This window comes from Clytia hemisphaerica, unplaced genomic scaffold, assembly GCF_902728285.1.
Source record: "Clytia hemisphaerica strain Z4C2 unplaced genomic scaffold, Clytia hemisphaerica genome assembly, whole genome shotgun sequence".
Classification (NCBI taxonomy): Eukaryota; Metazoa; Cnidaria; class Hydrozoa; order Leptothecata; family Clytiidae; genus Clytia; species Clytia hemisphaerica.
In genome coordinates, this window is record NW_027104234.1 from 457450 (window position 1) to 520207 (window position 62758).

At 35.2% G+C, this 62758-nt stretch overlaps 5 protein-coding genes across 9 annotated transcripts; 4 read left to right on the forward strand and 1 right to left on the reverse strand.

The window, feature by feature from the left end:
- The first annotated feature begins 16311 nt into the window (after positions 1 to 16311).
- LOC136816028 (protein FAM204A-like) lies at positions 16312 to 33399 on the forward strand. Of its 4 annotated transcripts, none has more exons than XM_067072459.1 (6): positions 16312 to 16492; positions 17113 to 17279; positions 30561 to 30678; positions 31401 to 31443; positions 31929 to 32013; positions 32849 to 33399. In XM_067072459.1, exons 1-6 carry the CDS (start codon positions 16414 to 16416, stop codon positions 33086 to 33088), a joined length of 732 nt encoding a protein of 243 aa, XP_066928560.1. In that variant the 5' UTR covers positions 16312 to 16413; the 3' UTR covers positions 33089 to 33399. The 4 variants fall into 4 exon arrangements, with proteins under 4 accessions (XP_066928560.1, XP_066928557.1, XP_066928559.1 ...); XM_067072458.1 differs by lacking the exons at positions 16312 to 16492; positions 17113 to 17279 and adding exons at positions 21126 to 21312; positions 21976 to 22148 and having other exon boundaries at positions 30564 to 30678; XM_067072457.1 differs by lacking the exons at positions 16312 to 16492; positions 17113 to 17279 and adding exons at positions 21132 to 21312; positions 21976 to 22148.
- On the forward strand, positions 25179 to 29056 carry LOC136816027 (uncharacterized). Its single transcript, XM_067072455.1, has 4 exons — positions 25179 to 25440; positions 26319 to 26873; positions 27294 to 27923; positions 28276 to 29056. The coding sequence occupies exons 1-4, from the start codon at positions 25245 to 25247 to the stop codon at positions 28665 to 28667; spliced, it is 1773 nt and encodes a 590-aa protein (XP_066928556.1). The 5' UTR covers positions 25179 to 25244; the 3' UTR covers positions 28668 to 29056.
- Positions 33400 to 33724: 325 nt separating the features above from the next.
- On the forward strand, positions 33725 to 46568 carry LOC136816029 (uncharacterized). 2 transcript variants are annotated; one of them, XR_010847792.1, is made up of 6 exons: positions 33725 to 34021; positions 34573 to 34629; positions 39457 to 39634; positions 40795 to 40922; positions 44948 to 45100; positions 45815 to 46568. XR_010847792.1 is itself a non-coding variant. In XM_067072460.1 (5 exons), exons 1-5 carry the CDS (start codon positions 33866 to 33868, stop codon positions 45041 to 45043), a joined length of 615 nt encoding a protein of 204 aa, XP_066928561.1. In that variant the 5' UTR covers positions 33725 to 33865; the 3' UTR covers positions 45044 to 45232. The 2 variants fall into 2 exon arrangements, 1 of the variants encoding a protein (XP_066928561.1); XM_067072460.1 differs by lacking the exon at positions 45815 to 46568 and having other exon boundaries at positions 44948 to 45232.
- A 2020-nt stretch (positions 46569 to 48588) lies between these two features.
- Positions 48589 to 52233, forward strand: LOC136816030 (uncharacterized). The gene is made up of 5 exons (XM_067072461.1): positions 48589 to 48893; positions 50350 to 50406; positions 50640 to 50799; positions 51165 to 51322; positions 51917 to 52233. Exons 1-5 carry the CDS (start codon positions 48741 to 48743, stop codon positions 52034 to 52036), a joined length of 648 nt encoding a protein of 215 aa, XP_066928562.1. The 5' UTR covers positions 48589 to 48740; the 3' UTR covers positions 52037 to 52233.
- A 4760-nt stretch (positions 52234 to 56993) lies between these two features.
- On the reverse strand, positions 56994 to 60146 carry LOC136816039 (uncharacterized). The gene is made up of 3 exons (XM_067072470.1): positions 60042 to 60146; positions 57397 to 59793; positions 56994 to 57176 (listed from the first exon to the last, which is right to left on the reverse strand). The coding sequence occupies exons 1-3, from the start codon at positions 60144 to 60146 to the stop codon at positions 56994 to 56996; spliced, it is 2685 nt and encodes an 894-aa protein (XP_066928571.1).
- Between the last annotated feature and the right edge of the window lie 2612 nt (positions 60147 to 62758).

Genomic DNA, 62758 nt, shown 5'->3' on the forward strand with positions numbered 1-62758 from the left:
TCTGTAAGTTTTTGTCTGAAAATTTTATTTGTCAGACTTTTCTATTATCAGCCTAGTCTGGCTGGAGTCTGGAGATCCATCATACCTTATTGGAACTAATTTTCGCGGGAACTAATTTTCGCGGTCGAAAAAAAATATCCGGAAAATTGCATTTCGAGGGTTTTAATTTTCGCGGTTTTTTCCATTCTGGAATTTTCGCGGGTTTTAATTTTCGCGGTTTTGCCCTTTTTTGGACAAATTTCTTTCATTTTCCTAGGGATTTTTCAAATTTTTCGATAAAATTGGAAAAATTTGTATTTCGCGGGAATTAATTTTCGCGGTTTTCAGCTCTCAAAATTTTTCGTGGGATCAAATTTTCGCGATTTTGACGAAAAACCGCGAAAAACGCTATAAAAATTAAAACCCGCGAAAATTAGTTCCAATAAGGTACACAGTCGAGGATTATGCCCTAAATAAGAGAATACCCAAGTTAGAGGATTACCTTATTTAGGAGATTTTCAGTCTCTTATTTAAGAGAACGTTACCTAAACTAGGAGAATTCTGCACGTTTCACAAATTTACTTCAGAGCAGACTATTTGCGCAATGTTAAAATAAGATCACGTGAAAGATCACGTTTCCGTGATTCCGATGACCCAAAAACCAAAATAAAATACTTTTTCATTCCTTTTCAAACTTCGAAAAACCATAAATAGCCTCATTTGCACGTGTTGACGTAAATTTTTAATAATGAAGAAACACCCTCGACCTTCAAAACGCGTTTTTTCTCAAACTCCCTTATTTAGGAGAGACAAGAGCGACTCACTTTCTGTTTGACCCGCGTTTTGACCGCGCTTAAACGCGTTTCTTAAATATGGCCCGATCTATATTATTACTTTTCACGAAATTCTCATGATGTAGATCGGCCTTTAGACAGTCAGGCACATCCCGCGATTGCCGTATACCGCAATTGCAGGGTATACTTTTGCGCTTCTCGAAGTATGCTGCAATCGCGCTATAGCATCTAAGATGATATAGCGCAATCGCGGCATACTGAGCGAGCTAATCTCATTTTATATTTCCGTGTGGGTTTTAGTTTAGAGGATCGCTGGAGTAGTCGTTGTTATCTTTTATTACCTACCGAATATAAATGTAAGTTTTTTTTCTGTATATACATTTAATACGATTAATATATATTCGTTAATCTTTTTACTAGTTCGATTCATTTTTTTGTAATAAACCTCCCTCGCATTATGTCGGAAAATTAAATACAGTGTAGAGTCTCAGTAACTCGAACGGCCTAAAGGAAAAGGAAATGTAGTTATAAAGACCAGCATAGTCTAGCGATTTATTCGTGAGACATTCTAGTTCTAGAGGTTCGAGTTATGCAGAATATACTTTACCATCCTTAATACACCCCTGCCCCGGTAGAACTTTTTCCCTCACCGGGGTGGGGGGTCCACCGGGTCTATGATACAGGGGTGTCTTGATAAAACCATTGGTTAATTTCTCATGGAGATAAGAGTTAAGTTAAAGTATTATGAACTTTATTCGTTTCAGGGATTCTGTTGAAGAAGAGAATGAAGCGTCGTCATAACCAACTTGATCCACTCAAACAATTCAGTTCAGGATGTAAGTGTCTCCTACATAATCAGTGGTGCGATGAAAATGAAACAAAACCTCCCTTGAAAATAGACACTCACCGAAAATTGAAAAAGATCATTATTGCTGACTTAAGACTAAAAAATGTGCTACCTGAAAGAGCCAATATTTTATGTCGGGCTTGCTATAACACCTTTTCTTTGAAGCATGGACACAACTATCAGTTGCCAGTTTCTTCTCAAGCAGTTAACGAGACCTCATGCAACAATCAACCAGAAGATCCTCGTGATATCATAAGTGAAAGTCTTCAAGTTATAGTTAACAGCCTCGAAACTCGACCCTTCGCAGAATTGTATAATGGCAAAGAGAATCTTTGGATTAAATTATTTGAGTTATTGGGGTCTTCAATCAGCTTACCAATTTATAACGATGGGAAATCTCTGGAGGCAGTTTACAAGCAACCAGAATTTCTAATTAAACTTGACATTTTAAGCTTTATAAAGAAGCGTAATATGTTACTTGTCAAATTTCTTTGTGGCCTATCACATCGAAAACTTGAATTTGAGTCGAAATCTGTAGTGTATACCTTTGCTTGTACAGTTGAAATGTGCTATCACCTTCGAAACATGAACTTAGTTCTACCTAATTCATTTTTGGCTAATTTAGTACAATCTTGTATATCTGGTTCCAAGTCCGTAAGTGTGGTTAATGGGAAGACCTCACCAGGAGGGGGGTATACTACGTATCGAAATTGGATCCAGCTACAAGGAGAAAAAATGTTAGATTGTATGAAAGGAACATTAGACATTTTTTTTGATAACATCGGCAAATATATTATAAAATCGTATCGAGTTTCATCAGATAGCTCAGCTCGAGCTGACGTAATTACCACAGCGATTCAAATCCTACCAACAAGTGAATATGACATTCAGCAGGATGCATCCTTAAAGCCAACAAGATCTTCTGATCTTAAGTCGCTACATCAAGAAATGGAAGCCGAAATTGAAGAAGGCGTGAAAAACTACCGAGAGTACCGATATCGATTCTTACATGCGTTATTATCTGAATTCATGAATCATATGGTTGAAGACAATTTTTCTGTCGAACAGAAAGTTAAAGACATTAAAAACAGTTCAAGCAAACAATGTTCGAAATGCGAAAAAGTGTATGAAAACGGTTTGAAACGTAAATGTAGTTGTGGAAATCCTCTCATAAAATACTCTCAAGCTACAAAAGAATTTGCTTCTAATAAGCCAAAGTCATTTTATGTTGCAACATCCAACATCAATATTGGTGAGAACCCCTCAGAATGTAGGCCAATTGTTAAAATGTTCGAGTCTGTATTGGTTAACCCAAATAGTTATAAGAATGTAAAGCGAGTTCTGGATGAGATGAAAGTTTTAGCCAAAATCGGGATTGATCGAGATTGGTTTTTCTTGGGTGTGATGGGCCGCCTTACTGTTATTCTGAGCGGTTTTAATCGAAAAAGATCCAGATGAGTACGATTTTATATATATGATTCCAGGACTGGGACATATGCATATGAACCAGATGAAAACAATATTCAAAATTTTAGAACATGTTATGATAGAACCATTAGGAAAAGATGTACTTAATTTTCAAACTAGCAAAGCGTTTAGCTTTTTTATTAATGCAAAAGACACCCACAAGTCTTGGCAGGCTATACAGATACTGCTTCATGGATTTCCGATACCGAAGCCATTTTAGAATTCCGAAATACCGAAGGAATTTTGCCCGATTTCCGAAATACCGAAGAAAAAAGGGTCGATTTCCGCAATATCGAAATACCGTACGCCCCCCTTTCAATACGAAAGTTGTGACTTTTGATAAAGGATATAGTTTTCTAAAAAGGATTCTATTTTTCAAATTTTCAAAAATTGCCTGAAAAACTTAATTATATCAGCCATATTACCGATAAAGACTTTATCCCTGAAGAATTTAGCTAAGAAATTTGAAACTAGCCGACTTAAGGTATGTAATTTGGAGTAAGGATTGAAGCACAAAAGACGAAAAAGTATTAAGAAATAGATATATATTTTCAACTTTCTCTTGTTATTTAACATTAATTCAACAATAAATATATTACACATTATTTCTCCGATGTTTTTTTTGCTGGTTTTTTCGTTGTTGCCGTTTTTTTGCCTGTTGTTTTTTGATTTTCTTTCAAAGGTTTTTGCCTTTTGTTCTTTCCAGTAGGAGCCTTCTTTGAATAGTTTTTAGGTGGCTTTGTTCGATGGATCGGGCAAAACCATTTTACCGACTTCACGTTTTGTACAAATTCCAAACCGATACATTTGGCTTGATTCCAACGGTCACAATTTTTGCCATCTGGATTGACACGTTGGCAGCCTATCCATTTTGAATCGTACGCAATATCCATCGGACTTTTCCATTCCGCACCGCATTCTTGACATACATCTTCGAAGTCACGCTCTCTTTTCTTGCTTGGAGAATATAACTCCAGTACATTCTCTGGAGGCAAAACAACTTGTGGAGGTGGTCTGGCGGTGGTCTTTACTAAGTCCAAGTTTGTCGAAAACTTTCGTACTGTTGAGCCACTCTTGAGGCCATCCTTGTATAAGACAAGGTAAACATCATCTCCAGTACATATCTTCAGTTCCCGCATCTTCTTGATGAAACCGTTGGTGTGGTTACTTCTTGAGCTTGTCCGTTTAGCAGCATTTTCACAAAACTTTAAACCACGTTCTCCGCGAAGCTTGTCTTCAGTCAATAAGTCTCTTGTCTGTTGTTGTTTAGGTGTCAATGTCCTTTTTGTAGCTGTCTTTTTAAGTATCGGTTGGCCGTCAGCGTCGTAAACAAAAACGTTATCCAGTGTCGGAACAGTAAATTCAGGTCTTTTGTCATCGTTCGTCGAGGTATTGTTATTGTTATGGTTAATGTTAATGTTACTGTCAGAGTTCGTCGTCGTAGGGCTAATGTCAGTGTTAATAGTGTGAGTAGTATAAGTCACAGAAGTCTTTGTTGCGATAGAGTCAAGGTTTTGAAGGCTAGTACTGTTAGAACTTACGTCAAGTCTTAGTAAACTGTCATCTTGGAGCGTTGGATATGGTCTCAACAAATCTTTCACTAGGCCTGATAGACTTGGCATTCCATCGACTTCATTCATTGTTCAAACTGTTGCTCGAGTAATTTAATGACGACGAGTGAAGTGGTAAACCATCAGAAGTAGTGCCGACGGGAGGAAATTCACTGCTGCTGTTGATTGATGTATCGATAGTTGGTTGAAAAGGGTCTTCAGAAATGGAATCCATGCTATAAAAAAAATATAGTATTATGTATGTTTGTACTTGTAATGTGCTTCCTTCTTCTAAAGAAAAAAAAGCCATTTCTACTTATACTTACTTACTTACTTACTGCACGGTTTAACGTCCGTTGTTCCCAGCAGCTGGGGTTGGACGCCTTCCTCTCTTGATGGCCGTACGCCATGCAATGCGATCGTTTGTCAGGTCGATGTTGACATTGAGGGACTTCATGTCCGCATTGATATTGTCTGACCATCTCTTTTTTGGTCTGCCAACATAGTCGAATATAAATAGTCGAACGTGCGCAACGCACTGGGCTCAACTTCAGTGGCTTCAAATTATTCATAGGCCCAATTGTAGACCCCCAGATATTCACCCAATGAACAAGTGTGCCAAATTTCAACCAAATCCGACCATTTTGGAGGCCTGTAGGCTGCTCCAAAGCTTTAACCTCGTTTTGCCAAAAAAACTCGTCCCAGGCCCCGAAAAATCAAAATTTTTGAAAAATGCAAAAAGCACCCCCCAAGGAACAAGTGTGCAAAATTTCAGCCAAATCGAACAATTTTTGAAGTCTCCAGGCTGCCCTAAAGTTTTAGCCTCGTTTTGACGAAAAACTTGTCTCCAGGCCCCAAAAATCAAAATAACTTTAAATCACCAAGTTTAGCAAGATATGCTAGAAGCCTTTGTGTAAGTATGCTTGATTTGATTTGATTTTAATGGTACAATATGTAGGATGATGATACACAATATGTTGCAATCGCGTTATATTTCAAAGAAGACATTGCACGGTATATGTTGCAATTGCAGGATATTAACTTGAAAGAATTTTTCGCGATTTTTGTTATCTCTCTAATGTTTGACAGGTAATTACTCGAGATACCATGGATGGATTTTTTTCTACGTGGGCAGTTATCTCCCTAATATATCAATAAGGAAGTTGCGCTTAATTTTAGCTCGCGGTTTTTTGTGAGTTTCCGCGCCCAATACGTAAAATTAATGATGGTTAAATTTTGCAAGCCGTGGGGTTTGTAGCGCAAAAGTATACCCTGCAATTGCGGTATACGGCAATCGCGGGATGCGCCTGACTGTTAGATTGATAGACCCTAACCATCCTAGGTCCACGAAACAAAAGCAGAACTCAACCAAATTTTGCTAGAAGGGAGAAAAAAAAGTACTGAGTCGATCTATGAAGTTCAAAACTTGCGCAAAATGATGAGAAGGCCAAAAATTAGCGAAGAAAGAAAAGTCTCCTAGTTAAGAGAAAGAAATCTCCTATATAAGAGACCTTCTCTTAAATAGAGTATATCTCTTATTTAGGGCATAATCCTCGACTGATACAGTCATATACTCTCTCTATTCAAACTTTTTACACCATATAATAAGAAAATTTCATCAGACAGTTACATCAATATGCCAAAAACATTTTGTTCAACCACCTTCACTTCAAGATAGGTCACCAAAGAATGAACTTCCTTTTATAGGATGAACCATATTCATGTGGCTTTCAGCAGCCTTGCACTCCAAGCCTTGGTTTGGACCATTGAGTTTCAAGCCGAAGGCTAGAGGTCAATCTCTTTGGTAGGATTTGAAGCCAACAAATCCTACCAAAGTTGCGCGGCCTTGAGCGACCCGCCTGGTTTTCACACAAATGACGACAGATTGAAACTAAAATTTACCGCTTAATTTCGAAAAATATATCACTCGAAGACAAAGGAATTGCTAGATTCAATCCGTCATCAAAAATAGGGCGCATATTTTAAGGCTTCAATTTTTCTTGCCTGAGAAAGGTTAGAGATTGACCTCTAGCCCTTCGGGCTTGAAACTCAATGGTTTGGACCCTGCCGACGCACACCGGACTGTCCGGTGTATTTGTCCGGTGGCAAAAAGTATCCTTTCGCTACACCGGACGCAATAAGTCCGGTGTTGCATACAGGGAATTTTGGACGCCGGACATTTATGAGACAAAAAATTAAAAAACACCGACCGCACCGAAATGGTCATGTCCGGTGTTTTGGGCCATTCCAGAAAATTTTTGTTACCCCCCGTCGGACGACGTGCATTTTTTAATTTTCTCTAGCCTCGGAAATAATTTTTCTTTTCCAGTGGTGGTCAGAAATTCCGATAAAAATCCATGTACTTTTGCAAAATGCATCGGAAATTCCACTCTTTTTTGCCTTTTTTAATTCAATTGCCTCGGAAATTCATACATTTTCTTCTCTCGCCTTGGAGAAAAACTTTTGCCCTCGGAAATCCTGTGTGGTTCGCCCCCTCCTGTTACAGACAAATTCTGGAATGGCCATTTGATTGTCCGGTGGGAGAAAATATCCTTCTCCGACACCGGACATCCGACTTCCTTAAGTCCGGTGGTAAAAAAATTTTCATTTTACACCAGATTTTCGCGTGTTCGGTGTTCGTTAAGTCCGGTGCTTCGGCAGGGTCCTGCACTCCATCACAGAGCCTATTTGAGATATTTTACTAACTAGCCCAGAGGAAAATTTTAAACCTTTATCATTTGAATGCATGCCTTTTTAAAATACTCAAATATAAAAAAATTAAAATTTTTTAACTTGATCATTAGCTGGAACCTCAATATTCCAGGATTAGAAAACGCTATACCTGTTATCTTTTTTCTTTAAACAAAGAATCAACAAGCCATCAACATCTGACATCCATAAATTCCACACATTTCCTCAGAAACTTTTAAAATCATCTGCCATTATGACTTTCTTGAAGCTGTTCCGAAATGAACCAATCAGGTTATGTATCGGAATTCCTATGGGAGTTCTTTTCCGAAATATGTAAAATAGCTAAGTCGGCAAAAAAACTTTTTCCGGGGGTTTGAGGAAAAACAGAACTGCTATCATTTGTTTTTTATTTAAAACCAGATATTTAAATTTGGGCTCAAAAATACTTAAACAAATAAGTTAATAATATTCAATACAGTTCAATATACTATTTGTGTCTCTTAGAAAACAAACACTTACAGAACGCCATCGTTTATCATTGAAATACCCCCGTATTTAGACCATTCTATTGTGGGCGCAAAATGGGGCGGAAACTAAGTAGTAGTAGCGTTTTTTCGGAACGCTGAAAAACTCTAATTTCGATCTTCCTTTAAGGTGAAGAGGTTGCGAGATTTGGGTTAGTGAGGCAAAAATTGCTAAAAAGCTGGTAAAATCGTAATCCTCAAAAATCGAAGTTCCAGCCTCATTGATTAGGCGGCAATCAAAAATATGTTCCATTCGGGTCCTAAAACATCTTTAAATTTTGTCGGATTTTTAAGATCTAGTAAATCCCGATGAATCAAGTCGGCAATCAACAAAATCTTATGCCGCCATCTTTAATTTGCCAAACTAAATGTGCGCACATGTGTTAACCTTAAAGTGGCCCTTATTTTCGGCCCCCAGTTATTGGCCCTACCAGTTGCTGCTGAATTTTGACATGAAAATTTCAATAAGGGTACATGAAAAAGCTTGAATGGGACTCAATGTGGGTTAAGTAAACAAAAAATAATGATTCAAAGAAAAAACTCCGTTTGCCCGTGCCCGCCATTATGGGAAAGATCCGTACCTGCAATCGAACAGCGCCCAAAAAAACCCGAACAATTTTACCAACTTTCCGAATCGGGTTTTCCTGTAAATAAACAATCGGTCGGATGACCCGAATGCAACATATTTTTGATTGCCGCCTTAGTCAAAAAAGTCATTAAAATTGCCAGCCGGTGTCAATCGAACAACTTTTAACAAAAATTGCCCAATCCAACGTAATCAACCGCAATTGAATAATTGCGACTCGATTGTCGTACGTAATCGAATCTAAATCGAACGGTAATATTCCTGGGTAATATTCGATTGTGTTAGATTGCATTCGAGTAAAGTTTTAGATTGGTTCGATTAATAGTTGACTATGTCCCATTGGTTCGATTGATTGTCAATTACATTCGATTAATATTCGATTTCGTTCGATTACGATAGATAACGTTTGATTAGTTTGTTTGCAATTAAAGTGTGAGGACCTAGGAATAAAAACACAAAATAGGCAGACTAAGTCGGCGAGATGAGAAGTTTTTGAAAGTGGTCAAAATACACTGATCTAGGTACCAAAGGATATGAGCAACAGAGGAAATTGAATGGAGACATAAGTGTGCAGTAATGGAAACACTATATATTTCGAAACGTAAACAAGAATGCCAAAGATGTATAATAGAACTCATGGCTTCACCCCCCCCTGCTCGCAGGGGGGGGGGGTTAAAAGGTCTCGGGGCAACTGGTACCTACAAATAGTCTTTGGCCAGGGGCCACCTACTGAGCTAGGGGGTACCTAATTTACAAAACCTTGAAACCTCTCGCAAACCTTTTTCCATAAAAAACTTTAGTGATAAACTTTATTTTCTTTTGTTTGCCTTTAAGTAGCTATTTTTTAAACTGTTGTATTTAATTACACTTGACAAAATTGAAAGTTTTTCTAAAAGTATATCTACGATTTCAATTTTTAGCTTTTTTCGATTTTTGAACTTTTAGGAGCCACCTAGAATATTTTTCCAATAGGGGCCACCTAAATCCTAGGGGGCACCTAAATTCTTAGGGGGGACCTAGGACCTGCTTATAATAGTTGGAACTTGGGATGGCATTGGCATGGGGATGCATCAAGATATATAACTGAGAGCCTAACCTGTTTTGATGACAGGTGCCGCCTAGCCCCGTTTTGATGACAGAGGTTGATAGCCCCGTTTTGATGACGGAGGCTAATAAATAAGGAGGTTGCCCTGGCGAACCTTAACACCGTTCATGGTATGCAGAGGGGTTCTAGGTCCCCCCAGAAAATTTAGCCCCCCCCTAAAAATTAGGTACCCCCCTGACATAAAACCTCTCAGCCCCCAGTAGAATATAAATATAACGGGACATATGTTTAAAAACTTTCTTGATATAAAAGTTGGACTAAAACAATGAATCTGTGGATTGAAAGCAGAAAAAGATTACTCCCAATTTTAAACAAAGCCAGCCCCCAGATCTTTCACATGCAGTTGTAGGTCCCTTCAGCAATATAGGTACCCCCTAAAAAATTAAATTTTGCCAGCCCCCAGCCAGAATATGGTAAAAAAAAAATTAGGTCCCCCCTAATCTCTGGGGGGGGGGGGGGGTTCATACCATGACCGTTGGGATTACAGTGTGCTGAACCTAATCCAGATCTAACTGGATCCTTGACCTTAGGGGATGAATCTAAGTAACTGACTACTGACTTGCCAAGGTTACGGAGTAACCCTACACCCCAACGTCACCCAAATCCAAAGTTTTTTTATTTTTTATTTAAAGATGGTCAGGAGGGAATGAAGGGAGTAGAATAAGAAATCAATCTGAGGAAATTATAGACACATAATGACATTAGGTAGGTTACAAATAGTGATGTATAATAGAGGTAAAAGTTTATAATATGAATAAATCACAAATTATCTGGGTCCTAGGTGGGCGAAGCAATATTTACCTTGGCCAAGTTAGAATTAAACTTAGAAATGTCTTTGGTCAGAGATTTGAGATACCTAAGACAGCAATCCCTAGACTGTCTACCCATAATGTGTATCATTGAGTCAGACACACATGCGGAGAGGCAGCGGAGGCTCCACCCATGCAAAAACTTAGGATATTTAAACAGTGTTCAAGGGAAAGGAGCTTGAGCAGGGTATGGATTTTCCTTCAAGATAGAAATTTGCCATCCAGGAATTTCAATATATTATTGTGAAAAGGAATCTCTACGTAGAAATGTGTCTTAGAAATTGTAGTCTGTAAATTTTATAAAAAAGGAGTAGGAAGAGTTATAAACAAAGATAAAAAAAAATTGGAAAATTTGACGGCAATAGATGGAAAGTAATGAGAAAATATTCAAAAAGCATCAGCATTAAGAAAATTAGCTAGGAAACTAAATAAAATCATGTAGAAAATTGAAGAACTAAATTGGAGTTTTAAGAGAGCTTTAAAAGATCTGAATTTTAAAAGCTGTTGATTCGAGATCTGTACAATGTGATTCAAGTCTCTTGCAGAGATGTGACATGAAACAGAAATAAGACATCCTAATTAAGATTTGGGTTGTAGTGAATGTACGCTGCAAACTAAACTTGGATCTGACATCAAATGAAAGACCTGGCTGGTCATTAAAATACATAGTTGAATCAAAACAAAAATGGTAGAGTAGAGCTGCAAGCGGAGCTGCAAGCGGAGCTGCGTAATTGTATTTTAATGACCAGCCAGGTTTTTCTTTTGAGGGCTATGCATGTTAGCCTCCACTGATGCAAGTTACCCAATCTCACGGTATTATACTTCAATATCACACAAACAGAGAGCAGACGCGTCTCCCAGCTATTATATCAGCCAAATTTTATTAGTCGGTCCTAATTTTAGTCACCTCGCCAAAATTTAGTCACTAAGGGCCGACTAATAATTGAGACCAACTAAAAATTTGGGCCATTTCTAAATTTACAAGCAGATGGAAAATAGGAGAAAGCTTAAAATACTGGAAAATAAGGAAAGCTTAATTTATAAATTTTAAATTTGGCCCAAATTTTTAGTTAGCCCAAATTTTAGTTGGCCCAAATTTTTAGTCGGTCCTAATTTTAGTCACCAAGCCAAAATTTACCATCAACTGCTCTAACTTGGAACTATCTGACAAAACATGGGACGGCAATTCGGCCACCATTTTACCAAACCTCCAAAGTCCATGGCTCGAAATAACGATTTCAACTGGGTCGGACAAAATGGGCCATTCCAGAATTTGTCCGTAACAGAGGGGGGGCGGAAAACCATGGTATCAGCCCCCCCAGAAATCTGATGGGCACCTAGGCCAGGTTAGTAGAGGGGGGCTAATGCCTTGCAATTCTTTGGGGTTACCTATTCATTAAGGGTACCTAGCTGTCTTGATGAAATCTAATATTTCAAAATATTTCAAATTATTGAATTTTTTACCCCAGCACCTAGTTTCCCATCCAATTTTTCTTTCGTTTCCCATCACGCCATCTTTTGCTATATTTTTCTAATGTGATTGTTTTGATTTACAGCCGCCATCTTTATAGCATAACAACAAAGCTTATTAGCAGAAGTTCATGTGTGAGCATGATTTTAGGAATGACAAAAGAACAAAATGTGTCAATTCAAAGAAATTATCTGCTGAATAGGGGTACCTAACTCAAAGCAATTTTTCAAGGGGACCTAAATTGCTGGGGGCACCATGCTCAATGGGGGCACCTGAAAAGTGGGCTGAAACCATGAAAACACAGGATTTCAGAGAGCAAAAGTTTTCACCAAAATTCGAAATTTCCAAGGCGAGAGAAGAAAATGTATGAATTTCCAAGGCAATTGAATTAAAAAAGGCAAAAAAGAGTGGAATTTCCGATGCATTTTGCATAAGTACATGGATTTTTATCGGAATCTCTGATCACCACTGGAAAAGAAAAATTATTTCCAAGGCTAGAAAAAATGAAAAAATTCACGCCGTCCGACGGGGATTAACAAAAATTTTCTGGAATGGCCCAATGTCCAACAGGGGTTGTTTTTGGCTTAGAAATGATAAATTTTGGGTCGAACCTGGGGCAAATTGGGTCGGATAATGTCCGATGTACAACCGCTATTTCAAGCCTTGAAGTCATTTAATTTGATTTAATGAACGGCGTATTAAAAAATACATGATTTCTCTTTCCCACCAAGTAGGCTTTTAAAATCGAAATATGAAAAAAATCCATAGTGGAACACACATGAGTGTCTGTGCACTTTAAGAGGAACAAAGAAGTATGGTTGATAAACTTGGTGGAGTTATCAAAACAAATTTTTTGTCAAAGAGATTTAACAGTAAGTGAAAATACAGGCCAGATCAACTAGTCCCATGTTTCAACCAATCGCTCCAAGTTATAGCAGTTGAGGGTAGTCACTTAGGGCCAACTAAGTTTAGGCAGATAAGGTAGTTGACAAAGCAGTTACTGTAAGTTGGTCTTATATTGACATCCCTCGTCTAATTCCGACACCCTTCTTTAGAGAAAGGAATAATATGAAAGCTTGAATCACTGATTGAAAAAGGATTATTCCTCTCTGACCACTAAGCAAAAAAAAAACAGTTTTATAAAAAACTAAAAGTCAGCGCTCCGTGGTTGTGACAGAGTTTACAAAATTGTTAAGATAAAATGACATACTTTTTACCAACTTTTTTCTACGTCATTTTTTTGAAAGCAGACACAATTTCAGACTCAATTTGTAGACTTAAAGTCACTGGAGAATTTTGGAGTAAAGTATCAAGCAATAGACTTCACCTTAAAGAAAACATTGATCAAAAAATCTTATAATTTGATGTAGGATTGCCAAGTTTACAGGCCTTTTTTAGTCCAAATATTTTCTTAAAGCTTCATTGAGCCAATAAGATTTCACCAATGGGTAATTAAGAGCTTAAAAATGCAATATATGAGATTATGAGCATACATACATCGTAACTTTTTTAATCGTAGGGCGAGCTTGGTTACAATAGCATACTTCTCCTGTTTCCTTATGTATAATTTCTTTATGGTATACCTCTGTCCATGATATGATGAACTATTGATAATATCAGAGTGTCTGCCTGTTCATGCACAAAACTTCCAACTTATGTTACAGGAAGTTTTTAAATTCTTAAACCACATTGACCCTAAAATAGGATGGAATGCATTTGAAAAAATTGAAATTATTATTGATCCCAAAAATCCTGACAATAAAACTTGAACTAAGATGTGGTTCAAGAGTTAAACTTCCTTTTCTAAAAACACAGTTTGCCTTAATTCATTTGACTTGGTTCATTTGGTTTGGCTTGGCAGGGCTTGGAACAATTTACCAAAGCAAATAAAATCACTTGAAACACTGTAGTATGAATTTGTTTTAAAAAAACAAATAAATAGTTTTCATGGCTTTGACCAGAATGATATTGTGTATTGAGTTGGTTTTTTATATTATTAAGCATTACTTTCACTTTTTTGGTAGAGAAATGAATTAAGAACATGGCAGAGGAGGAGGAGAAAAGAGAGTCACTGAGCAAATTAATTGAAGGGAAGTCGCCTGATGAAGCTGCTGAGCTTGTACTTTTTTTGGTTGAAAAACATGATTTTCGTGTACTAGACCTTTGCAATGATGAATTACCTGATGCAGCACTCAATGATACATTGTGCCAGCACATAGCTGAGCGGGCGCTTAAAGATGTTGTTGATATGTTAAAAAGTAAACCGATCACTGACAGACATTTATTTTCAGGTGCCCTTTTGGTTGGTATAAAAGATATACGAGTGGTCAAAAAATATCTGTGGAAAGATAAAATGCTTATACAAGCTTTAGTTGAGTTGCTACGTTTCTCAAAGATTGCCACTGATGCCTACTTATTGCTGAGAGATATTGCTGTACACTTGTTACAAACATTACTGTTGGGTGGTCCAAATTCCCTTTTTACTATAATTTATGAATCCGATTTGATCATTTTACTTGCAGAAGTATTGAAATTTAAACTGAAAGTTGTGTCATTTTTCACTTATGAGGAGATTCTTTTAAGCTTGATTATTATCTGCCAGAACCATCAAGGATGTGTGAAGAAATGCCATGAATTAAAGCTGCAAGATGTGCTGTTGGATTTTTCTAAATGGTCTGAACTTGATTCAAATATGAAAGAAAAAGCTGAGGTTGCCAGTAATTGTATCAATCATATGGTTAACCTGGAAGAGTTACCAGACCACAAAAAGCTTTTATTGTCCAAGTTCACTCATCATATGAACACCACAAATAAGACCTGTAAAGTCCTTGAAACTGTTATCTGCTCGAATCCAGTTTGCGGTAAAAGACAACCAGATGACCGAGAGAAAAAGTTTAAGAAGTGTGGCCGCTGTAGAATTAATTTGTATTGTTCCAGGAATTGCCAGGTCACTCACTGGAGAAGTGGACATTCTAAAATATGTTCACCACCAACTGATTGATGTGGTCTGTTTATCAATGGAAAAAATTGGATTCATATTTGAAATTAAAATTTTAATGTATCATAATTCTTTTGTATGAAATTTTAGTTGTTGATATCATACATTATATCTATTTAACTCTTTTTTATGCTTCTTCAATTTTTTAGTAAAGTTACAGTTTTGTCACGAATTTGGATACTTTCTATCATATAATGACAATGTTCTTTTTCTAACAAACTTTCAGTTTGACTAAAACTTTTTTATGATCTGTTGTTACACGCTTTTTGATTTATAAGAACAATTTTATAAGAACACCAACCTCAGATTTAGGCCCTCAGAACAATAGCTTTATTATTTGAAGCAGTAGAAATTTAAAAACAATTTCAGGCTCAGCCAAAATTTACTGATTCTTATAAAAAAAAAAGCGTTTGACTTTTTCGAAATTTCAATTATTAAATCAACTGTTATTTTTTACATTTATCATTTCCTGTTATTTTTATACTTTATTTTTTATTGGATAATATTTTTTGCTACCACTGGAAATATTGTATATTGTTTATATCAATCGAAATTAAAGAAAGGTTACTTTTTGGCAAGTTTTAAGTTTGTCTCATTGGGCTTTTCCAGAAAAAAACCGTGCACCTCCTGTTGAGGAGGTCCAACCTTTTGTGACCTACCCCTTTGGAATTCCAGGCAATCTTAGGATCATACCCCTCTGGAATTCCAAATTTTTACAAATTTTCAATCATTACCCCCTTGGAATTCCGCTTATTTTTGACGGATTTTCGTCTACCCTTATGGAATTCCACTGCATTTCAAACCTTACCCCCTTGGAACGGAAATGGACCTCCTCAACAGGGGGTCACGATTTTTTTCTGGAAAAGCCCATTGTAATTTTTTAGGATTTTCCTACTCCTGTGGAGGTCCTATAAATGTTCGTTTATGAGCTTTTCTCCAGATTGGCTCATTCAATTTTTCCGATATTTTGCACAAAGAATCAAAATGGTAAACCCTCGAATGTGACAGAGCCCGATTTTTTAAATAAAATTTTTTGGGTCAATTTGGGCCAAAATATGCCCAAAAATGAAGTTTTTTGAGATTTCCTCAAGTTTAACTAATTCAAAAAATTGTGACAGCTTCTTTCATATAAACGATGACAATAAATTTTCAAGAAAGTATTGTCATCCTTTTTATGAGTTTTCATACCATACACGTTTTTTTAGAACATCCAAAATTTTTGAAGTCGTCAAATGTTTTAAACTGTTTGAGTTTTAATCCTTAAAATGTTTTTAAGATGTTTTTATTTTTACCACTCTGTGAGTATTTTTATTAAATTTCCTAAGAAAATAGGTGTTCTACAGTCCGAAAAGCCTAAAAATCTTCTTAGCTTTTTCCTAATATTTTTGCCATTGAAGGCTTTTGTTCTTATATAGTTTGTTCTTATAAAAAACCGTGTATTCCTTCATTAAACGTTTCTAAATTGTTTATTTTTTTAAATCAATAGGACAAAGTATAATAGCTAAATAAAAAATGAAATCACAATTATACTGAAATATGATGTTGGAGGGGAACACTTTCACCAGAACCATTACACCAACAGGAGAAGAAGGATGCTTCAATTGAATTACAGTGATTCTGAATCATCTGGCAACACCAGTAGTGGTGACGAGAATAGCTTTGGCAATACGGGTAATAATACACCTATCAACCCTTAGCAGCGCAAGGAGACTGGTAACGAAAATATATGGGGAAGTTCTTCTCAAAGACGGTATCGAAAACACAAGTGTAGGAGTGCTCTTATGAAAAAATGTGAGATATCCTTGCCTTGAAGCAATAAAGTAACGTCAATATAGTTAAGCTTTTTTAAGGCTAAAATAGTTTGCAGAGCCTAAATATATTGTGCGACGTGAACAAATCTTCATTGTGAATTCATTTCCAGTCCCCTAGAAATCCAAATGAGCTGCTAAGGGTTGATATGATATGTGTATAGTGAGAAGGTAATGATTATTGATTATTAAAACTTTATCTATCATTTCTCTGTGTATTTAGTCAAATACTAGTATGACGTGACATAACATAATGGCCCTAGGGTATTGATTTTAAAGTGCCACTGTATAAAAGTCCTTATACGAGTCACTAAACGTCTACCATTACATTTTGTAGCCGATTGGGTTGCCTTAGTACTTGGTGTCCTGTGGTCCTAGGTTGCTACACCGGGTATTCAGTCCAAATTCAGTCTGACCGTGAACCTAACTTCGGAAAGAATAAAGTGAAACGTGCGCCTTAAAAGTATTTCTTTTTGTTTACAGACAAACTTAAGCCAAAGCCTGGCAATAATTCACTCGAAGGTGAAGAGAATATTGATGGTGAATCCATCTCTGGTAAACCATCAGTTGTAAATGATCAAGAACCAGCTGAGAATGGGGTCATCACCAACGGTGTGGATACAAAACATACTGTTCCATCCTCTTTCTCGGTATGAATGTTGTTTCATTTCTTTTTTGTGAATTTCGGATTCCTGATATATTTATTTCATTTTGTACACTTTCTTTTCTAACGTGATGACTTTACACTTTACAGCCAAAATTTTTCATTTAAAGCTGTAATGTATTTACATTTAAAATAGAGCAATAAATATGTACATTTTTTACATCAGTTTGTCATCTGTGGCCATTACTACACGATGCTGTTTCAAAATAAAAAATTATATAAATCCAATCCAATACGGCCTGACTCATTGGTCTACCAGCTTTAAGAAGATAAACCATGTGACTCTCCGTTTTTTAGAAATTTTCCCTAAGCAAGGTCCATTAAAGATCAAAGAAATCGTATATACTTCGTCATGATTAGTCGCTCAATATTCCTATGCTTCAAAGTCTGTTTCCCTTTTATCATTTACCAAACAATGTTTCGACCTTTGATTTGTTTCAACGTATTCTTACCCCTATTCACACGTGTCCCTGGTTTATTCTCCTTGACTTCTGTTTTAACTTGTTCTTTCTTTCTTTCTGGAGACTTCAAAGACTATATTATGTAGTGTCAGTTAGGTCATAAATTTGTTTGATATTTTGAAATGTTGATTACCAGTGCCTTGAATAAATTTTTGGAATAAAACGAGGCAGTGAAAGCATTGACATGTCAAAAAAGGTACTTCACAATTCACATATCTTATACAAAATATTAGATGTAGTTTCTCTGTACCTGGCTAAAGAAAAATAATGCCAACTTTTAAAAGGGTAGACCACAGTTCAATGGTAACTATTTTTTGAGTCAAAATCATACTTTGCTTGCCATTTTCTTGCCTCCTCACTCAAGTTTCTTCCGGCAATACTAGTTTGTAAATTGAATGGATTGCCAACACTGAACCGGTCTATTTTAAACAAAGACGGCTCATCATTATTTGATTTACATGCATTGACTTGGGCAAAAGAAAGAGGCTCTCTTTATTTCATGCACTTCACAGTGATTTATTATAGAGACTACACATCAGGAAATAATATGCCGGTAGTAAGATGAAAGTTACAGTTGCATTGTTTTTATCCTAAAAAAATCCTTTTCACTCGGATGTTGATGTTTAATATTTTGAATCTCTTTACAACTACCCAACACCTCTATTTCGGCGGAGATTTTAGATAGGCGATTCGAAGGCTTCTAACAAGGGAGTAGAGGGCGCCACTACCACTACCTATTTTCTGAGCATGAAGCAGAGAGGCATCGAGTACCATTTTGGGATCTTTGGTATGACCCGGCTGTGGATTGAATCCACAACCTTGCGCACCGTAGCTGGATGCTCTACTGCTGGTCGAAACTGATGTATAAAACATGAAATTTGGTTAATTTGTTCCAAAATTACGAGGTTTTCAAGTTTTGCCTTATTTTCGGCTCTCAGGGGTATTGGCCCTACCGCGTCGCCGAATTTCGACTGGAAAATTTCAATAAGGATACATGAAAAAACTCAAACGGGACTCAATGTGGGTTAAGTAAATAAAAACTCGTAGCAAATGATGATTCAAAGAAGTGCTTAGCTATCAAAAACTTTCCGACATTTTTCCAACTTGCCCGACTCGGGATTTATGTTTTGAAGGTGAGTCGGTCGGGCGACGCGAACGGAACATATTTTAGATAGCCGCCATGTCTAACGTTAGATGTGAAAAATAAAACAAATAAATAGTTTTCATGGCTTTGACCGGATGATATTGTTTATTGAGTTGGTTTTTTATATTATTAAGCATTAAAAAAGCAAATTACTTTCACTTTTTTGATAGAGAAATGAATTAAGAACATGGCAGAGGAGGAGGAGAAAAGAGAGTCATTGAGCAAATTAATTGAAGGGAAGTCGCCTAATGAAGCTGCTGAGCTTGTACTTTTTTTGGTTGAAAAACATGATTTTCGTGTACTAGACCTTTGCAATGATGAATTACCTGATGCAGCACTCAATGATACATTGTGCCAGCACATAGCTGAGCGGGCGCTTAAAGATGTTGTTGATATGTTAAAAAGTAAACCGATCACTGACAGACATTTATTTTCAGGTGCCCTTTTGGTTGGTATAAAAGATATACGAGTGGTCAAAAAATATCTGTGGAAAGATAAAATGCTTATACAAGCTTTAGTTGAGTTGCTACGTTTCTCAAAGATTGCCACTGATGCCTACTTATTGCTGAGAGATATTGCTGTACACTTGTTACAAACATTACTGTTGGGTGGTCCAAATTCCCTTTTTACTATAATTTATGAATCCGATTTGATCATTTTACTCGCAGAAGTATTGAAATTTAAACTGAAAGTTGTGTCATTTTTCACTTATGAGGAGATTCTTTTAAGCTTGATAATTATCTGCCAGAACCATCAAGGATGTGTGAAGAAATGCCATGAATTAAAGCTGCAAGATGTGCTGTTGGATTTTTCTAAATGGTCTGAACTTGATTCAAATATGAAAGAAAAAGCTGAGGTTGCCAGTAATTGTATCAATCATATGGTTAACCTGGAAGAGTTACCAGACCACAAAAAGCTTTTATTGTCCAAGTTCACTCATCATATGAACACCACAAATAAGACCTGTAAGGTCCTTGAAACTGTTATCTGCTCGAATCCAGTTTGCGGTAAAAGACAACCAGATGAGCGAGAGAAAAAGTTTAAGAAGTGTGGCCGCTGTAGAATTAATTTGTATTGTTCCAGGAATTGCCAGGTCACTCACTGGAGAAGTGGACATTCTAAAATATGTTCACCACCAACTGATTGATGTGGTCTGTTTATCAATGGAAAAAATTGGATTCATTTTTGAAATTAAAATTTTAATGTATCATAATTCTTTTGTATGAAATTTTAGTTGTTGATATCATACATTATATCTATTTAACTCTTTTTTTATGCTTCTTCAATTTTTTAGTAAAGATACAGTTTTGTCACGAATTTGGATACTTTCTATCATATAATGACAATGTTCTTTTTCTAACAAACTTTCAGTTTGACTAAAACTTTTTTATGATCTGTTACACGCTTTTTGATTTATAAGAACAATTTTATAAGAACACCAACCTCAGATTTAGGCCCTCAGAACAATGGCTTTATTATTTGGAGCAGTAGAAATTTAAAAACAATCTCAGGCTCAGCCAAAATTTACTGGTTCTTATAAATAAAAGCGTTTGACTTTCAACAAATTTCAATTATTAAATCAACTGTCATTTTGTACATTTATCATTTCCTTATTTTTATACTTTATTTTTTATTGGATGATATTTTTTGCTACCACTGGAAATATTGTATATTGTTTATATCAATCGAAATTAAAGAAAGGTTACTTTTTGGCAAGTTTGTCTCATTGTAATAATGTGACAGAGCCCGATTTTTTAAATAATATTTTTTGGGTCTATTTGGGTCAAAATATGCCCAAAAATGAAGTTTTTTGAGATTTCCTAAAGTTTAACTAATTCAAAAAATTGTGACAACTTCTTTCATATTAACAATGCTAATCAATTTTCAAGAATCATTTTTATGAGTTTTCATACCATACACGTTTTTTTAGAACATCCAAAATTATTGAAGTCGTCAAATGTTTTAAACTGTTTGAGTTTTAAGCCTTAAAATGTTTTTAAAATGTTTTTATTTTTACCACTCTGTGAGTATTTTTATTAAATTTCCTAAGAAAATAGGTGTTCTACAGTCCAAAAAGCTAAAAATCTTCTTAACTTTTTCCTAATATTTTTGCCATTGAAGGCTTTTGTTCTTATATAGTTTGTTCTTCAGTGTTCTCATAAAAAACCGTGTATTCCTTCATTAAACTTTATTAACGTTTCTAAATGGTTCATTTTTTTAAATCAATAGGACAAAGTATAATAGCTAAATAAAAAATAAAATCACAATTATACTGAAATATGATGTTGGAGGGGAACACTTACACCAGAACCATTACACCAACAGGAGAAGAAGGATGCTTCAATTGAATTACAGTGATTCTGAATCATCTGGCGACACCAGTAGTGGTGACGAGAATAGCTTTGGCAATACGGGTAATAATACAAATAATACACCTATCAACCTTTAGCAGCGCAAGGAGACTGGTAACGAAAATACAGGGGAAGTTCTTCTCAAAGGTGGTATCGAAAACACAAGTGTAGGAGTGCTCTTATGAAAAAATGTGAGATATCCTTGCATTGAAGCAATAAAGTAACGTCAATTATAGTTAAGCTATTTTAAGGCTAAAAATAGTTTGCAGAGCCTAAATATATTGTGCGCCGTGAACAAATCTTCCTTGTGAATTCATTTCCAGTCCCCTAGAAATCCAACCGCGCTGCTAAGGGTTGATATGTGTATAGTGAGAAGGTAATGATTATTGATTATTAAAACTTTATCTATCATTTCTCTGTGTATTTAGTCAAATACTAGTATGACGTGACGTAACAAAATGGCCATTACATTATATAGCCGATTGGGTTGCCTTAGTACTTGGTGTCCTGTGATCCTAGGTTGCTACACTGGATATTCAGTCCAAATTCAGTCTGACCGTGAACCTAACTTTGGAAAGAATAAAGTAATAGCCCTGTGATCGATTGATTGATATCTTGAAATTGTCTCGGTGAAAAGTAAGATGAGTTAGTTTGATTATGATTTTAAATAAGTAAGATTTCATTTTGTGAAACGTGCGCCTTAAAAGTATTTCTTTTTGTTTACAGACAAACTTAAGCCAAAGCCTGGCAATAATTCACTCGAAGGTGAAGAGAATATTGATGGTGAATCTATCTCTGGTAAACCATCAGTTGTAAATGACCAAGAACCAGCTGAGAATGAAGTCATCACCAAGGATGTCGGTGTGGATACAAAACATACTGTTCCATCCTCTTTCTCGGTATGAATGTTGTTTCATTTCTTTTTTGTGAATTTCGGATTCCTGATTATTTTTTTTTTTTTTTTTCATTTTCTCCTTAACGGGATGAGATGATTTTACACACTTTACAGCCGAAATTCTTCAGTTAAAGCTGTAATGTATTCACATTTAAAATAGAGCAATAAAAAATGTACAATTTTGTATCAGTTTGTCATCTGTGGCCATTTCTACACGATGCTGTTTCAAAATAAAAAATTATATAAATCCAATCCAATACGGCCTGACTCATTGGTCTACCAGCTTTAAGAAGATAAACCATGTGACTCTCCGTTTTTGAGAAATTTTCCCCAAGCAAGGTCCATTAAAGATCAAAGAAATCGTATATACTTCGTCTTGATTAGTCGCTCAATATTCCTATACTTCAAAGTCTGTTTCCCTTTTATCATTTACTAAACAATTTCAACGTATTCTTACCCCTATTCACACGTGTCCCTGGTTTATTCTCCTTGACTTCTGTTTTAACTAGAATTTTATTTGTTCTTTCTTTCATTCTGGAGACTTCAAAGACTATATTATGTAGTGTCAGTTAGGTCATAAATTTGTTTGATATGTATTTTGAAATGTTGAGTACCAGTGCCTTGAATAAATTTTTGGAATAAAACGAGGCAGTGAAAGCATTGACATGTCAAAAAAGGTACTTCGCAATTCACATATCTTATACAAAATATTAGATCTAGTTTCTCTGTACCTGGCTAAAGAAAAATAATGCCAACTTTTAAAAGGGTAGACCACAGTTCAATGGTAACTATTTTTTGAGTCAAAATCATACTTTGCTTGCCATTTTCTTGCCTCCTCACTCAAGTTTCTTCCGGCAATACTAGTTTGTAAATTGAATGGATTGCCAACACTGAACCGGTCTATTTTAAACAAAGACGGCTCATCATTATTTGATTTACATGCATTGACTTGGGCAAGAGAAAGAGGTTCTCTTTATTTCATGCACTCCACAGTGATTTATTATAGAGACTACACATCAGGAAATAATATGCCGGTAGTAAGATGAAAGTTACAGCTGCACTGTTTTTATCCTAAAAAAATCCTTTTCACTCGGATGTTGATGTTTAATATTTTGAACCAGACCTTCTCTTTACAACTACCCAACACCTCTATTTCGGCGGAGGGCTGTCATCATTTCACTGACAGATTTTAGATAGGCGCTTCGAAGGCTTCTAACAAGGGAGGAGAGTGCGCCACTACCACTTCCTATTTTCTGAGCATGAAGCAGAGAGGCATCAAGTACCATTTTGGGATCTTTGGTATGACCCGGCTGGGGATTGAATCCACAACCTTGCGCACCGTAGCTGGATGCTCTACTGCTGGTCGAAACTGATGTATAAAACATGAAATTTGGTTAATTTGTTCCAAAATTACGAGGTTTTCAAGTTTTGCCTGGAAGAGCTTATGATGACGTCATCACAAAACTTTCAACCTTCGTAACTTTTGATAGGAAGACTTTCAAGGCATGTTTTATACCTCAATTTTCATCAGTATTTCATGCTCTTTCCGCTGAAACCATCAGATTTTGAATATTTTCAAAAAAATAAATTTTTGTTCAGCCAACTGATGACGTCATCTGGCAGGTGGCCAGGTAGGAAAATTTGGTGTTACTGTTCAAAATTAAGTTTAAGACCCTTTAAGGATCATCTGTGCCAAATTTCATGCTTTTATCACCATCTGAAGTATTCTTACGTTCTTATGTGCTAACAGACCTCACTAACTTAGGTACATTCCGATACAAAAATCTGCGACACTTGGTATGGTTGTTTTGGTAAGGCTGCAGTTTGAAAATTACGGTATCTTGTTGTTTTAATCTCTTATCAAGGAGTTAAGGAATTATTTAATTAGTGATTTTCCCCTGACTTTTGGCAAAAATCGCTTATAAATTGATAGTTCTACTCCCGTCCAGTAGAAAAATCGGTCATACTCTCTCAAAAGTCTCAATAATTGGTTTAGGCCCAAAATGTGGTTGAAATTTCCATAAAAATCGCTAAATGGGTCCAGAAATAAGGGCTACCCTATATTTTTCTGAGTAAACCTGCTAATATCAAACCATACTCTAAGGTCTCGAATAGTAGGGGGTCCGAATAAAGTGGGGGGGGTCCGAAATTTTCAAAATCTTATAAACCGGTGGGTAGGGATGTTTAACTTACCTTAGTAAGTTATTAGGCATGTCTCTTCCAAGTTTGGTACTTTTTTGGTACAATTTTTATAAAACTCGTTCCTGGGGCCTACTTTTTAACCCGGGGGGGGGCAGTGGGTTTACCAACTGACGGTATGTGCGGCGAAAAAATTGGCTTTTAGAATCGCACCCTTACAGTGCAGAAAAAAATCGGTGAAATTCATACCCTTAAGGGCTACTTAGACTACACAATATATTGACGAACAATATTCGACAATATGGTTTGCGGACCGTAATGTACGAAGTAAACAACTGGTACTCTATTATAAAAAGGAATTTTCTTTCTGTAAACAATCCCCCTTTATTGTTGGAATATTGCAAATCGAGCTGACAATATATTGCGGACACCTTTTCAATATATTGTCGACATTCAGCAATATATCATCAATATATTGCCTGACAATATATTGTGTAGTGTATGTAGCCCTTTACAGTACATTTTTTCAAATGTTAAACTCTTTCAGAGCAAAAAAAATCAAGATTTTCGAGCAAGAATTTGCAATTTTTCCTTGATTTGCTGAAATTTCCACCCATACAGTGCATTTATTAAAAGTCCATCCTTACAGTGCATTTCTGATATTTTGAAAAACATACCCTTAACCGCCGCACATACCCGTTGGTCAATTTGCCTGATCCCCCCCCCTGGTTTTTAACATCGCTAATCTCGTGTGCGAGTTCGATAACTGGTTTATGATAAAAAAGGCTAAAATGTTTATAAAGGAAAAACAGGACAAACATTTGAAAATGAAAAGTGTGGTCACGGCTATAAAAATATTCCCATTTTTTAACAACGAGGTAGATAATAAACCCATGTTATAATTTTCTGCAGCAAATAAAAAAAAACAAATACAAAAAAATACAAACGAAAGTAAAGAAAGATGGAAAACAAATTGGAGAATATACCATATGTATTTGACGAGCAATTGCAAAAGGTTGAGATCAAACCAAGGAATCAAAAGAAGTACAACAAAGATGTGACCATCTACTATGGTAAACAAACAAGAAACCGAACAACTGATGAACTCATCGCCGATCCTGCAAAGTTAGCTAATACACGATACGGTAGACGGAGCGGTAATTCTCATTTTCTTTTTTTTCTCTTCGATTTTTTTAGCAATACCAATTTGAGCAATCGCCAAATATTTACAGAAACATCCAAAATATAGAGCTGTTCAGCCACATGTTTGTTTATCACTCAGAACTCCTGTTTCTAAGTAAATTGATTCTTTTGTCAGTATGGAATAATAAGCAGATATTCAATAGGTAAAAGTTAATAAATCCAATAACCAACGAAAACCTATTGAATATATGTTTTATTATATGCCTAGAGGCAAAAACAAAACATAAATCATGTAAATAGTCGAAAGATTCACATAAAACACTCCCATAATCGAACGTTCGAATGTTTTTCTTTTTTAATGATTTTCTTAATTACTTTGAGTCATAAAATTTGTTCATCCCCTCATGATTTATAACTTTATTCTAATTATGAATTGAAAAATCTATGACTAGTGATTTTGAAATTTATTTTTTCAATTATATCGTTAGCAGAGGGGACCGTAGCTGTGATCCGATCTTCATACGTAGAGTGCTAAGAAACAGAGGTCCCTTGAATTGCCCTGCTTCTTAAAGAAGACGTTGTACACGTTTTTATAAGACTGTCAAAAACTTCTTTGGCATCAAACCTGATCAAACCTAAAAATGCTCTAAAAATGTTCTTATTTTCAACATTTTAGCGAGTAACTTGGTTTTTTAAGAAATTGCATGTGTTTTTAGAGTCTGTAAAGCTTTAAAACGTCTTGGAATGTTCTTAGAGCTAAGCATCTTATTCTTATATAAATAAAACTTTGATATAAAAAACGTGTATATGTTTTCTTGGTGTTTTCCCAGGGAAAAATGATATCATGTTAATGGATGTATACTTAACCCATCTAGTATATTTTATTTTTCAGGACTTCTTATGAAGGTTTTCCAATACAACCTAGTGACAGGTGATCATTGTTATATCGAATTCGAACATGCAAAATTGAAAACCGTTTCCAAGTACAGCTCATCTTTGGAACACATGATCAAAATGAAGAATCTTCATCTTCATGAGACAAGTAACTCATCCACGGAACCAGTACAATTTCTTATAGTTGAACAACCATCTGAACCATCCATACAATCACCAGATGAAAACAATTCATCAGAATCAGTATCAATGACCGAGCATGATGCTACAGCGAATGGCGATACAGGAGAAATGCCAAACTCGCAAGAAACTGTGGTCGGCACTTCCCAGATTTCCAATAATATGGTTTTAGATGAGTATGGCTACTATAGACCACAGCCGTTCCTCTATGACGAGACATTGAGGAAATTTAATATAAAAACAAAGTCAAAAAATATTAAGAACTCAACGAAAGAAAAAACGATTGCTAATGGAAGTAAGACGAGATGTAGGGCGGAAGGGCGTATCACAGATCCAAAGAAATTGAGTAATGCTCGATGCGGAAGAAGCAGAGGTAATTGAAGCTCCCTCTATTTCGATTTTTAAGGGACCACAAAAAACTTCTTCAAATTAAAAAATGAATCGAATTAGGTTCTACTTAAAAAAATAGTCGGTCGGCTGTCGGCAAACCTACATTTTTAAAAGTCCAGCCTTACAGAGATTATTTTATACTACTTCTTAGCTGAGCGGGACAAATATTTAAGTTCGAATGTTTTAGAAGGTTCGAATTAGAGGGAGTTGACTGTATTTCTTTTTATCGTTTGAGGCTATAAGACCAAAAGAATCGGAATTATATGTGTTTTCAGACTTGTTTTTTCACGTCCAATCCTAGTGGATTTCTTTTCACACTTGTTTTCGCCACGTATAATGTTGTAACAATTATTTTTGTCCAAAATATGGTGTCTGGTTGAAGCGTGCTCATTTTTTCTTACAGGGCTCCTGACATCCATTTATCAATACAGCCTTATGACAGGTGATAGTTGTTACATTGAATTCGAACACGAAGAAACGAAAGTTGTATCAAAATACAGTTCATCGATCGAATACATGATAAAGGTTCAAAACAGATTCTCTAACAATATAAACACTACCTTTGGAACAATGGTCGAATCTCTGGTCAATTATGATGCAGGATCGCAAGTGGTTACCAAACAGTCGATACACAGATCAACAGTCAGAAAAGCCGAGGTACAAGATGTGCAGAGATATGTAGGTGAATCGGAAACTTCAAGAGCAACCAATTCCATAGAGATTTCACCAACAATTATCGTAGATGAGATTCAAGACTCATCAACTTCACAATCTCAAGACGAACCATCTCTAGAGGGACTAGCAAATGTGACCATATTGTTGGAACAAGCTAACCAACGATCAAATGATGAGCTGCAATCTGAAACGCCCATAGCCACTCAAACGTCGCCAAATGCCGCCCTTCCGTTCGTCTATGATGACCAAATGAGGAAAATCGAAGTCAAATCCTCAATAAATGAAGCAAGATGTAGGGCGGAAGGGCGGATTAAAGATCGGAAGAAATTAATCGATGCTCGAAATCAAAAGCGGCAAGGTACGTTCTAGATATACTTGATATTTAATTCCTCTGTCTTTGCATCCTATTCAGGATTGGCGCAGACATCCCTCTAAAAGGTTTTAAGATCGAAAAATATAGCCTTTTAAACTATCTGAAGGTCTTTTTTTAAGGTCGTTTAAAATCCATCCAACATAAAATTTTTGATGTTTTTTAAATGTCCGGCCAACATTTCGTTCAACAATTGATTTGAAATGCGTTTGAATGAGATGTTAGATTGATTTGCGCCAGCCTTTACATTGGTCTTTCACCAGACCATTTGTTGTTTTTGTCCGTCTTAAAATTGCATCAGGATTCACTTAAAAGTGTATTTCATTTTCATTTTTCTCAGATCTCTTGGCCAAGATTCACGAGTACAGTCTTTTAACGGGCGACGATTGCTACGTCCAATTCCAACACGCACAACAGAAAACCGTCGCACGATACACATCAACAAAAGAGTACATGTCGAAATTGAAACATGCAAATTCTTTACCCGCTTTTGATAATGATGGAGGGATTAATATAGAAATACCGAATGGTGAAATATTAGAGACTTTGGATATAAAGATTACTAAAAGACAACAACAGACAGTCGTTTCCATTGGTGAAAAACTTTCAAATGATCCGTCCGCAAATGCTAATAATGCTGGCCATGTTGCACCGATGAATAAACGGACTATAAAAAATGCTACAAAACCTAAACCTTCTCCGGCTAAAAAATCGAAAACATCGAAAAAGTAAATATGCGTCGAATTTTGTGACATTTTGTGGCATTTTGGTATTTGTCGTAAATCTTTTGATGAAGTGAGAGATTTCTGGTAATAAGAACGAAAAACATGCTTGATCTTATTATCGTAATACTGATGTACATTTATAGAACATCCATGGAATCTTTTGATGGGTGTATTTCCTATTTATATGTTGGAGAAGGCATTCTCACAGTCTTCAACGACAACACTAGCTAGCTCTTATATTATTTAGATTTGATTTACACGGGTGACAAGCCTTTGTGCTACATTTCTTTGTAAGTTTTTTTTCATTTTATGTACCAGTGGATACCCCTTAAAACCCACAATAAAAAGTGGTACCCTCTATCTCATTGTTTAGTTGGAGTGTAAGGCTGAAACTTTTTGTGTTGAAAGTACGTTGTCTATGATTGTCTTCCCTAGCAGTGATGTTTTGTAGAAAACAGTTTTCAGTTTTTCACGAGGAAGTGAAAAAGTGCAGTTTTAGCTATTTACCCCTTAAAACCTACAAAATGGTTTTTCTCGAATAACTTTTTACAAAAAAGTTCTTTTGACCTCAAATTTTGAACAGTGATTCACTGTAAAGTTACTAATGTTATGAATATACCATTAGTACCTAAATGATCTCAAAATATGTGTTTAAAATCAAAATACCCCTTAAAACCTACAAAAATAAGGCTAAAAAAAAACCACAAGTCCGACCCTTGCTAACGGGATACTCAAGCTGATGGATACAAATTGGTGTTGCTTCGGTGATTCAATGGTTCAAAGACTTGCTAGAAATTCATTTCCCACAACAATATTTTCATTTTTCAGGATTTCATGGCCCATAATGCAATTGTGTGTGGTTTTTTCGTCAAAAACGGCTACGAAAGGCCAAAACCTTCATTCGCTTCATTTTTGACCTATGGTTCTAATGTTTTTCTAAATCTCCATCAAATTTGTGACATTTTTGGTATGCAACATGACCAGGTTTGAGAAAGTCGATTTTCAGATTTTATTGATCATCACCATAAAAGTGCTTTAAAGTAGAATTTTAAGGGCCTGCCATTTTCGTTGGGGTCTATTCACGAAGATGAAAATGATTTTTTCATACCTACCATAAGTATAGGTATCTAAAAAGTATAGGTTTTATGACCTTAAATTCAATTGTGTAATTTCTAGGTCCAAAAAACCTGATTTTTTGAAGGGATTTTTGATAAAATTTTGAATAACTTCGAATTTTAAGATACTTTAGCATCTTTAAAATCCTTAAAATTTGGTATTTTATGAAAGAACATTTATGAGAGGTTGTAAAAAAGTGAAACATACCACATAAAATTAAATCTGGTAGTTATGAAAGCCAAAAATGCAACATTGTGGGTTTTAAGGGGTATGTGGTTTTAAGGGGTATCCACTGGTACTTTGCATACTAATATTGAAATGCTTAATAGATGAAATATAAAGTTGAATATGAATTGTTTATCTTGGGTTTTAATCGATTTCACTGCACCAACTAATAACCGCAGAGCTCTTTTTCACAAAAACTAAACACGCTAGGTTATTGCAAGGACACTTGTATAGCGAATACGGGGGGTACTCCCTTGCCGACCGACGGGGTGCCGTTGAGGATCGAAAAATGGACCCTACGTGGAACTCGTTTTTTCAAAAGTTTTGCCGAAATTTACGAAAAAAGTGAACCTGAATGGGACTGAAATTTCAAAATGTTCTCAAATTTTCTACTTTTTCCCCAAATTTTCCAAAAAAAGCACCCTACGAGGGACCGATTTCTCTATTTGGTGTTTTTGCGGCCCTACCTGACCATAACAATGTCTGGAGTTGAAATACAAATTTTTTCTCCCAAACATCAAGAAGGAAATCTTCTCAATGAAATCTTCTTTCATTTCAGAAGAGATTTTCAAAGTTAAAACAAAGAAGAATGGTAATAGCTGCAACAACCAATCAAACAACAGTAAAAAGAACAAAAGACAAAGAGATTGACCAACCAACATCTTCAACAACACTTGGTAAGTGTAAAGACATCTATCTAATTTTTGTGAGGGTGCAAAAACTTACACATCATGGACGGGCGCTGTTAAAAAGGCGAATTCCAGAACAACTTTAATTAATATGTCATCTGACCCTTAACTCTTTCTATTAATTTTTTTTGGAAGTGAGTACACTGGGTCCTGGATGGAATTCCTGAGTTATTTTTTCCCAAGTTATATTTTTTCAGAGTTATTTTTCACGTGACCTCATAATTTCAGTTTTGTGATGACGTTAATGATAATTCGAGTCTTTTTAGAGCTTTTAACTTTTCGAGTTATTTGGTGTTTTTTAAAACTCGGTTTTTTTCGTGCCATTAAATTTTCGAGTTATTTACATTATATTTTTATAGTAGGTATACGATTTGTGGAAAGTTCGACTTCTCTATATGGGTTTGTTATCTGAAGGGGCAGATTTGTGTTAAATATATCAACAAATAACTCGAAAAGTTAAAGGCACGAAAAACAACCGAGTTAAAAAACACCAAATAACTCGAAAAGTTAAAAGCTCAAAAAAAATCCGAGCTATCTTTTTTTGTAGTAACGTTACAAAACTAAAATTATGACGTCACATGCAAAATAACTCGGAAAAAATAACTCGGATATTTCAGGCCCCAGTACCACAAGCACTGGCAATTTGTGATTCAATCAGGTCTCGTGTTAAACCTTGCAAACTATTCAAATCTCCTTTTTCTTAAAACAAGATTCCAAAGACAGAAGTAGGAAAAGACAATTCACCAAACAAAGGTATGAAATCTTGAAGTTTCTATTTTTCTTTTCGAATTTCATGGTGGTCACCTAGGCAATAGAACAGGGACATTTATTTGATGTTTTTTTCCTACGATTCCTGGTTAGGTTAGGCTACGTAGGCTGCTTGTATCCACTTAACGGACTCGTGCTCTTTATATACTACCTGGGGTTTTGTAGAGGTCTGCGACTCAGACTAATTAATGTAATGTTAGAGGGATTCCAGGAGCCTGTGGTTTACAGGGTCGGATACAGGAGGTAGGCTATCTTATTCATGGAGAGTAATTAGTTTCCATATAAGGTAATACGATAATAAAGTGCACTCTCCTCCATTGGTTATAGCCTCCCTCTGTATCCGAACCTGGTTTAGGTAGTCCTTCTTATTTTTCCGTCACACATTCACCGAGACAGGGTTGGTTTTTTATGGCCTCATATACATACTGTTAACCACTCGAACGGTAATGATTTACTGAATTCATTTCTAGACAGGACGAAGCAAGACTTGCAAATTTGAACGAATATATGCCGCAAGCTTTTGGTATTTTTGAATCAGGGAATATGAACAAAAAGGTTTTCTTTCTTTTTCTTTAGTTTTTAAGTTATATAATAGTCAATATCTTCAAAAGTCAAATTTTCTGTCTATTGACTATGGTTATATCTGCCAGAATATGATGTTCTAGATGTTTAGTTCCGGGAATGACAGCAAAGTTACCGACACTATTTATTGCATTAAGGATTTGAATCTCATCTTAGAGCTAAAGTTTGAATTGGCTTTATTGAAGTGGCCCGTCCGATTTTAGTTTTTTTTTCCCGATGAAATCTTGCCATTTTATAACTGGTAGCTAAACGAAAGCAGCCGGCGAGGCGATCTTTTTTCCCGATGTGTTCTAAGAGCATATTTCAGCTAGAAATTTTGATCTGTTCTGATCAGATCTTCGAAAATTGATCATCTAGAAATTCTAGAAATGATGATGTGTTCTGACGAGACAGGGGCATAATCAAGGCCATCTAACGTGTTCTTGTTGTCTAGGTAACCCTAGAAAGCTTCAGAACACATAATGTAATGATTAATGTAATCTTGTTGCCTAGTAACCCTGGAAATTTTCAGAACACATCTTTCGTGGAGAAAAACAAATATCTTTCAAGTTTGTCTTGGCGAACTGTTTTTCTTATATTTTAGAACACATCAAACCATAAAGAAGTAATAGGTTTAGGGAGACAAATGGTGCGATAAAGGTTGCCTAGAAATCAGAACACATCATTTGTATAAAAAATTGAAAGGTCATAACATTTGGTCTTCTAGAAAATAAGAACACATATTTCTAAAAAATCCCTTCGCCGGCTGCTTCTGGCTAAAGTAAATTAACTTTCAGTTTCGACAAAAAACAATTCTTTTTTTTCTCAGTCAAGAATTGAGGAAAATTTGGACGAAGCGTTGAAAGCGAAAGATTTTGATCGTGCACAAGAAATTAGTGACAAAATGACCCGTGAAAAATTTGAAAATCAAGTTCAAGGTGCACTTGAAGCGCAGAAATATGCCAAAGTTCTACATGAGAAAGATGAAAAACGTAAAAGAAAGCAACGTAAAAAATTGAACTGGGCTTTCGGCCATAAAGAACGTTGGGAAACTAAAGGAAATATGTGATTTATAATAGGTCGTGTGACAAAGTTGCTATCGAACAAGCAAACCGGATAAATGTATATCACCCCCTCGATTTAAATGAAATTGGACCATTAGATAGACCCATTAAACGCGGGGGTTGTGGGTACTAGCGTTGGAGAATCCGGGTATGTGTGGAAGGCGTACCTCCCGCATGGTTTTAACTCTGCCCTATCAACCTTTGTTGGGGACAAAGAATTAGAATTATGCCAAATTTATGATGATGGAGGTGTTAATTTTTGTGCATAAAAGTATTAATTTTACTTATCATGAGAAAATAAGATCACTCTTCTTCAGAGGTCAGAGGTAATGTATTTGTATTCCTGTTCATTTCAATTTTGAAATTAAATGAAAGGTTTTATTTTTACATAAGTGTTCCCGTTTCAAATCGATCAAATCAAACACATATTTCATATCAGGACAGTGTCCGCCTTGTTATATTATGCTGACCATAAGCAAAAAAAGGTTTCTCTTTTCCTCTTTCTGACCAATCTTGCTCCACATCCGTGTCAATCCAATGTGAATCCAAGTGTGTGCACTGTGTAAAAAGGGCCTTAACATTCGAATGTAGAGAAACGTTCGAAAATAATAAAAACGTTCGAAAATCGAACGTCTAAATTTGAGGCGTACAGTACGAATTTGATTCAGTGCTGCGAAAAATAAGAAGGAGCACAGACTAAAAGGATTTTTTAAAAATCTTTGAAAATTTTTGAAATTTGAAAATTTGGAAACGTTTCTCTTTGGAAAGTTCCTTTATTCACTATGTTGCAACATCGCCATGCAAAGGTTGCTGCCATAACTGGTACAATTGTGGGTATTTTTGGCATCGTACTTTGTATTTTGATGGTAATGCTTTCGTCAGAATCACCCGAGTCAACCAGTTCTGTTCCTGTGAGCCCTTATGCCAGCTTCGCTGTGGTAAGTGTAATATTTTTCTGTCGATTTTTTTATAAAAGGGTCATACATCTGTACATATTTATTTTCTTTAAAGCATACCATTAATACGCATCTATGATCAGTTTTTGGTACCTGAAGAATGGCTCTGTCAGTCTATTGTTTTTAAAAATAATACCCGGGGGTATCTAGGCAAGTGAAGGGTGTACGGGTATTTGTCGCCCTTAAGGGTGCATTTTTGGTACCTGGCCCGGATGCTATAAGAGTTGGAAAGATCAGAAAATCAAATTTCAGTCCCACTAAGGGTCTGAAAAATAGGAAAATTTCACCTTTTTGTCCAAAAAAGATCGAAATTTGGTCAAATTAGTCAGCTCGCAACCCTTGTATCCCCCTCCCCGGAACAATAAAATGCTAAGCAGAATGCAACCCTGATATAGGGACAGACACTTGCTTATTATAAAATGTATTATTTTAACCCATATTAAAATTACAGTACAACACCGTCATATCTCCAAAACACGTCTTTACAATTTCCGGTTTCTCACGATATGTCTTTATTCTTTCTAACTTCTTAGATGTTACTGACTGGTATCTGTGGAGTGTGTGTTGGTATAAAAAAGAATCGATGTTTGGTAAGTTTCATTTTACACATTTTATACCAACAAACAAACGAACAAAACGCACTTAAAGAGAAAAATCTGGAAATTTTTAAATAGTAAAAAACTTTCTTTGGATAAAGGGAAAAGTCAAGGAATTTTCAATTCCAGAATACCCGAATACTTTGAATTTTAAAACATGGTGGTTTTCTCCAAAAAGTACATACTGTAAGAAAATTTAAGGTTTTGATAATAAAAAATCGTTAGCCTCAATAATTTGGTATTGGAGTTTGAAGTTTTTTTGTTCCAGGCATTTGGACAGGCAGTTTGAGTTATACGGAAAACCTTTTTTCAGCATCGACTAGTAAATGTTTTTTATAGAGCATTTAAAATTATTACAGCCTTCGGATGTTCTCAACTTTTTGAGTTTTTAAAGCTTATAAATATTCTTAAAAACATATTCTTATTTTCGCCATTTTTTAAATATTTTTGTCCATTTTCAATAGAAATTGGGTGTATAACATAAGAGTCTTCGATATGGCGCGCGAAAGCGCTATAAAATACTATCATTTTTATAATACTATCTTTTGAAATACAATACTATCTTTTCAAATACAATACTATCTTTTCAAATACAATACTATCTTTTTAAATATGATATTATCTTTTCAATTATAATACTTTCTTTTCAAATATAATACTATCTTTTCAAATATAATACTATCTTTTCAAATATAATACTATCTTTTTTTGAAATTTATTACTTTCTTTTCTTTAACTTATTGCTATCTTTTCGAGGCTCAGAAAAGTCGAGTTAAAAAAGTACAGTTACAAAAAAGTCAAGTTGAGAGCAGTAGCCGTAGCAACCGGGGGGGGGGGCAAGAGGGGGGTAATGCCCTGGAAAAACCCGGGGGGGGGGGGGGGGTACTAGGGCAAAATGGGTTACGGGATGCTCCGCTGGTCAGGGTACCTTTTTTAACCTCCACGAGTCCCTGGTAGGGTCGCTAAAACACCAAAATAGAAAAATCAGTCCCTCGTAGGGTGCCTTTTTTTGGAAAATTTGGGGAAAAAGTAGAAAATTTGAGAAAATTTTGGAATTCCAGTCCCATTCAGGGTCACTTTTTTCGCAAATTTCGAGTCCCACGTAGGGTCCATTTTTCGAACCTCGGCGGGGGCGGAGCACCTCCGTCGGTCGACAAGGGTAGTACCCCCCCCCCCCCGGGAAAAACCGAATTAAATAATATTTTTTCTTCCTATATCACAACTATTAAGCTATTTTGATGCGTTTTAAGACCATCTAGAGGCTCCAATTTTCAAAATCGCCCTGACAATCAACTGACGTCACGCGCGTTTTATTCTTTTGTTTAATGATATAAAAAACTGCAAACGTTTTGCAACGTCATCACATTTTTGACACGGCAGTCAGACCTCCTTTTTAACCCGTCAACTTGTCTTTAACTTACATTTTCGAGTTGGGAAATTGTAAGATGCCGTTAAAATGGTATATTTGTGACGTCATAACTCGAACTCGAGTTTTTCAACTCACACTTATTAACTCGACTTTTACGAGTATCATATATTTGAAAAGATAGTGTTATTTATTAGAAAAGATAGTATTATGAGCCACATTCTCTAAGAACCAGGTGGGTGGTGTTAGTATGAAATTTTGTTTGCCTTCATTTTTGGATATTTGGTAGACAATAGTGAAAAACTCAGAATCCCAAAATTTTGGGTCCCAAAAATCCATAATGGCGGCTTGAGGGCAAGTTGAAATATTGGACTTTTTTTGCCAAGTGTAAAAGTCTAATTTTGAGAGGAAATATTTCAAGTTGCAACTAAGGTCACATGGGTTCCTTTTGATTTTCTGAAAGTACTCACAGTAAAGTGTCAAAAAATCCAAAAAAACCCATGTGACCTTAATCGAATTTTTCATAATGGCGGCCTAGATATGGAAAAAAACTCACTTTTTAACAAATTTAAGCCTCAATTATTCAGCCTTGGAGCATTCTAGGAATTTTATTTTTAGCAAAAAGTGTTCATCAACTAACAAAGATCAAATGTTGAAAATTTGAAGTATTTCACTCAACCTGGCTGGGCTCTACAGGCTCTACAAGAAGGTGCAAATCTCAAAAGTGCGATATTTACCTCGATTATTCAAGAGTTGCGACTAATGTTGGGAAAAACTGTTAATTGTTCCTGGTAGAGAAAGTTGCCTAGTTTCAGGAACAAAAATAATACCCATGTGATCTATAAGCAGATTTGAGAAAAATTAAGCCAAAAATTTTTTTAAGTGTGATTTTTCTAGGCTGGCGAGACAAAAATATGGCCCTGGTTACACCAGAAAACGTTTTAAGGTTTTGGAAATCATTGAAAAGTATTATTTTCCACCCCAGGAATGAAAAAAATCCAAATTTCTAATCACTGTGCAAGCCTGGAATTGTCAGTAGCCTCTGTAAATCCCTTGTAAAGTGACTGGATCTTTGGGAATTATGGGGGTCTGTTGTTGATATAGCAAATTTTCAGGGACTTTAATCAAATATTTGAACAAAAGGAATAGCTGGAAATGATTTTCTGAGGAACCTCACCAATATCTCTCAAGATTTCTCTTAAATGTAACAAGTCTTACAAACCAGTATCTGTTTCCTGGATAACTGAAGGTTGTTTTAAACTTGAGATTTTGTAGATTTTTGGCTACATGAGGTTTTCTTAGTATTTGTAGATGGAAAAATGGAAATTTTGGGGTTCAGTAAATATCTGATTTTCAATAATATGTCAGTATACCATGGAAACTTTAGAAAAAAATCAACAACATGGGTCAGAATCACTTCTAATCAGCTCACAGGACTCATCAAAATTGAACTTAACTCTATGAAACAAAGAGCCCTATAAAAACTAAGTCCTAGCAATCTAAGCCAATATTCAGATCCTACTATGAGAAGATTGTTATAGGTTTTAGGTCTGGATCTTTGATATTTCAATACTATTCCAGGCTATGATTTAAAAGTTTGAGAAGTACCTATCTACTATTCTCTGTTTTACAAATATTTTCATTTCAAAACACACTTAAGATCATTAAAATGAATGCTGCAAATCGATGAGTTGAATATGATAAGACCCTGAATCAAAATCAATGTAAGAATTGAACACCTGAAGTCTTCCCTAAACTTCTCAATAATAGCCTGGAAAAGTATTGAAATATCAAAGATCCAGACCTAAAACCTATAACAATCTTCTCATAGTAGGATCTGAATATTGGCTTAGATTGCTAGGACTTAGTCTTTATAGGGCTCTTTATTTCATAGAGTTAAGTCCAATTTGGATGAGTCCTGTGAGCTGATTAGAAGTGATTCTGACCCATGTTGTTGATTTTTTTCTAAAGTTTGCATGGTATACTGACAGATAATTGAAAATCAGATATTTACTGAACCCCAAAATTTCCATTTTGCCATCTACAAATACTAAGAAAACCTCATGTAGCCAAAAATCTACAAATCTCCAGTTTAAAACAACCTTCAGTTACCCAGGAAACAGATACTGGGTTTGTAAGACTTGTTACATTTAAGAGAAATCTTGAGAGATATTGGTGAGGTTCCTCAGAAAATCATTTCCAGCTATTCCTTTTGTTCAAATATTTGATTAAAGTCCCTGAAAATTTGCTATATCAACAACAGAACCCCCATAATTCCCAAAGATCCAGTCACTTTACAAGGGATTTACAGAGGCTACTGACAATTCCAGGCTTGCACAGTGATTAGAAATTTGGATTTTTTTCATTCCTGGGGTGGAAAATAATACTTTTCAATGATTTTCAAAACCTTAAAACGTTTTTTGGTGTAACCAGGGCCTTACTTTTGTCTCGCCAGCCTAGAAAAATCACACTTAAAAAAATTTTTGGCTTAATTTTTCTCAAATCTGCTTATAGATCACATGGGTATTATTTTTGTTCCTGAAACTAGGCAACTTTCTCTACCAGGAACAATTAACAGTTTTTCCCAACATTAGTCGCAACTCTTGAATAATCGAGGCAAATATCGCACTTTTTGAGATATGCACCTTCTTGTAGATCCTGTAGAGCCCAGCCAGGTTGAGTGAAATACTTCAAATTTTCAACATTTGATCTTTGTTAGTTAGTGAACACTTTTTGCCAAAAATAAAATTCCTAGAATGCTCCAAGGCTGAATAATCAAGGCTTAAATTTGTTAAAAAGTGAGTTTTTTTCCATATCTAGGCCGCCATTATGAAAAATTCGATTAAGGTCACATGGTTTTTTTTGGATTTTTTGACACTTTACTGTGAGTACTTTCAGAAAATCAAAAGGAACCCATGTGACCTTAGTTGCAACTTGAAATATTTCCTCTCAAAATTAGACTTTTACACTTGGCAAAAAAAGTCCAAATTTTTAACTAGCCCTCAAGCCGCCATTATGGATTTTTGGGACCCAAAATTTTGGGATTCTGAGTTTTTCACTATTGTCTACCAAATACCCAAAAATGAAGGCAAACAAAATTTCATACTAACAAAATTGTCCAAAACCACCTGGTTCTTAGAGAATGTGGCTCTTATATTAGAAAAGATAGTATTACACTAGAAAAGATAGCATTATTTTTGAAAAGATAGTATTATATTTTAAGAAGATAGTATTATAAAAATGAAAGTATTTTATAGCGCTTTCGCGCGCCATACTTCGAAGCCTTAAAATGTTCTTAACTTGTTTTAATATTTCAGCCATCGAATCTTTATGCTCTTATATGGTTTGTTCTTATAAAAAAAACGTTTATTGGCAAAAGTTATTCTTACATAAAATATTTGTTATCTTACTATAGAAAAATCAGTCAAAAATCAATGAAAAATTTATTTTTCCAGATGATTTTATACATGATTTCCAATATCATGTTGACCATCATTCAACTCTGCATCTCCATTTTCTTGACAATATTCATCTTCTTACTTGGTGTTTTTGTGGACCACGTGGATGATTATTGTGCTACACAATGGAATGGATGTCATTGTGTATACAATGGCCAATCAACAACGATCGAAGGTATTTTGTTATAAAATTTGTTTGTTTTTCTTTTCTATTCAGAGTTGTTGATGTTGCTTTCTTTTTTGGTCAAAGGAATGCTCGTAATTTTTCGATAATTTCTTCAACCAGTAACTGACTATATTTTTCACCCGGGGGTACTACCCTTGCCGACCGACGGGGGTGCTCCGCTAAGGTTCGAAAAATGAACCCTACGTGGTGCTCGTATTTTCAAAAATTTTGCAAAATTTTGCCAAAATTTGCGAAAAAAGTGCCCCTGATGAATGGGACTGAAATTCCAAAATTTTCTCAAATTTTTTACTTTTTCCCCAAATTTTCCAAAAAAGGCGCCCTACGAGGGACAGATTTTTCTCTTTTGGTGTTTTTGCGACCCTACCTGGGGCTCGTGGAGGTTAAAAAAGGTACCTTGACCAGCGGTGCATCCCCGTAACATATTTTGCCCTAGTACCCCCACCGGATTTTTCAATCAATGGTTGTTGTCTACATGGCACATAGTGTTTTATTTTTTTATTTTTTGCTGGAGATCACAGATAAAATGGTCTAGACTTATCTAATATCCCAAGATGTAAACTTTTGTTTCTAATATTGATTTCCATTCAAAGCTTACTTTTTTGATAAAGTGATGATGCACAGCTAAGACAGGATCCTATTGAAAGGGATCTTGAAAATGATACCTCCAGCTTTGAAAACCTTCAAACTACACGTTTTTTTATAAGAATGGTGTAGTTATCCGTTTCATCATGGATATTCTTAACTTTTTTGGGAAAATCATCCCAAAATATTCTTACAGCATTCTTAGGTTAGGTTAGTTATCCTAATTCAGACTAGATTTAATATTTAGTAAAATATACGCCTCAAGCATAAAATGGTATTTTTGTGAAGGAGTGAGCCTTACTTGGGGGTAATTGGCAATTTATAATTGAAATATGAAAATGCTCTAAAAATGGCATTCTTAGCTTGGTAGTCAAATTCAATGATGGTGATATTCTTAGCATTATTCTTAATTTTTGGCCATTTTCATCATGGACATTATTATAAAGTGTATTCTTATTAAAAAATAAAAAAAAGTGTGTATAATTTTTCACGGAGAAACCTTGAAAGGCAAAGATTCCCTGAAATCCTTGAAAATGTTGTTAATTTCTTGAATCTTTTTTTTTTAGAATTAAAGGATTGTCAGCAAATTGTAACCATCCACAGACTGTTGACTGCAATGTTGGTCATCACTTTATTGACCACCATCTCTGCTTTTGGTACCTCAATCTTTGGCTGTTTCAGTGTATGCTGCTCAGTAAGTTCTTTATTAACATCTTTTATATCATCCTGGAAAACACACTGGGAAAAACGACGTTAATTCCTAAAACTGAATCTTTTTAGGGCCCCAAATATTCTGTATTTTTTACAATGACCATTTTAACTGACAAATCTATTACTTGTAGGCTATTTATAAATTGTTATTCGCAATCATATAAGTCGCATCGAAAGGATAAGTAATAGACGATGCTATCGTCCGTATAATATATTATTATGATATAACATAGTTTGTATATTATAAAACGTAATATGTTGCGCGGCGGATAAAGTCTGTGTTTACGACAACAGCTATCCCCGAAAAAAACTCCCGTCTTCACGTTTGTTCCTCTTAGATGAAACTCGTCTTAGACTATAGCATAGTCTAGATAAGTAACTGAAAGACCCGGTGAGACTCAAATCAATACCACACGGGGCATTTTTTTTTAACTCAAAACTTTTTTTTTTAAACTTTATTCTTGAATGCTTTCGTTATTTCACATTTGTCTACCTATTTCTATCTATTTGCTAAAATTTAACATAGAAGGTAACACAAATTTGAAAAAGCCTGCCTTCTAAGCCAGATTGAAAGATATTTGTTTTCAGTCATGATTTCTAGAAATGTTTATACCATTGTAATGTTAAAATTAAAAGAAAGAGACTTTGATTTATTTAGAACTTTAAGTTTCATGCCGCTCGTATTGTATATTGTTCCTAAATGAAAATGAAAACGATTTCCATTTAGCTGATGATTGTCGTCCATGCGGGGCGGCATAAAACTTTAAAGTTCTAAACAATAAATCAAAGTCTCTTTTTTCTAATTTGAACAAGCTCTGATATCATCGGGCACTCTCGATATATAGAAGAAAATAGACTTGTACCATCGTAATGTTATTTTATTTTCGGTTTGCTATTATATCATTCTGCAATATCAATATTTTTTTTTATTTTACCACCATTGGTATTATTTTTCCATTTCGGTATCAAGTATTCTTCTCTCCCTTGTAAAACTAAAGAGTGATAAAAACACCTATGCTATAAACAATGTTTCACCTGGTTTCACAGAAAGTTTTTTTCTATGATTTTCAAAAAAGGATTTTTCCATATTCGAATTGCAAATTGAAGGTTTGAAGTATATGTTAATATTAGAATAAGATTTTGAATATTGGTCGGTATTATTGGAATAGCTTGGGATTTATTATATCCACATATATCCATATATTTGGGATTTATTATATCTTCCTCATATACTTATATACAAAGACTGGTTGATTTTATATGACGGTAACAGATGGTTCTGTACTTATATCTAGATTCACTATTTCCAGCTCTCCGAAAGTCGCTAAGATAAGGCATTCTTGCCAATGACCCTGACGACCTCAAATCATGCCCCTACCAGAAGCAATTTCTGCGTTAAAAAGTACTTCTTATTTACCAAAGGATACTTGTATTTGATTCACCTCTTCAAAAGATTTTTCTTTGCATTATTCGATTCTAAACACTTCATATTTACACCTTCAAAAAAGAGCAATCAGCTTTGATATGTATGGAGACAACTTTACTCTTAGGTGCCAAATAAACGGTCCCCCCCGCTTGTTAATTTTTTGAAAATTTTCCAACCCCCCCGGACCTTATTAGGACCCCCCGTTTATTGATTTTAAAGAATATTTTCAGTTGGCTAAAAGAACTCCCCTTATTTTGCTCCAAAAAGTCTGATTTTAGCCTATATTTACCTTATTTTTGGGTTTTCATAAGTAAATTTCCCCCCCCCCCCCGGCAATTAGGTCCCTCCCCGTTTATTGAAATTTCGAAAATTTTCAACCCCCCCCCGTTTATTCGAACCCCCCCCCCGTTTTTTTGGCACCTAAGAGTATCTCTTTCTTTATTTATCTCTCGAAACTTAGATTTTTATTTTCCGCTCTAATCGTCCCCTCTCTCTCTCTTTCTCGCTTAAAAAGGAATCCTTCTTGTCTTCTTACAAACAATGCACGATGTTGGTAAAATTAATTCTTGCTGGGTATGTGTGATAAGTGTCTGTTTTAGCACCTTTCAAAGTCCTAATAATGGCAGTAGCGTGATAAATTACCTTAGACAAGTGAGGCAAACAGAAGAGACTTTAATAATGTTGGGGCACAATTACATGTTTTTATGAGCATTACACTTATCAACATATCTAGACTCGGATATGGGAAATATTTAAGCATCCTTCAAGCATTTTTCAACCTTGTTACTGTTAGTCTCTCGATCTAAGCCTTTCTGTGCCAGTTTTAAGATTTTTGTTTGCTCATAGAAAATCATGTATTAAAAAAAGTTAGTCAAAGAGAAGGCGTAAATGTTTGGCTAAACAACCACAAAACGGCCGTTGGGAGTAGTACCTCATGCGACCAAGTCATAGTGTGAACCCTCCCCCCCCCTTCTTTAACGGGGGATCCAACTTTTCAAGAAAGGCTTTATAGGGGGTAAGAGATTTTCCAAGTAAAATGGGGGGAGTTTGAGTTTTTAGGGGGTATGTATTAATAATACATACCCCCTAAAAACTCAAACTCCCCCCAAGTATTAAATAGAAATAGGGGAGATAACAACTTTTTGATAAAAATATGTATTATATCTTAAATTGGTCAAAGAATTGGGTATAGTCCAAAAAAATAGCAATATAAATGTAAATGCAGCACCGTTTTAAACCTTTTCTTACCATATAAATTTGAATTTTTTGGTATTAAACGGTTTGTGAACCACCATTGGAGTTAGTGTGGGTTTAAAAATTTTTAAGTGGGGATGCATATATAGGGGAGGGGATGAAATATAGATGGGGAAGATGAAATATAAATGGGGGATCAGACATCACACCCCCTGCACACTTTGCCAAGGTACTAATGCATGCTCTACTAATGATGGTTCTTAGAAGAGTAAAAAAGGCGAGAAATATTCAGAGACATGTACAGTAGACTATGCTATAGTCTAAGACTATCCGCCGCGCAATATATTACGTTTTATAATATACAAACTATGTTATATCATAATAATACATTATACGGACGATAGCATCGTCTACATGTTCAGTTGCCATAGCGACCTAAATAAAACATTTCTTCTATTTCTTCTATCTTATTCTGTGATCAAAATTGAAAATTGTAGCCAAAAAGTGTTAAAATATTCATGTCCATTAATATAGAATATAAAGAAAAAATGAAAATCTTTTGGTAATTTTATCATTTCTAAGATATCTATTCTAAACTTTTTTTCCAATTCAACGAGAATAGATGGATTTTCAACGATGCTTTGCTAATAATCTTCTTTTTTTCAAACTGTTCTATTATTGATCGTTTTTCAAATACTTTCTAAATCTATTTTTTTTTAATGTTAGTGTTACTGACACACCCGTAAACACCTATTTACCTAAAAATGATCAAAAACTTTCAAGAAAATGCATCGCAAGGGTCGATTTTTCGCCCAAATTTACTCAAATTTGGTTCAATTTTCTCTGCATTTTAAGGGTTTCCCTTCAAACAAAGGCTTAATTTTAGCCCACGCGTAAGGTCGTTTTTGAGTCGAGTGCCGCCCTCGATGGGGATTGGTATTCCAATATTTTTTTTTCATATCTGGGGATTTGAATTCCATTTTATTCGAGCCAGAAAATTCAGCAGGGATGGAAAAAATAGCACACTATTCTACAATTAGGATTTGCTTATTTGCTTGCTTATTCCACTGGGATTTTGGCTGGGATTTTGGCCAGTTTTTCCAGTGGAAAGGGGTCCCAGTGGGTCTTTGAGAAGGGAGTGTTTAAAAATGAAAAAACTGAAAAAATTATTTTGCGCTTTTAAAATCAAATGGTACTGTAATGGCGCGATATAATCACAAACATATTTCCCGATGAGAAAAATACTTCGCTGAACTATTCCAATGAACATTAAAATGTCTGCGGATCTGTCCAATTCTACCAATGGTGTGAATAGTTATTCAGTTTAACATTTAGTTACTTTTCCGGATTGATTATATTGAATTGGATTTTATTTTTCTTTATTTTAGAGACCAGTTGCTATGGAGCCTATTGTTGTTGAACAACACCAAATGCAGCATCAAATACAACCGCCTCCAACTTTCACTCAAAAGACAGATGCCTAGTTATTGTATTTTCAAATATACCTTTTCGACCGTAGTCGCGTGGTCAGGCGTGTGCCACTTAAGGGCTCTGACCATAGTTAATTTTTCATAATTGCCGTCATAAAATGTGTTTTCTGACTGATGTAACCAACAAAACTATGGCATGTTATACATTTTCTGTTAGACAAACTATTCCTGAATCTGAAAATTCAAAAATTGCATTGAAAAAATTTGATGAAGAAGAAAATGAAGACTTTTGCGAGGAAGAGTATTTCAACTTTGAAGAGCTTAGTTTCGGCGAAGAAAAAACATTTTGAAAAATTTTTCGCAGTAGATGGTGTATCTTTTACCGAACAATAAAAATTTTTGCGGAAAACTTTTGTAAATGCTTCTTTGTCTCGAAATCTTCAAAATAGTGGTTTTTCATCAATTTTTCATCTGGATTTTGCTTAAAAAAACAGTCATAACTTTTGACACACCTTTCTATAAAAATTTTCCGCAAAATTTAAAATAGCTCAATTGTTTGCGGACAGTTTGAAAAAAGTTCGAAACAAAAAGGTTAATTACCCATTAAAACTTAGCACTTTTTATAAAAGAAGGTGATGCAACATATTATTAACGTCTTTTTAAAGTTCATAACGTCATTTTTGCAATTAAGTTCTTAATTACTCTTAAGGGGTTTGATTAAAAAGCAATTTACAAAGGCAATTCTTTGTTAAAAGTGTTAAAGAATCTAAAACATAACTTTTATGTTCAGATACTAAAATCTATTTTCTGACTATGGTCAGAGCCCTTAATTATTTAATTTTCCCCCTAAACTCGATCCAATCCTTTTTTGACACATTTTTTCTATTGTCTATAGGTGAGAAAAAAAGACTGGGCCGGTTTTAGTGGGATAAAGTGGATAAAAGAATGCCCGCGCGGCAATTGGCGGCTACGGTCGAAAATGTGTATTCCAAACCGGTTAAATTTTGTTGTATGGGCACCGTGAGATCTCTAGAAAAGAAGCTGGAATATAGAATTTTATCAATTTCGACAGTATTTGCTACTGTTTTCCAATTCTCTACTGTGTTATTTTGGCCTCATTTTTCCTCATTTTCGGACCTACAAAATTTTTGAAGCATTCGGATGTTCTTAACTTTTTGAGTTTTAAGCCTAAAAATGTTTTTAACATGTTCTTATTTTGACCATTTTGCGAGTATTTTTGAACTTCTTCCTAAGACAAGTGTTTTTGAGTCCACAAAGCCTTAAAATGTTCTTAACTTGTTCTTAACATTTTATCCATCGAAGCCTTATGTTCTTATATGGTTTGTTCTATAAAAAAAACGTGTAGCTTGAGGTTGATGTCCATTCCAGATTTTATCCTAGAGTTCGATGATCGGTTCTCTGTTATATTCATATTTGTCAAGTTTATTCAATTTCTAGATTCATGAATAAAAATAGTTTTCGGACGTTCGTTACATTACTAGTATTAAAATTGTATAATTATAGTGTTCATTTTGTTCTATATTGAATTTTTCCTTGTCAAAATAAATATCATTCAAATTGCAAAAATAATCGTTATCAAATTATCCCAATATGTACTTTTTTTCGCGATAAAGTTACATATTTATGCTTTAGTTACCACATCAAACTTCAAAAATGAAACCGACATTAAAAATTTATTTTTTCCCTAATTGATAATGTGGTTTACTTCCTCAATGGTATCAGGGGTGTTATTATTAAATAATTTATTATGAATTAACAATCCTCATTTCAATTGCTGGTCTAGATTTAGAATAGGGTTAACAAATCGATGTTGAAATTTTCGATTCTTAGTTTTCGGACAAACTAATATAGAAAATCAATATCAAGTCAAAGCAATATTGCCGTCTTTTTCAACCATCTTTTCTTTACGTTTAGGGCAAAATTGTGGCATTTCAGGCTTTTCACCAAGTTCTTAACACGTTGACCCTTTAATTGCTCGAAACTCAACAATTTTTGCTTAGCATTGTTCTCAAATTATAATCTTACTTTTAATTTTACTTTCTCATTAAAAACAAGATAGTGCTTTAAGGATTTAAGGTTCTAACAAAAAGTTATTGACCAAAATTAGGCTCAGGAAAAATACGCAAAGGACAACTGTCATGGCGGCTTGAAGGACTCTGATTTTGAAAAATGATTAATACCTCTTATTTCTAAAAAGCTCTCTAACTTTTTCTATGCGTACAATATTTCTCTGAGAAGGGCTGAGATTGACATGTATTAGACGTGAGTCTCATAGCTGCACTGTGGTATGAAAATATTTTGGTGGCACGTGGTGGATTTTTTGAGGTTGAAGTTTAGAAATTTCTGGTGTCAAGATTCAATTTCTTATACAGTACATAGCTTGCTTTTGCATATTCCGTGCATTTTAAAACGTCATAACGACGTATAATTAGTAATTAACTAGATGAGTTTGAATCTCGGAGGAGAGCTTAAAGTCTCATTTGGGAATTGGATAAGTGTATTTTGATGTGAAATGCAATTAAAATGCTATGAAGAATCATGTTAATGGCGGAAGGAGGGTGAAAAATAATGTCATTACTGCGGACAAGGCTTGTACATGAGAAATTGGCAAAAATCAGCGAGTTGTTTTTCCAGTGTCTATAATAATTCCTTGCATATATTGAGAATACCGTGACTTGGTAGCTTGGTAGGTAAAGATTAAAAAGAAATTAAATCTTCTTTATTGAGTCTCTTTGTACACTCTGTCTCGTAGCCCCGGTGGAACTTCTTTCCACAGAGGAAATGAAAATCTCTATCTAAATCCTAATGAGAATAGAAATTTTATTGTTCTCAGGTCAAAAAAATCAGTGGGAATGATTTTGGATTGTAATTTTTTCCATTGAATTTTAAATGGGGATGAAATTGAAGTCATTTTTCCAGTGGTGCTGAAATTGCAGTGTATTTTTCCAACATGGGGCCAAATTGTTACCTGATTTTTCAATGGGGTGATGGTATCCCACCGTATCAGTGACACAGGGGTGTAAGATACCGTAAAAATCGGACAAAACTAAGAATCCTTCAGTGCGCGACTTCTTTGTATTAGAGTTGTCACAATAGTGATAACAATTTTAATTGTTCTGGGTCGTCCCCTATGTTGTCAAAATAGTAATTTTATTCATTTACCACTTGTTTCATCAATTTCTATAATTAGCTTAAATTCGACTGCGATTACCCTTTATGACTCGATTAATAAAATGCTTGTGAATCTTCTCTTTAACTGTGTTCTACTTATCGAGGCAAGTTTTCATAGTAACTATTATAAATGGATTAGTTGTAAATAGAGACAAGATATGGCTGTGATTTGTGGAGAAAAAAACAAAATTAAAAAAAAGGTTTTTGAGCTATTCCCACTAGGGGGAACTGGAGAGTGACTATTCATTAATTATTTATTATTTTCAATTCTATTGTTCTCTTTAACAATTAACTATGGTTTTTATCGATCGTTGCTTAGTTACAAAAACAACAAAACGAAAAAAAATCAAGGAAATTATTAATAAAAGAGGTGAATTGTGAAAAAACAGTGTTAGTTTTGGGTGAGAATCATTTTCAAAAACGTCGTCTTTAGTGAACGGAGTTAAAGAAAGATCGTTGCAGTAACTTGAAATCTATTTTAACATTACTTTAATCGATTTTACTTAATAAAGGCAAAAGATCTTTCCGTTCGTCAGCGAATATTTTCAACTAAATAAACATGGGTGTGATCGCAAAAGGACATGCCATCGGACATTTGGTCCTTGGCGCTATCCTTTTATTTTGTGCCCTTTTGATCATTATTTTGAGTGGTGTTATGGCAGGAAAAGCTGACGTCGGTGCCGTTTTGGGGCCATGGTGGGTTGGTCTTATGGTAAGTTCAAAAAATTTCTTTTATTTTTTTCTTATTTTCTTTATCTTTTTATAATATTTTTTTCCAGTATTTTCATATTTCTCTAAGTTACATTATTATGTAATGTAAGGGAAATATTTTTTTTCGCATATTAATTATAAATCTTAATGTGTTTTCACGGAACGATTGTGGAGACATTCTAATTGTACAAAGCCAAGTCAGTTTTTCTTGGTTTACTTATATAATCTACAGATTTGAAATAAGGACCAACATAAATTACCCCCTGTCCCATCAAAACGTACATTAAATTCAAATTCGTCGTCATCGCAATGTTATTTTAATTAGATAACCCAGATTTCCCAAATTCATATTTAGATTCAAATTCTTCTTTTAACTATACTGTATTTTTAATTATTTATTGAAAATGTAAGATCTTTCCGATTTTCACAAAACATGGTCTTTCATGTGGTTTAAAAACTGTGCACAATTTTGTTTTTCATATATTCGCACAATTCGCCCTCGTTACCGTCCTTGTTGGATTTTCAAATATTTAGAATATTTTTTTCCTTAATTTCTGATTTCCAACAATTTTTCAAAAAAAATAGGTATAGAATATAATAAAAATTATCTTTAAGAACTAAAGATTGAAAGTAAATGTATAAAGAATAACAGGGATATTTTGGCAATTCACCTTACCTTCTCGAACAATTTTTCTGATGCTCTGGGGGAATGTTAAAATTCTGAGAAACCATTTCCGAAAAATGGATTAAAAGAACGTTTTATACTTTGAAAAAAAAAAAACATTAAAACCCTTAAAACAAGCAATTTTTAAGAAATTATTCCCGAATGCTGAAAATAAAACACTTTAAGAACATTTTAAGCCTAAAACTAAAAAAGCTAAGAACATGAAATGATCTCAAAATTTTTACGTTCTAATAAAAAAAAAGTTTATATTTTTATTTTAGGAGGTATCACGTTAGCGAAACGATTTTTTTAGCGGAAAATTTAATCTTCGCAACTTGTTGAGAAAATTTCGCGTGGATTTTTTGAAACTAAAAAAATAAGAGTGAAACAGAACTCTGAAATATCGTTTTCCAAAATCGTTGGTTTAGCGAAGCTTAAACTTTTAGCGAACTGTATTCGGCTTTTTAGTTGTATAAACATTCAAATTGAAACATTTTCAAGACTCTTTAAGTACATGTTTTTTAAAGCCCTTAGATCTTCTTAACTTTTGAGCCTAAAAGGTTCTTAAAATCTTCTTAATTTCACCATTTTGTGAGATTTCTTTTCGCGATTTCCTAAGAAAAGTCCAAAAATCCTTTAAATTTAAAGCCCACCCCTAAGACTAGACCCTAAAATGTTCTTAACTTGTTCTTAAATATGTATAATAAAACGCTGAAATTCTTGCTCTTTTACATTATCAGCTTAAAATGTAAATATACACTGTATTTTAACCTAATCCTTTATACTCGTTTAGATTATGATCCCTGGCATTTTGGGTGTGGTAGCCGGTATCACCAAAAAGAAATGTCCTGTAAGTATATAAACAACAGAAACCGATTACTTTCAAAGTGAGTGCCTTGATGGTTTTCCAGATATTAACCCCAAGTGCAACTTACATTGTAGTATCATTGTAAAATCAGCCGCGACAAAATGGCGTGTTTATTCAATTTCTAAATATACATTATAGAGCACACAATGCATTCCTCCTAAATTCATCCGACCTAGAATATTCTTTTTAAACTCCTTTCTTCTTTTCAACAACAGGCTGTTGGGTTCTTAGTCTTGTCCATCATCATCCTCATTGTTGTCGGTATCATCACAGCTCTAATGGCAATCGTTGTCGCCGTTATAGCTGTCGTAGCTGAAGTTGCCAAAGATTGTTATAAAATGCCATCAACGAACACCTGCAAATGCAACCACAAAGGTACTGTTAGGTATTAAGTCTCGAAGCAATGAATCTTTTTTTATGCTGAACCTATGCTTAGTTCGTGTGGACAATATTCTTAATCGTTTCACATACCCCTTTCTCACAGACCCAGTAGGATTTTTTCAGCCAGTAGGAATAAAAATGACTGTCTAAAACTCGATGAAGATTGATATTCCCATATCTTTTATGGCTGGGGATTTCAATTCTTTTGTTTTCAAGTCAGAAAGTTCAGTGGGGATATGAAAAAATTTTCCAGTGGGAAGGGGTCCCAGAAGGTCTGCTAGAAGAGGGTGTTTGAACCATCATTTCTGAATCTTTTGTATCCAGAAAACTTGTATAAAAAACGTTCGTTTTTTCTTCAGGAACTACATTTGACTTGCACGGTGTCAGTGGAAACGATTGTACCGTCATTCAAGACATCCATGGATTGGCTACTGGTGTTTTAGCTATGATGATCATTTCCTGTTTGGTTTGTTTCGCTGGATCAATCCTCGGATGTGTTGCTGTCTGTTGTAATAAGGTAATTTAAAGCAACCTAAAACTTATGTGCTCTTATGCCAGGGGGGTAATACCCTTGCCGACCGGTGGTCTAAAAAATTTCCGTATTTTTTCCAAATTCCCCCAAAAAGGTACCATACGAGGGACTAATTTTTCTATTTTGGTGTTTTGCAACCCTACCTAGGACTGATGGAGGTGAAAAAGGATACCCTGACCAGCGGCACATTCTCGTACCCCTTTTTTTGCCCAATTAACCCCCATGACTATTATGAAACACTCTGGTGCCTATCATCGCGCACCCTTCTGATAGAATTTTTTAACTTGATACTAAAGTAAAGGAACTTTTAAATGAATTTGTAAAATGTCAAGTATTGTCTCGGAAATTAGACCCTTACTCTCAGAAATGTCTTGATCAGAATTAGAATCTTTTGATACCCAAATGAATTATCAATTTTTTCTCAGCATTCGTCTTTAAATGGTTTATCTTGTTATCCCTTTTGATGTATTTTTGATTTTTTACTCATGCGTTTTTTGAGAATATAATCAGCCGAAAATTCGAGTAGTCAGTCAAATACGCTTAAAATCTTAATATGTTTTTCTTTGTTCCCCATGACAGAGCAATGACCAACCAACCAACACCACAGTCATCATTCAACAAGGCCAGCCACAACCGCCACCACCAGGCCAACAACAACAACCACCCCCATACGGACAACCAGAACCTGTCAAATATTAAACCCAAACAATCGTTCTCATTTCACTTGACTGGCACCTTATACGACAGCGCGTTCATCAGGCGCCACTGTGGAAAAATGAGAAGTGGCTGTATCTGTGTTATTGATGTCTTTATGGAAAGAATGGGAATTGAGCATAGGTCATTCTGGTTTTTATCATGAAATAAATGCTCTTAAAAAGTTTCTAGGATGCAACACAGACTCTCTCTCAGGATATATTTAGCTATTGCCTTGTTTAGTAATATGTTTATTAATTGTGCATGTGTGCGTAAATTTTCCTCTGTCAAATTGGGCTTATAAAAGGAAATTTTATCTTATTACAGAAACTGACTTGCTAAACGGATTATAGCCTATAGTTATTAATTTTTTCGAATTGAAAAGCGTTCAAAAAGATATCTTTGGGGAAAATAGATAAAAGTTACATTGTCTTTACACTCATTTCTCCCTTTATCAAGAGATTACCGAAAAGTCTTAAAACGTCTTATTTTGTATTTTCAAACTGGGTCTAAACAAGATTTGCTATTTTTTAATCCTTTTACCTTGCCCTATGTAATAGTTTATTTCATAAGTATATTTTACCTTTTTCTACAATAATAAAAACAGAAATTTCCAATCACTAGCTCCTGATCCTCGTTATACGTTCGAGGGTAAATCTTAGTTTTGCACATATTCTTTTTAACTTACACACCACAGCAAAAGTGCACACTTTGTTTTTGTTTCCGAGCATGTAAATATAGTTTTTTTAATAGTTTTAAGCCAAAAAAGCTAAAATTTTCATTGTTTCTAGGTGTTCACTATGATAAAACTTGCTATTTTATGGGTCACAATAAAATTTAATTAAAATTTCTATAACATGATAGTTTTTCCTAACTAATAACACCTTCTTTTAGCTGCTAGTGCACCTTAAAAACTGGCCGTGTTTCGACTGCTCGTAATTTAATTGACAAAGAACTGATGAAAATTTCACGAAAACGAGGCCGAAAGAAGGTTGTTATCCGTGTAAATACGTTTTTATTTTTACATAATGTAAATATACGGTGTGTCTAAAGTACTACATTAAAGTAATCGCTATCTTTTTGACCGTTACCCCACCCCTGTTTTTCATCTTGGGCCCCGAGGAGCCCTCATATGGTCCGACCAATGACATGTGCAGCACTTAAAGGTAGATTTTTCAAGACCCCCAAATGCACTGTAAGGCTCTGCTTTTGATAGAGTGCATCATGAGGTTCTCCTTTTAGCTGGAGTCACTACCCTTACCGGGACTAAAAAGGAGAAAACAAAGGAAAATGTTGTAAACTTTACTACTCTTATTGGGAAAAATTTGGGAAAAAATTAAGTTTGATTTGATTTTCCGATGTTTCCGACCCTGCGGGACTTGGAAATCCAAAAAAGGTTCATTTGCCTAAATACGCCCCCCCCCTGGGACACCAATATTGAGTGATAATATTAGTAGTAATAATAGTATTATTGAATTGAAAATATTAGACAGTATATTCTGTATCTTTATAGTTAGGATTCGCACCCTTTTCATTTTTGATTTGTTTTGCATGTCGACGTCTCAGACTCATTGTCGGGTGGTTTCAGCAAAATAAGACAAAATTCACTGTAAGGGTTAGAAAGGTTTGTCGGTCAAATGCTTGTAAGGATATTTCATGATATTTCACTGCTCAAAAGGTGCACTGTAGGGCCCAATCTTGAAAGTCATTTCTTTGGTGGTCGTTTAGAAGTGCCCCGTTTAGAAATCGAGTGACCCCCGTGGGTATTTTGGGACGGGATATAATGAAATGCACTCAGAATGAAATTGCATATGTAATGTAACCTTGGTTGATTATGTCAAATCATGGTTATTACAGACAAGTTGTCGAGACCTTCCAAAAGCTGAATGTTGACTGTTTGCATGATGTAAGCTCTACATTTGATTTACATTCCTTTCAGACGAGATACTTAAAGGATCGACATTCTTCCAACTTCAAAATTTATGAAAAAGAAGTTGATAGTTTACGGTGTCAAAGTGAAAGTCTTTAAAATCTATGAACAGCTTGCAAAGTATTTCGCGACTCATTTTTTAATGAGCTGTCGTAAGATGATACAATTCCAATGTGTTGCAACTGCGACCTTCTCGGTAACCTTATGATGGAGATTCCAGGTAAACTTTTTCGAGCAAGAATAAATAATCTTTAATAATCCGGCCACTTAGGAGTGAGAAGTTCCGTTCACCTTTTTCTGAAAATTATCAGAGTCAATAAGGTTAGAATGATATAAATCTGTAATTTTGAATCATGCAAAATCATACAAACCTCCGTATCTGATTGCTTACAGGAGGATCCCGTGTGTACCAGGGCTTTTTCTGGGTTTAAATTACAAAGATTCATCCTCATTAAAAGAAACTTCAAGCATGGAGGTATAAAGAAACAGGAGAAGTATGCTATTGTAACCATGCTCGCCCTACGATTAAAAAAATTACGAGGTATGCATGCTCATAATCTCATATATCGTGCATTTTTAATGAGCTCTTTTGTTGATAGGTGAAATCTTATTGGCTAACTTAAGTGTTGGAAATGAGATGAGACGAGATTCATTGTTTCTAACATTGGTGTAAGAAAATATTTGGATTAAAAAGAGGCCTGTAAACTTTGCAATCCTTCATCAAAGACATCAAATGACAAGATTTTTCGATCAACATTTTCTTCAAGGTGATCTCTATTGCTTAATACTCTCCTCCAAAATTCTCCAGTGACTTTTTGTCTACAAATTAGGTCTGAAATTGTGTGTGCTTATTCATAATTTTTTATTTTCTGGCTGGAGAAAATATCTTTTCAAAACAAAATTTAATGGATGACAAAATTGAACGTAAACTTATTTCGTGGAGCTAAATTTTATTTTATTCTCTTATATTAGATGGCTAGAAATCTTCTATGCTGATAGTAAGAATGTTCAGAGCAAACTTGAGTTCTACTAAAAAGTCGTATTTCTTCGGGCGAGCCTAGAATTTCTTTGATTTATTACATAAAAGAAATCAAAAGACTTTAACGACCAATTACCGACAAATTCATCTCCTGTCTTTCTTTATACCTCTATGATTTCACCCTCAATTTTGGCACATTCTTAAGAATACTTGACCCTCATCCAAAGTACACTATTCTTATAAAAAAAAGCGTGTACACGTTTTTTTTATAAGAACAAACTATATAAGAACATAAGGCTTCGAGGCCCAAAAATTTAAGAACATTCTTAGAACATTCTAAGGCTTTGGAGACTTAAAAACATGTATTTTCTTAAGAAATTACATCAAAATGCTCAAAAATGCTGAAAATAAGAACATTTTAAGAACATTTTTAGGCTTCAAATCCAAAAAACTAAGAACATCCGAAGGCTTCGAAAATTTTTGACGTTCTTATAAAAAAAAAACTTGTACCTGCTTTTATTTCTTTGATTTTTCCCATTTATTCTTGACTAGATTTCGTGGTATTCGTTAACATGTCTTTTCATTCAACAAATTTGTCAAGAGAGACTGATCAAGTGATTCACCTTCGATTCAGAGAACGAATTTTTCAGTTATTCGAACTCCCGGTTATTCGAAGTAAATTCTTAACCCCCCCCCCTTGGAATAACGGGGAGTCTACTGTAGGCTCTTAAAAAAAGAAAAAGCTCAAAAAAGTCAATCATACTTACAATCAATAATATTTTCTTACCAACTCGTGCTCGCGACACATTGAGCTGCTTCTATTACTCCAACAACTTGGTAAGACAGTGTATCCTCACATGGTCGAACCTGACATGTATAGCAACATCACCACAAAGCTAGGGTGATATTTTCACAACTGATAACCACAACACTACTACGCCCCATTAAAGAAATTAATAGCTTTTTATATCATACTCGTTTCAGGTTACTTTTAAGCAACAAGTTCGCATTCACCAATTACAAACCTTTCTTTGGCCTGACTAAATTAGAGTCATTGTAAGTAATATACTATTTTTTGTATCCGTCCAACTATATGCTAGAGACCCAAATCAAATACGGCTATTCCAAATTTATTTCCCGCCGACCCGGAGTGTATACTGCCAACACGGATTACAAGGAGCAGCTTACCGAGTTGTTCGATCAAGAGTTTCAAACCGTTCAAAACAGATGCTTGTCGTTAATGAAAATCCGTCCAACATCGTATTTGCAAAATACGTCGGACCACCTATTTAATCACATTCAACAAGACCGTTGAAGTCACCGAGAACTAACAGTGAAATAGTCTTTGTTTTTTATTTTCGAAAGTTCACTATAAAAACTACTCCCCTCGTCACTTCCCTCGTCAGTATGCTTTATAAGCACTAATTTCAGCGGGATCCGGGATTCTAGGGGACATTAGCATTTCTCGCGATTGTTTTGGTGTTTTTTTCTGATTTTTTTGCACAATGGTGTAAAGTCTGATTTTCGAAGAAATAATTTTTTGGGCAAATTTGAGCCAAAAAATGTCTAAATATGGGGTTTTTTTGACTTTGTGTGAAATCGCTGTCAATGGAGCAAAAATACCACTTGTTACGTTGACCAAAACAGCAAACTTCTCACACAAGAAAATGCAGTCAAGCGTCTGTGTACATCACAGTTCAAAACAGTTATATTTTTTGATTGCTCAAAGTTCAAGAAAATTACATTACTTTTTATCGAAAACACGAAATTCCCTAGAGGTCATAAAAATTATACAAAAGGGAAATACAAAAGAACATTAAAACAATAAGTCAATTCTCCAGTCGATTAACTTCGCGTTAATTGCCAAAACAACACAATTAAGTCCGTAACATGGCTCCCCTCAAGAGCCCATATTTGGGTCTTGAACCAATGGCGGGGAATCCTCCGGTAATAGTAAAACCACTTTCGTAATTGGTCGTTCCAATTCGCTGTCCTTTGTCTTGATTGAAAGGGATCGTACTCGATTGTCACTGCCTTTGAAAACTTTTGTCACTCTACCCAATGGCCATTTGTTTCTCGTTATGTATTCGTTGTCGGGTTTGAGTAGCACAATGTCGTTCAGTTTGAAATTTCGTTTTGATGATAACCATTTCGTTCGTGATTGCAGTGTTGTAAGAAATTCCTTTCTCCAACGTTGCCAAAACTCGTTTGTCAGATGTTGTACTCTCTTCCAATACCTACGAGAAAAAACATATGGTTCGTCAAAATTTCCAGGAGGAGGTAGGACAACATCAGATTTTGTTGTCAACAAATTACTAGGGGATAAAGGGGCCAGACTCATGGGGTCGTTCAAACATTGTACAGTGAGAGGACGAGTGTTCAAAACATTCTCAACTTCACATAGCAAAGTTCGCAGAGATTCGTCATTCAAACTTTTACCATGGGTTAATAGGATACCACACTCAAAATTTGTTTGGCAGAACGTATTTGGCGTTCCCAAACTCCACCATGATGAGAAGCACTTGGTGGATTGAATTCCCATTCAACCCAAGAACAGTCTTGGCCAACGAGAAAATCCTTCACTTCATCCCAATCCATCTTTTGAAGTTCACGTTTCATTTCATTGTCTGCACCCACAAAATTGGTACCATTATCACTCCTCAGATACTTCACACTCCCTCTTCTAGACATGAACCTTCTCAGTGCCAAAATAAAGGAATCAGTTTCAAGGCTGTTCACTGTTTCAACATGAGCAGCTCTAGATGCTAAACAAGTAAAAATTACACCATGCCTTTTTACAACAGACCGTCTATCCTTTATCTCATAAGGGCCAAAAAGATCAACTCCAGAGTAAGAAAATGGAGGATGAGAATCCACTCGAAAAGAAGGGAGATCACTCATGAATTGTGTAGCTGTTTTTCCTCGTAACTTTCGACACGAAACACAATTAAAAATCACCCTTTTACATAAGGAATTCAGATGCAAAATCCACAAACCAGCTTGTCGAATGGCATTAAGAGTAATACCTCTACCAGCATGGAATACCTTCTCATGATAAAACAAAACAATTTTTTCAGATAAAGGCGAATCTTTCGGAAGAATAATAGGATGTTTCTCATCAAAGGCCAAACTTGAATGCTTTAAACGACCACCAACTCTTAGAATTCCTCTATGATCAAGAAAAGGATTCAGAGAACACAATTTTATATCCTTTCTACCTGTTTTCACAGCGTTGATGCTTTCAGCAAAATAAAAAGTTTGGACCATTTTTACCAAAGAAACAAAGGACTCAGCAATATCCTGAGATGTCAAGGCGTACACCTTGTCAGATTGATGACGTAACTTCATTTGATGAATTCTACCCCTACGTAACTTAAGTCTTTTGATATAAAGAAGAATGTAAGCTAAAACACGTTTCATTTTGGCAAATGAAGAAATATTGCTTTCAAAATAAGAAACAATACGATTATCAAGTGGCTTCTTAATCACATAACAGGAAACGTTTGCTTTCAATTCCGCATCATCTTCAGACAGGGGGAAAGATTCTTCAACAAGAGGAAGATTCAACTCACGTAAAAAGCTAGGACCATTGAACCAAAGATCTTCACTATCCTTACCGGCTCTCAAACCTCTAGCACCACAGTCTGCAGGATTTGACTTAGAATCGACATGATACCAATCTACCTTTTCAGTATGGGAAGTTATCATTGACACACGATTCGCAACAAATAACCGAAAACGTTTACATTCGTTATTGATATAGTCCAAAACTATTGTACTATCAGAATAGAAATATTGGTGATCGATTTTCAAATCTAACTCCTTCACAACAAAGGAATTCATATTGGATGACAAAGTTGCTGCTTGCAATTCCAAACGTGGTGTAGAAACCTTTTTTAGTGGGGCTACTCTAGATCTACCATAGAGAAAAGAACAATGAACCTTATCAGCCACATCGATGAGACGCAAATAGCTACAATGACCATACCCAACATCACTAGCATCTGAAAAATGGTGTACTGAAGCATTTCGAATGGAATTATCTCCTTGATTGAAACGACGTGGCAAAGATAAAGATTCAATGCAAGGCAAAGAAGATTTCCAAGATTCCCATTTGTTAGCAATTTCATCTTGTAAAACTGAATCCCAGCTGTACTTCGAAAGACCTTGCAGAATACGTTTTCCCTCTAGCAGAAATGGAGATAACACACCAATTGGATCATAAATACTGCTTAAAGTAGATAACATTCCTCTCTTCGTCGATGGAGTAGACTTCAAATTAATCTTGAAAACGAATTTGTCAGAGCTAATGTCCCAGGTCACACCTAACAATTTTTCAGTCAACTCTTTATCCGATGGAACATCGTATGAAACAGAGTCAGATTTAACATCATCTGAAGAAAGCTCACTCAAACATTCAGGATGACTACTTACAAATTTAGTCAAATGAAAACTACCTTTCATACACATGTCAGAAATAGACTTGACAGAAGAACGAGCAATTTCAACAGAAGGATCGTAAGACTTTAAGAAATCATCAACATAAAAATCTCTTTCAACAGAACATTTGGCTTCAGATCCAAACAAAGACTCGTTTTCCTTAGCAGTCCTTTTTAAAGCATAGGAACAGACACTAGGAGAGGAGGTGGCTCCAAAAGGATGAACGGTCATCTCATAAGTCGAGATAGGATTTTCCACGTTACCATCCTCCCACCATAGAAATCTAACATATTTTCTATCAACAATAGGTAACTTCACCTGGTAAAACATTTTTTCAATGTCACCGGTCACAGCGACAGGGTTTTCACGAAATCTTGTTAAGACACCAATAAGCTTATTTGTCAAATCAGGACCCTGTAGTAGACAGCGATTTAAAGAAGTACCATTGCACTTTGCACTCAGATCAAACACAACACGAATCTTATTTTTTGTTGGATGATAAACACCATGATGGGGTATGTAACCAACAATCATCATCAGATATATCACTATCATCGATTTTCCTCCTAGCATAGTTGGATTTGAGCATGAGGTCAAAATATTCCAAGTAATCACATTTGAATTCAGAATTCAATTGTAGCTTTCGTTTCAAAGATTCTAACCTTTTTCATAGCCATATTCCTATTGTTAGAAGGTAAATCCTTTTCATCACGAAATGGAAAAGGAATGATGTAATGACCTTTTTCAAAAGAGATTCGTTCATCCATGATCTTAAGAAATTTCAAATCTTCTTGAGAAACCTTATCAGGCAAATTCCCAGGTATTAAATCGACATGTTCAATTTCATACAATTTTTTCATCATATCTTCAATGGAATGATCATGTAACTGATTCTTTGGCACAAAACAAATCTCTGAACAACTTCGGAAACCCCAATTCGGTGACAACTTAAAACGTTTGGATGAGCATCATCTTCCTTCGGACCAACAACACACCAGCCTAACTTCGTCAAATAGGCGTATGGACCGTCACCTTCACTCTTTATAACTTCATGAGGTTCTAAAGCCTTAGGACAATTCGCACCAATAATCAATCCAACCTTTTCATCACTTTCAACCTTTCCGACTTCACTAACGATTCCTTCCAGGTAGGGCCAACGCTTCAATGATTCAGGTGTTGCCATTTCATTACTCATCACATCAATATCATCACGACTATAAGCTGATGGCAAGTCAATCCAACACGAATACTTTCCATACTGTCCTTTTACAGAAAGATTAGACACTAAATGAGAATTTGTATATTCAAAACCAGTGAGAGTAGAAACAGCAAGCTTAGTTTCAGTGGATGGAACAGATAATTGACTAAGAAGATCTTGGTGAATGAAAGTGCCTTGGCTACACGAATCAAGCAGAGCATAAGTTTTTTGAAATCATACTTAGAGTCAGAATGACGCACAACAATTGGAACAATACACATATTTATTGAATCCGAACAAGCAGTTGTAAAACTTTTCTTCACTTTCACTCCATCAGGCTGAATGACATTAGGGCTTGGCTTAACACAACCATGCGTTTCAGAAGTTTCAGATTTTATATCTCTCTCAGGCTGAGAAGACTTATTATCACTATCGGACTTAGGAAAATTTTCAGACTTCAAATCGTTATCAGATTTCACAAAGATGGTATGCAAACAAGTAGCATGACGACCATTACATAAGCTGCAGGGCTTTTTTGATTTGCAACGATGCGAGTTGTGACCAGTTTCTAAACAAGCAAAACAAATACGTTTTTTTCAAAAGGAGCTGGAATTTTCTCACGAGGTTTCAACCGTTTGAATGAATGACACTTTTCAAGAGGATGATCAGAGTTACAATTCTCACACTGAATCTTCACACCGAAATTTCTAAGTTTCTTCCCGCCACCGGATCTTTTCTTGTGGCTTATCAAGGTTTTTCACGTTCGCCCATAGCTTCTTTTGAAAAGAGTGGATCACTTGCCAAAGTAGCCTCCTTTTCAACAAACACAAGAATATCTTTAAGAGCAGCCTCTTTTTTCTCTGAGCCTTAAAGAAAACGATTCACGATTCCATCTTTCTCTCAAACCTACTGGCAACTTGGAAACAATCACAGCAAGATTTTCAGGATTATCAAACGAATAACGATATTTTCCAGTAACAAGTTGACTACATTTCAAAAGAAAAGTATAAAAAAGCTTTCTTAATTCAAAAGAATCACCATACTTAATATGCTTAAAAGAAGATAATTCTTTTCGATAAGAGATGAGAATCTTATAAGGATCGCCAAAACGAGAGAGCAACAATTCCTTGGCATAATTGTAACAGTCGCCTCCATCCTGTGTGAATACATCCCTTTATCAATTCCTTAGCTTGGCTTCACCTGATGTATACTTGATCAAAAGAATCAGCTTCGCTTTCTGATCACGAATCTTGGTCTCAACAACACTTTCAAAACAATGACATGAAAAAAGTGAAACTCCAAGGGATTACCATCAAAAACATCAAGCGAAACTTCAGGAGCACTCTGCGAATCCAACAAATCACACAATCTATCAGCAGAATCTTCAGAAATGACAATAGGTTTTGATAAAGAAGTTTTAGAGGCTTTAGGTTGAAACACAACATTTGGCTTAGAATTTGACTCAGGCAAAACAACATCTTTGACAAAAGGAGTAGAAACTTTATAATCAGACACTGGCAATTCTTCTTGTCCATGACCGTCAGGAACGAAGGGAGCAGAAAAAGGTGAAAGGTTATTTTCAATCTTCAAAGACTTTTTAGAAAGATTTAACGATTTGTTGTCACTTTCAAAATGGCTTTTATAAACTTGAACTCTAGCCTTTTGCTTTGCAATTTCTTTTGCCAAACCGTTTTCTTTGTCAGCGTCACGAAACCACCTGATTTTTTTTCTCAAATTCAGATTCAGCTTCTAAAGCTGCCAGAGTGACTTCAGCTTCAATCAATTTATTGGCATTAGAAGACGCATTTGATCGATGAGATTTCTTAGAACTGGAACTAGAACTAGAACTTGAAACCAGAAACGAGAAGAAGAGTTTCGTGATCTAGACTTAGTTTCGTTTCGTTAATTTCAGCAGGAATTTCAATGCTTCGAACCCATCTCGTAACGAAAGTTTAAAAAAAAAACCAAAAATTCTTTTATCAATGTCCTCGAGCCAGTGAGTTTTCGTACTTCGTAGGATCTTCAACAGCAGCACTAAATTTTTGATGGTTATAAGTGATTATCAAAAAATGTTATCGACTAATTTCAATTCTTGTCGGACAATTTCGGCATTTGAAGGCTCTTTCATGAGAGAATCTATATACTCAATTTTTCATAGTCAGTTCTGTTTCCAGAGCCGTA

Bases quoted from the DNA above. Each gene is read 5' to 3' on its own strand.
- LOC136816028 (XM_067072456.1), top strand. From the start codon at position 19,086: ATGGCAGAGGAGGAGGAGAAAAGAGAGTCATTGAGCAAATTAATTGAA.
- LOC136816027 (XM_067072455.1), top strand. From the start codon at position 25,245: ATGGAAAACAAATTGGAGAATATACCATATGTATTTGACGAGCAATTG. The intron at 25,441-26,318 runs GTAATTCTCATT...TTTATTTTTCAG, and splicing joins ACGATACGGTAGACGGAGCG to GACTTCTTATGAAGGTTTTC. The intron at 26,874-27,293 runs GTAATTGAAGCT...TTTTTCTTACAG, and splicing joins TCGATGCGGAAGAAGCAGAG to GGCTCCTGACATCCATTTAT.
- LOC136816029 (XM_067072460.1), top strand. From the start codon at position 33,866: ATGTTGCAACATCGCCATGCAAAGGTTGCTGCCATAACTGGTACAATT. The intron at 34,022-34,572 runs GTAAGTGTAATA...CTAACTTCTTAG, and splicing joins CTTATGCCAGCTTCGCTGTG to ATGTTACTGACTGGTATCTG. The intron at 39,635-40,794 runs GTATTTTGTTAT...TTTTTTTTTTAG, and splicing joins CCAATCAACAACGATCGAAG to AATTAAAGGATTGTCAGCAA.
- LOC136816030 (XM_067072461.1), top strand. From the start codon at position 48,741: ATGGGTGTGATCGCAAAAGGACATGCCATCGGACATTTGGTCCTTGGC. The intron at 48,894-50,349 runs GTAAGTTCAAAA...ATACTCGTTTAG, and splicing joins CATGGTGGGTTGGTCTTATG to ATTATGATCCCTGGCATTTT. The intron at 51,323-51,916 runs GTAATTTAAAGC...TCCCCATGACAG, and splicing joins TTGCTGTCTGTTGTAATAAG to AGCAATGACCAACCAACCAA.
- LOC136816039 (XM_067072470.1), bottom strand. From the start codon at position 60,146: ATGGATGAACGAATCTCTTTTGAAAAAGGTCATTACATCATTCCTTTT. The intron at 59,794-60,041 runs GTTAGAATCTTT...TGTCTACTACAG, and splicing joins GGAATATGGCTATGAAAAAG to GGTCCTGATTTGACAAATAA. The intron at 57,177-57,396 runs GTATCCTATTAA...TTTTTCTCGTAG, and splicing joins CCAAACAAATTTTGAGTGTG to GTATTGGAAGAGAGTACAAC.